Source organism: Balaenoptera ricei, chromosome 12 (genome assembly GCF_028023285.1).
Source record: "Balaenoptera ricei isolate mBalRic1 chromosome 12, mBalRic1.hap2, whole genome shotgun sequence".
NCBI classification, from domain to species: Eukaryota; Metazoa; Chordata; class Mammalia; order Artiodactyla; family Balaenopteridae; genus Balaenoptera; species Balaenoptera ricei.
The window spans coordinates 2,369,833-2,441,187 of record NC_082650.1 but is presented as its reverse complement, the minus strand read 5'-3'; the positions used below and the strand labels follow the sequence as shown (position 1 = coordinate 2,441,187).

The 71,355-nt window shown below is 41.9% G+C and overlaps 2 protein-coding genes across 4 annotated transcripts; one reads left to right on the top strand and one right to left on the bottom strand.

The window, feature by feature from the left end:
- The first annotated feature begins 20,473 nt into the window (after positions 1 to 20,473).
- On the top strand, positions 20,474 to 49,462 carry CEP43 (centrosomal protein 43). 3 transcript variants are annotated; one of them, XR_009506108.1, is made up of 14 exons: positions 20,474 to 20,665; positions 21,395 to 21,448; positions 23,191 to 23,245; positions 23,726 to 23,814; positions 24,260 to 24,397; positions 29,833 to 29,913; positions 32,346 to 32,405; positions 40,103 to 40,329; positions 42,376 to 42,488; positions 43,897 to 43,965; positions 45,142 to 45,181; positions 46,084 to 46,180; positions 47,767 to 48,331; positions 48,841 to 49,462. XR_009506108.1 is itself a non-coding variant. In XM_059940839.1 (13 exons), the coding sequence occupies exons 1-13, from the start codon at positions 20,564 to 20,566 to the stop codon at positions 47,839 to 47,841; spliced, it is 1,200 nt and encodes a 399-aa protein (XP_059796822.1). In that variant the 5' UTR covers positions 20,474 to 20,563; the 3' UTR covers positions 47,842 to 49,462. The 3 variants fall into 3 exon arrangements, 2 of the variants coding, with proteins under 2 accessions (XP_059796822.1, XP_059796823.1); XM_059940839.1 differs by having other exon boundaries at positions 47,767 to 49,462; XM_059940840.1 differs by lacking the exon at positions 32,346 to 32,405 and having other exon boundaries at positions 47,767 to 49,462.
- A 6,102-nt stretch (positions 49,463 to 55,564) lies between these two features.
- LOC132376198 (methionine adenosyltransferase 2 subunit beta-like) lies at positions 55,565 to 56,325 on the bottom strand. Its single transcript, XM_059941852.1, has 2 exons — positions 56,251 to 56,325; positions 55,565 to 56,092 (listed from the first exon to the last, which is right to left on the bottom strand). The coding sequence occupies exons 1-2, from the start codon at positions 56,323 to 56,325 to the stop codon at positions 55,565 to 55,567; spliced, it is 603 nt and encodes a 200-aa protein (XP_059797835.1).
- Between the last annotated feature and the right edge of the window lie 15,030 nt (positions 56,326 to 71,355).

Here is a 71,355-nt window from a genome sequence, read left to right as displayed (position 1 = left end):
TGGAATTCCAGATAAAAGATGAAGAAGGAAAAATAGTATTACAATATTACCATTTTGCAACCCCAAATAAAATAACAAATCCCGGCCATGATCATCAATGGAAGCTAAAGCAGTAGAGGAAAGCTGAGAGGGAAATTTACAATGGATGGGTCAGTCCGAGGTCATCAGGAGCCACGATCAATACTAACGTCACACAGAGACAAGCACACGCGACGCCACACAGAGACAAGCACACGTGACGTCACACAGAGACAAGCACACGTGACGTCCTGATTTTATGTGACAGAGAACCCACCTCACCGCCTGTGAAGCAGCCGTGCCACAATCTTACCTTTCTGTGTGTTTTGCTTTTAGGTTATTTGGTGCTATAGCCTCAGGTTCTCTTTATACAATTTCCCTTTTATCATTAAAAAAATGTCCCTTTTGTATCATAATGCATTTGCTTCAGATTTCACATCAGTTATATACATATTGCTATTCCTGCCTTATTTTGTTAAAAGGCACCCTGGTTCCTTTCAGTGGACATTTGTATTTCGAGACCATAGTCCTGGTGCTTATAGCTACTGGGTTAGTCATTGGTCATAGTGCTTTTCAGTGGACAGAGCTAGGAAATAACTTCCGCTTGTCCTTTGGTTTTTGTTTGTTTGTTTGTTTGCTTTTTAAAGAAAATAGACCATGAGTTCATTCTGACATTTATGAATCAAATTTAGGATGAAAGAGCTTTGTTATTTTGTTATTTTCTTATTTTGATGTATCTTTGTGTCTCCCTTTAATGTCTTTCAAGCATTTATTTGGCCACAGATTAAAAAGGAGACTCTATTAGTCTACATGCTATCTTGCTTCCTCAAAATATAGCTAGTCATTAAAGCAATTTACCTTTCCCTTGGGGCTGATTTTGGCCTGGGATACTGATTAAACTGCAGAGTAGTTTACCTGGACCAAATTAAGATGCCGACTCATAAACTGTCTTAGCTAGCTTAAAGTAAGCAAGATTTCATCCTCAATTGCCTTTCATCATGATCTTAAGAAGTAGGGGGTCATTTGACACATCATTGCTATTAACTCTCCTTACAGGTCTGTTAATGCAACAGCAAACGTGGCAGGGGAAGAAGAGTTAAAAGGGGGTCCCAGGAGGAGAGTGGAGGCTGCTTCCTGCTAGACCAGCAGTAGGATTAGAGCCTGGAAGGGCCCCAAAAGTAAAGGCCATGGTACGTGGGCTCAGAACACCAGAAATCCTGCTTTTTCCCAGTCGTCTCCCTCCTGCACCGCTAGCGTTTCGTTTTCACATCTCTGCTGGGAGCTACGTCTCCTCCTGCCCTTCAAATCCTCTCCGTTCCTCAAAACACAACTCAGGTTTCATCCTTTTCCTGAAAGTTGACCTCCTTCACCTAATTTCCCCAGCTCCTGAATTCTAATTTCTCTTGGAGGCTAAAGCCTTTGAAAATATACTCTTGTGTATTGATTTATCCCTCTCTTCCACAATATTATAAACTGCTCGGGACAGAGCTGGGTCTTTCAATCCTTGCATGTCTCCGCTGTGCTGTGACAGGGCAGGTGCTTAATAGTTATTAATAGGCTAGTTTATTGCTTTAGTCCCATTCAGCCAAAAGCACTTTGTCCACAGATATGCCCCTATATGTGCTAAAAAACAAAACAAAGCAAGCGAACAAACAAACAAAAAAACCCCACCAAACCCAACTTACATTTATATAGTACTTTCTGGATTAGAAAGCATTTTACTTTCATTATCTTACTTAGTTTTCTAACAACCCTAATGCTGGACAGAGCCGGAATGTGTGTCCCTTTTCCAAAAGGAGGAAAGTGAGGACTTGAGAAGCTCAGTCCCTGATGAAGACACAGCTTTTCGGTGGGTGAGCCACCGGCAGAGCCAGTGTAAGCCTTCAGACTTCTCTTCCTCCTGTACCCCAATAGTGCTAGGAAATGCGTAAGAAATGTTACCTGAAAACTTGGCGATAATGCAAAAAGATGATTCCAGGTCCTTCGAATGTCATCCTGGAACATCACCTCACAGGCCCCCCAAGGATGCTCTATTCTCTGCAACAGCAGTTCTCAAGCTTTTTGGTCTCAGAATCCCTTATACCCTTAAAAATTATTAAGGACGCCAAAGAACTTTTGTAAATATGTGTTATATTTAACAATATTTACCTTATTTGAAATTAAAACTGAGGAGCATCCAAAAATTTATTACTTAATTTTAAAATAATGGCAAGCCCACTACGGATTCACATAAATAACATATTTTTAATAAAAATTAACATATGTTCCAAAACAAAACCAATTTAGTGAGAAGAGTGGCATTGTTTCTATATTTTTGCAAATGTCCTTAATGTCTGGCTTAATGGAAGAAAATTGGATTCTCATATTTGCTTCTGTATTCAGTCTGTTGCAAGTGGTTGCTTGGATAAAGAAAATCCAGGCCCACGCAGGTATGTAGTTGGAAAGGGGAGGAGTATTTTAATAGCCATTTAGAAACTGGACAAATAATCTAAAATGATAAAAGATCAGCTGCAATGTGGAATCTGAAGCTCTATCAGTGAACTTTTTGCACTCTGTTACCTTGAAATCCATTGCTCTTTCTGGAACGTTGAAGGGCATCATTTGTCCTCGTGTGGTAGGCAGAATAATGGCCCCGAAAGACATCCCTGTCCTACTTCCCTGAACCTGGGAAATGTGGCAAAAGAGACATTTGCTGATGTGATTGTGAGGGACACTGAGAGGGAGACAGACAGACAGAAGAGAGTGACAGAGATGCAACAGGAGAAGGACTCAACCCACCGTTGCTGGCTTCAAAGACAAGGAAGCAGATTCTCCCCTGGGGCCTCCAGAAAGGAGCACAGGGAGACCCGTGTCAGACGGCAGAACTGCAGAACTGCAAGATCACAGAGCTGTGTTGTGTGAGGCGCTAAGTTTGCGGTGGTTTGTTGCAGCAGCAACGGGAAACTCTGACACCATGTAGACTTTGTAACGTCGTGAGCTGGTCATTTGGAAAATAGTGGTTCACTGGGTTATGTGCAGATTTTCCCAATGTTGACATGGTTCATTACACAGTCTCAAAGAATCGTTAATATCACACTGACTTCATCAGAAAACTCTTTAAATATTAGGAAGCTTTCAAGGACTCACAGCAACTATCCAAAATTTTCACTTGAAAACTTTTATCATTGGCAACAAATACTGTCAGCTGTTTTCCTTGAAGCGACAGACTAACTTCATGCACTCTTGAAACATGTCTTCTAAATACTGAAGTCTAAACAACCAGCTTGTCTCTCAGTGGTTGTTGCAGATGAAAATGGGGCTCGGGCTGGATTAACTGAAGTGAGCAAAGGAAAAGACAAAATAGCTCCGGAAGCCTCAGGTTCCTCTCCTTTGCTTCTTTGTCTCGGGCTCTGACTCCAGGGCCACCTTCCTCCTTTCCTTCTAAGCCACCTATGGCTCGCTATAACCTCCAGCCGGTCACACAAATTTTCCCACCAAACTTTCTCTTTTCTCACTCCCTTTTCCTCTGAACTTGTCAGAACCCGTCCCTTTAAAATTAAGCCTTCTGAGAATCCAGGAACTAAACCCTTAATTTTTCATATTCCCTGGACTAAAGCTGAACTGCAAACCATAGTCAAAGATTTTCTCAAAGTAACTGAAGATCCTCACAGATTTGCTGAGGAGTTTAACGTAGTCACTCAAACTTATCAACGTGGTTTCTCTGACTCATAGCAGCTAGTTCAGATGCTTATCAGTGAGGGTCAGGCCCAGATTCAATGAAAACTGCTAATTTGGAAAGTCCTGAAAGGTGTCTAGAATCACAACTGGGAGACCAGCCCTCTAACTTATTATATGATCAGGTTCAAGCAATTCCTAGGGCTTCTCCAAAGCCTGTTGACTGGAACAAAATTCAAGCTTGCACACAAAAATCTGATGAACTGTTCATGATTATCATAATTGACTTCAGAATGTTTTTAAAGAAAATTCTGGTCTTTCTTCACATGTTGACTCCACCTGGGTAGCTTTTAATTCTGTTTATTAATAGGCTGAACTGGGACCTTTCTAGTAATAAGGGCCAGGATGGAACGGGAGGCTGTGTCCACTCCAGATTTAGTTACCCTGCCAAGTCAGCTCTCCCACACGCTAGATCACTCACCTCCAAGGAAGACCACCAAAATGCTTCACCTTCAACTCCAGCAAAGGAAGGCTCCTAAACAAAACCCAGACCCTCCTGGTTCCTGCTATTGTTGCAAAGAGCCAGGACATTGGAAAAGAGATGGTTACAAATTTGAGCATGTCAGGGGCCTTCAACTCTCTAACCAGCCTCTCCAGGGTCCACCCAGTTCCCAGTGACGGGGCTCTGAGTAACTACGGGGGCTCTTCCCAATCCTCCCTCTTCATTGGCTTGAACATCTCTCCAGATGGGGATGAACCTCTTCCAGTCCTAACTGGTGCTGGAGCCACACACTCAGTGCTCAGTCCCACTACTATTGATGGAAAAGAGTCCCTGCCTTGGAGTACTAACACAGTTCAAATAATGGGGATCTCTAATGAACCTCAAAAGGTTCCTGTCTCTGAATCTATTCCCTTTTGTTTAGGCCCTTTGAGAAATACCCAGCCTTTTCTCCTTAGTTCTTCCTCCCCAGCCATTTATCAGGCTGAGACTCCTTATAGAAGTATCATGCCACAGTTTCTTTCTCCCAAAAGGTGGAAATAATTCTAGAATTTGGGAGTAGTCATCAAAGTAACCCACCAAGTGAATTAAATGACCCTTTGACATCTTTTATTTCCTCTGCCTCTCATTGTACTAGAGCTGATTCTGAAAACACTGATCATCTGTCCCTATTGAATCAGCTACCACCACCTTATGGGCAAAATCTCCAACTGGCAAAATGAACAGCACATCTCCCACTGAGGTTCTAACAGACCCCTCAAAAATCTCTCCCCAGAATTAATCAATACCCTATAAGTAAAGAAGCCCTTCAAGGCATACAGCCTGCAATAGAAGATTACAAGGCTCAAGGTCTCATTGCCCCTTGTACTAGCTCCTGAAACACTCCCATTTTACCAATGAGAAAAACCTAAGGGCCAAGGGTGAAGGCTTGTCCAGGACCTCTGAACAATAAACTACATTATTATCCCCTGACACCCTGTTATTTCCAACCCTCATATGTTACTAACATCCATTCCCGATGGAAGCAAATTCTTTCCGGTAATTGATTATGCAGTGCATTCTTTAGTATCCCAGTTGATGAACCCAGGCAATACCTTTTTGTGTTCAGTTGGAAAGAAAAACAATTTGCCTGGACAATAATGCCTCAGGGTTTTACTGAGAGTCCTTCTTATTTCTCACAAATTCTGAAGGCTGATCTGGATGATATAAAGTTCCCTAGGGGTTCTACTGTGTTGCAATATGTGGATGATTTGCTTCTTTGCTCTTTTTCTAAAGCCTCCTCATAAAAAGACTGCATCCACCTGCTAAAGCTTTCAGCCTTAATCACATCTATATTCTAGCTCTATGTTAGTTACTTCTTATGTCTCTGCAAAAGGATGATGGCTCGAATTTTGGACTAGAAGAAACTAAAACTGTTAGAAATGTTGAAAGTATTTTATGAATTTCCAACTGTTTCCAGTAACTTTCTCATATTTAAAACAAGAATAGCACGTGAAGCAATATATATTAAATCAGCCTCATATATTGAACATTTATTGTATGGAGCAATGAGCTATGTAAGAGTTAAATGGACAAGAGTCTGAAAAATAGCAATTGACCAAATTTTTAAACATTAAATTGAGGGTGAAAAGACTCAATCGTTTCCACAAGAATGTTTTCCCATAACTGACTTATGAATAAATACAATCTTGACTTAGAGTATTTTAATTTTATCCAGTGAAATTAACTATAGAGGTTAATCTCTAAACAGAAAGCATCTATCATTCTATGTTTTTATTACATTCTTTTTGGTTAAATTTCAAGAAGCTACAGTCATGTAATTTAGTTTGGAAGTAATGTCAGTCTTCATGAGAGGCTTATGCACATACACACACACACACACACACACACACACACACACAGAAAAATATCTTTTGACAGCATCTAAATGCTTCTGTCCATATCTGCTTCTAAATCTAAGAAGTAATTCTCTTTGAAAGAACAGCCTTATATAAGCTTTTAAAATCCTAATTATGAGCTGAGAAATTCAGTTTTGAATTACTTAAATTACATAAAATTGTTATAAATCATAAGGTGCAGAAAGCTCAATTTTCCTGTTTGTTGGTCAAGGCAACTATCCTAAAACCCACTCAAATGTCTAAGCAAACTGGAATGGAAATAGAAATGAAAGCTATAAAAATGACTAAGAGTGAAAAATTCACAGGTTTTCTATTTGTTATCCGGTTTTTCTCACAAAACTCTACCTGTGAGATATACATACATGCACATATGCACATACATATATGTACATGCACCATGTGTGTGTGTTGATTGAAAAATACCTTTTCTAAGCATTATGACACTGACGTCATTTCACTTACCTATTCACTCAACAAATTTATCTCCTACTCCACCAGGCATCCATTATGGGGAAATAAATACGAAAAGAAAATGCTCTCTTTCCTAAAAGGGTCCATGATCTACTTAAGAGACAAACATTTGTAAATTATTGATGAGTAACAAATAATTGTAGAAATGCAGTAAATGTTATAATAAACGTGTAGATTAAGTGCTATGTGGATGCGGAAAAAGAAATGGCCAAGTTGCCTATGAGACATAGAAGGCTCTTCAGAATAGACAGCATTTGAGCTGAATCTTAGAGGATGAGGACTTTTTAGGTAGACAACACAAGGAAGCATGTTCTGGGTGGAGAGAATGAAAAATACCGAAAGATCATGCTGTGATCAGGGCATGTGAATAATGGCTGAACATGGCTGACAGCAGAATTCATACAGAGAGTGAGAAGAAACTAGGTTGAACGGGGCTGTTGACCTAAAACAAATAGGCTGCCAGATATTTCTCCAGCAAAGATGGGTTTATTCGGGACCAGCAGAGACTTGCAGTTCAGGGTCTGCAACCATGGTGTGAGCCACATGCAGTCCCTGCACAGCAAGGGATGATGAATGCTTTTATAGAGGGAAAAGGAAGTTGGGGGGCGGGGGCTACAGTAAACAAAGAGTCCATGGCTTTTCATTGGCTGAGTCCTTGCGGGAAGAAGAGGCCTCTTTCTCTTCCTGTTGGGCTCTGCCATCAACCATCGCAGGGAGTGAGAGCTCCTCCTTCTGGTCTCCCAACCCTGGTTAACTGAGGTTTCTGTGTATTAACTTTTTACATTTCCCCTTTTGATCAAGATCTTTCTCTGAAAGCATCACTGATCAAGAGTCAGGTTTTCTATTTCAGTGGATTTTTGTCCCTCAATGTCAGGAAGGACTTTTCAGCATGTAGTGTCCTAAGTCGGAGGGAAAGTGCACAGATTGGAAACCTATTGAGGTCACATTTGAGTAGCAAGGAGGACTAGGAGGGAGGGAGAGCTCTCAGACACTTTTTGTCAAAGTCTATATGTTATCAAGATCATAGACACTGGAGATCATCTAAAGCACTATGTCATCTTCAAAGGTCTGGAGACAAACTTCCAACCGGCCTGGTCTAGATATCTTGGGAAAGCTGTCTCATCAGATACTGTCTGCTTCAATTCTGGGAAATCTTTACTTTCAGGTCACCAGATGACATGCAGGTCCAGTCAGGGTTCAGTGCTTTTTTTTTTTAGGTGTGCCATGTGAACCCAAGAGTCTCTTCTTTGGAGTTTGGTGGCACAAGGGTTGGTTAGCAGTACCTGATAGGGACCTTTCCAGCGAGATGGAAGAGAGTTCTTCTGGAGGTGACTTTTCCAATAGACAAAAGCTCCAGGTTGCAAGGTGTGATGCTTAAAGTCTTTGTCTCCTGCACACTGTGCACACTGTGAAGACTGCTTTACCAAAACATGGCTATTTTTAAATAGAAGCAAGTAGGCCTTTACAGTATTGGCGTATCTCTCCTTTTATCAGCTGTGGGTCAAAAGAAGCAGGAGCCAAGTGCATTGAGTCCCTGGGACTATCTCAAAGGGTGAGAGGTTGTGAATTCCAAAAAACATGCATCTGAGATTTAGAAGGACAAGTGGCAAACTTTTGGCCAAGGTATTTTGCCAACTGTGTCTTAGGAATTCCCTTAGCACGTGCTATTAAACCAGAGGATTGAAGGTGGTTAGCACAGTGGCAGCGTTGTAAAAGCAGCTGGACAGCACAGACCTATCCAAGCACCTGGCCAAGTGATGGGTCCCTCCATCACTGTACAGTTTGAGGGGACAATCTTTTCTGAAAGGACTTTAGCCACAGAAGAGGCAGTAGCCTGTCTGCAAGGGAAGACTTCAGTCCAGTGTGAAAACATACAGACCATGACTAAACATATTTCTATCCAAGAGATAAAGGGAGTTGTATGAAGTCCACTTGCCAGAACTTGAATGATCCATTGGGCAGTTTTAAATGTCCGGGGCAGTGTGAGTTATCTTCCCTGGGTTGTACTTTGGACAAGTGGGACAAGTGAGACAAGTGAGGTAGGCAGTTTTGCGGCCTTTTAAAATGTTTCCCCACTAGAGACTTCCCTGGTGGCGCAGTGGTTAAGAATCCGCCTGCCAATGCAGGGGACATGGGTTCGAGCCCTGGTCTGGGAAGATCCCACATGCTGTGGAGCAGCTAAGCCCGTGTGCCCTGACTACTGAGCCTGTGCCCTAGAGCCTGTGAGCCACAACTACTGAGCCCGTGTGCCACAACTACTGAAGCCCACGTGCCTAGAGCCCGTGCTCCGCAACAAGAGAAACCACCTCAGTGAGAAGCCCATGCACCGCAACGAAGAGTAGCCCACATGCAGCAACGAAGACCCAACACAGCCACACACACACAAAAAAAGTTTCCCCACCACTATTGATTCATAATAGCTATCATTTTGCCAGAACAATGGTTTGATGCATGTACAGTAGTGGGGAGTGGGAATTTTAGAGTCTCCGGTAGGACTGGGTTATTTGGTCCCAACCAGAGCTTTCTCTTTCTATCAAACCAACAGTTGTTGAATTTCCAATCTTGTTTTTCCTTTTCTGAAGCCAGTTGTTGGACTTCTCTAGGCAATTTTTCTAAGTTATTATTTGGGGAAATTTCCCTTTGGACCATGACAGAGGTTTGGCTTCTGTTGGTCCTTTTAAGGGCGGCATTCCTAATTTATTATTAATAAGTTAATAATTATTCAAATATTAACTTGATCCCTAGAGGGTCAAGTTTAGAATGCCCTGGAATCTTAATAATATCTGAAGTGGCAGGTTAAAGTATTGCATTTAATAATTCCTGAACATAGCGGACATTTAAAATTTTACTTCCACTGGAAGTAAGGAAGCCACATTGCTTCCACAAGATTCCAAAATCATGAGCTACTCCAAACATATACCTACTATTAGTATAAATATTGCAAGTTTTGTCCTTGGCTAAAGCACAGGAGTATATAATTCAGCCTGTTGGGCTGAAGAAGCCATAGGTTCTTGTTGTCCTTACCTCAGACAACATCAAAAGGGGTTGTAATAGCACACCCAACACAATGTCTTCCTTTGTCATCTTTTACGTAAGAGGCCTCTGTGAACCATGGAATTTCCTGTGGCTCATCACAAGGAATCAGGAGGTGGTCCATCAGTGTTAAATGGTCATGAGGGACTTTGTCATTGTTGGAGGGCAGAGAAGTAGCTAGGGTAAGGTTATTACAGTGTAAAAGAGGTATGTGAGGGGCAGTTAACAGAAGGGCTTCTTAAGAGGTGAGGTGGCTGGCTGAGAAATGTTGAGTGTGGTGGGAATTCAGGAGGGCTTCCGCGGCATGGGGTAAAAATGGTTAAAGGGAATCCACCAGGATTTTCTCGGTGGCCTTAACCAAAAGGGCAAAGGCAATAATGGCTCTGAGGCAAGGGGGTAGTTCTGTGCCAGAGGGTCTAGTTTTGGGGGATAATAACCTTATGGGTCAATGGTGGTCCCCATGTTTTGGGGTGAGTAACCACAGGGCATTCCCTTCCTTTTCATGTACAAAAAGGAATGTGATAATTGAGATGCCCAAGGGAAGGTGGGTTCATCAAACTTTCTTCTAAGGCCTCGAAAGCCATGTCATCCAGTTATTCCCATAAAATTGGGCGTGCGGTGTTACTGTGGAGTAAAACATATAGAGGTTGGGCTCTAAGAGAGAAATTTGGAATCCAATTTTGGCAATAACCAATTATCCCAAGAAAACCTCACAGCTGGCAATTAGTTTTGGGTTTGGGGAAACTTAGTACCCCATGAAATCCATCTGGATCTAGGTGTAGCCCTTGTTCTGGTATCAGAAGCTCTAAATATAAAACCCAGGTTCGGGCAAACTAATTTTTTCCTTTGTAACCTTATGTCCCTTTATAACGGGGTTGGCTGAATGTAAATGATATTCTAGAAGTTCTCTCATTAAGAATGTTTTGTCTTAAATAATGATGTTTTAAATATAGATGTAAACACATATGTGTATACATAATGTATATGTATTGAGAAAAAGCCTAGAGAAAAACTCTGAAAAAACTTCTTTTATTTATTTTCCAAAGTTTTATAATGACCACATGTTACTTTCGTAAACAGAGATATAATTAAAAAAATTAAAATCTAGAAATACAAAACTTCATCTTCATCTGGTTTCTTGTCAATCTAATTAAATTCACAAGTCTTAGCTGTTCTAGAATACTGGGCACAATACTGAAAATCAGGCATAGAATTCTCACCCAAAGTAGAATAGAAGTATATAGAAAAATGATAAATCAAACCTCCAAACTAAAATCTTTCAAGCTGCATGAAATGACTGATTATCAGTCAGAATAATACTTTGTTTTTTTAAATAACATTTGGAGGTCAGTGTCTGCCACATGAAATTTACTATAAAATATATACTAAACACAAAAAGTTAGTAAATTAAAAAGTATAACATTTTAATGTTATAACATGTGTTACAATAGTTTCACTTAATGAAGAAATATTCTCAAAGTAAAATGAAAATCTTAAAGTAGAGCATACTTTGTTTGTAAAAAAAACATTCATTTTATTATCCTTTTAAAGTTATTTTAAATTATTTCCCAAGTGATTCGAGAATAGTTTCCAGTCATATCTTACTGTTCCCAGAAGCAGCCTTTTTCAACTCCTTTTGCTGTTTCCACAGATACTTACTTCCCTCATTCTAATTGTGTTTGTACTTACATCTCTCCCTGTATCACTTTAAGACATTCTCAGTGGTCATCCAATAATGGAAGATAAAGACTTAATGGCTTCTCTAATCATCTTCCCAAATTTTCCTCTTTCTTGCCATGCAGTAAGAATTAAAACAACATTAATTTACCCTATATGAAAATATAAGTACTTTTTCCTGCGAGACAAGTTGTATACCATGATTCTATTTCTTATTTCTTTCTTTTACAATGTTTGATTTTCCTAGGGTTAAAAATTTAGGTGTCTTCTATCATTTCTTCTTAGGCTCGCCAAAAGAATTATGTTAAAAAACAAAACTAAACTAATTGCTATTTCCAAATGGTCAAGCGTATCAGCATATCAGGTAGTTATTGTTTTAGTCTCTCTCTGGAATCATCCTCCGTTCCAGTAGAAATAGGTTTCTTCCTAATCCTTCTGTACACCTGTCCTCCCAGGCCTTCTGTTTACTTCTCACTTCTGCTGTATTTGCCTCTCCAGGGCCAGGAAAAATTCTCCGCTTTTAAGGACCTGTGTGATTAGATTAAACTCAGCCAGATGATCCAGGGTAATATGTTGAGAGCGTTAATTTAATCACACCTGCAATGTCTGTTTTGCTAGATAAGAAAACATACACACAAGTTCTGGGGATTAATATGCGGATATCTTTGGGTACCCATTATTCTGGCCACCTTACATATCTTTTATATCTTCCTAATTTTTTTCACTTATTTCTCTTAAGGCATTATCAGTTTGGTTAATTTGCTCTGGTGTTATTATTTTTTATAAATTTACTTATTTTATTTTATTTTTTGGCTGTGTTGGGTCTTCATTGCTGCACGAGGGCTTTCTCTAGTTGCGGTGAGTGGGGGTTATTCTTCATTGTGATGTGCAGGCTTCGGTAGTTGTGGCACGTGGACTTCAGTAGTTGTGGCACATGGGCTCGGTAGTTGTGGCGCACGGGCTTAGTTGCTCCGTGGCATGTGGGATCTTCCCGGACCAGGGCTCGAACCTGTGTCCTCTGCATTGGCAGGCGGATTCTTAACCACTGTGCCACCAGGGAAGCCCTCATGCGTTATTTTTAACACATACAAATTTAAATTCTTTCCTGAGTTTGTCACTTCCTTTCTGAGTTTTTCTAAATCTGACATATGTTGCTTTCCATATCTTATGTCATTCTTTATGTCTGCTATAAACCTAAAACAATAAAACAGCCAGTTATTTTACCAGCAAAACAGGTTTATTCAGTAGCAGCAAAGAATTGCTGTTTGGGACAGGCAACTATGGTGAACCACATGCAAGCCCAGTAATGCAAAGGAGAGAAAACTCTTTTCTAGAGGACAAGGGGACGTTGGAGGCTGTAATAAACAAAATTCCCTTGGAGGACATTAGTTTAAAGTATAGTGGCTGTTCATTGGCTGAGCTGTTTCCAGACAAGAAGAAAAAAAATCTTTCTCCCCCAGCGGGAGATAGTAAAGTAGCATCCATTCCTGGGGGAGATGCGAGGTACATCTCTTTTTGTTGGAGTCTGTATTGACTTTGAGTGGTACGTGCATGAGAGCTCCCCCTTCTGGCCACCCCACTATTTCAGTGAGGTTTCCCTTTATTAATTTCCACCTTAATTTATTTTAAAATATCAGATTATCGTTCCCACCTATGTGGGAGGCATGACTTTCTGGCTTCCCTAGAGCCAGTGATCCCAGAGAGCAACATAGGAGAGAGCGCCCTCCTTTGGAACGCGGCCTCCGAAGCCAGACGTCACCATTTCCCTCTCATCCCACTGGTTGCACACCTATGTCCTCCCTGTTCAGTGTGGGAGGACATAAGTGCCAGTGGTGGGATCCCTGGGGCCATTTTGGAGGATGGCTACCGGATGCTAAAATCAGTCAGTAAAAGTTTAATGAAGGAGAAGATATTTGCATTATGTCTTCTCATAAAATGCTTATTAGTTACAGGGGGAAAACAATAATTTGATAATTTGATAAGGGAGAAACCTCACAAACACCACTTAACCAAGAGCCCTGGTCAGTTTGGGCTGCTGTAACAAAGTCCCATAGACTGGGTGGCTTACAAACAACAAACATTTACTTTCTCACAGGTCTGAAGGCTGGATATCCAAGATGAGGGTGGCAGCAGGGTCAGGATCTGGGGAGGACCCTCTTCCACAGGTGGCAGATTGCCGACTTCTCCCCACGTCCTCACAGGGCGGGAAGAGAGCTAGACAGCTCTCTTGGGTCTCCTGTAAGGCACAGCTCCCATCACCATCACATTGGAGGTTAGGATTGAAACATGTGAATTTGGGGGGAAAGACACAAACATTCAGACCATTGCACCAAGTGACCAAAATTTGCATCACCAGTAATGGGACAAACTGACACCAAGTGCTTCTAATCTGGCGAATTGAGGACACATCACTTATGTGGTATTCCTGCCAAAAATGCATAATCTAAATCTAATCATGAGAAGACGTCAGATGGACCCTAATTAAAGGACATTCTACAAAAGACCTAACCTGTACTCTTCAAAAACGGCGATGTCATGATGATAGACAAGAAAGGCTGATGCCACTCCAGATGACAGGAGACTAAGGGGACTTGACCAGTGGTGACTGTGGACTGAATCCTGAAATGGGAACAACGTCTGCTACTAGGGATATGCTTGGAGTAGCTGGAAAGTTCGACTATGAATGGCAGATTAGATACCAGTGGTAGTGGGCCCAGGTGGCCCGGAGCTTATGGTTAAATATTGAGGAATTTTGCAAACTGGGTGTTAAATTGCTGGTAACTTGAAATCAGCCATGGTGAGCCATTTCCCATGGAAATGGCGAGTGTTAGGAATTAGGACTCCCCCCGCCTCACCCCCAGTGCACCAGCATGCCACGTGACAGTTGGATTGTGACGATGTTCAGTTTCCTGATTTTGGTCACTCTACTGTGGAGGGCAACCTTCTTTTTCTCAGGGAGTCCACAGTGAAGTATTTGAGGGTAAAGGGACCCAGTGTCTGCTGCTTACTCTCAAACAGTTCAAGATAGATCAATTAATTGATCGATATGTAGATAGACATTCATAGGTGATAGACAATCATACAGCTAATACAACAAAATGGTGACCTTCGGTAAATCTGGGTAAATAGTTCTTCGTACTATTCTTGTCACTTTCTGTACGTTTTAAATTAAAAAAAAAAAAAAACAGAAACAAAAAGCTCCAACCCTAATATGCTGTAGGCTATGAAGTCCTGGAAACATGACTGACTCGCAAAAGTCACACAGGATGTAGCTCTTTGGTCTAAGGCTCTCATAGCACCTTGAAGTGGCCTTTCTTAAAGATTTAAAATTTTCATTAAAATGTCTTATGAGAAAATGAATGTATGAATACTTTTCTATTTTAAAAATAATTTGTTACACATACATTTTTCTGTTAGAAACGAAATTATTTTGTTTCCTTTCAGCTTTAGAGTTGCAAAGTTTTCCTTGGGTTCTGAATGAAAAGCTACGAAGAAGAGCTGGCACTTGCTTCCGCAGGCGAGAAAGAGGCCTTGTGTTGGGAGGCAGAAGGGGTTTACCCTGGACGGAAACCTTACCAACAGTGGGCCGAAAAGTTGGTAACTTGCACTTACATCACACTGATGATAATTGGGGTGTTACTCTACAGCGTGATTTCTCCACATCGGTTGGACTGACATTCTGAGCCTGACAATTCTTTGTTGTGGGGTGTTCTGGGCATTGAAGGATGTTGAGCAGCGTCCCTGGTCTCCACCCACTGGATGCCAGTGGCAGGGAGCTCTCCGCCGCCAACAACCCAAATGTCTCCAGATGTTCCGGGGAGGGCAAAATCGCCAGTTGAGAACCACTGTTTTAGAGTCGACGGTACAGGAAAAGTCAAAAGCAAAAAGAAGAGATGGTATATGTGTATATACACGTATATATATGAGACATTTGAAGAGGCTAGGGTTTCTTTCAATGGACGTATCCTGATCTTTGTGTGTTGTGTATATTTTATTCTTCTTGTTTATTTTTTAGATTCACCAATTAAAGGAGCCTAATTTTCTATATCACCCACGTTTTAGAGAATGAATTCACATCTATCTTGGACTCATAATAGTATTACTTTCTATAATAGTATTAAATTCTATTTAATTTAATTAAGTTAATGGTTTTAATTAATTTATCCTAGCTCTAACAAACTGGTCAAATTCTGAACTTCAGCATCCAAGGTATTTAACTAATGGGTTAAAACAATGGATCAAAATAGTAACGACAACTCAAAGTGATTTTTAAAAATCCTGATTCTTCAAGAATGAGTAGTACACAGCTTCTAAAACACAGAGAATGTACGTTTCCAAGGTTTGAATGTACCATACACTGATATGGTACCATAGCGATGGCTTCTTGTACCAGCCACTTATGCTTAGACATGTACTTAGCAACAAGATAATTAAATTCATAAAGAGGGCTAAGCATTGTAAAGCTAAATAAGTAAATAAAACCTGAGAGAAGTCGTGGGGTAGAAGAAAACCACTTTCATGTTGTCCTCGGCATTGAAGAATATCTAATTTAAAGGCATCAGCTAAGTGGTGAATCTATTATCTGACAGTATTAGCTATCATATCTTAGAGCAGTTAATGAAAATTAGTGGAAAAGGTGATCCTTGCCGGTTGTCCTGGTGCGCGCTGCCCCCTGGTGGCTCTCAATGCATCTTTGCGTCCTTTCCTATCTCCTGCATTCCATGTCTTCATCCAATCATTTTTTTTTCTATTTCTTTAATTCCATTTGATTTAATCAAGTTACATTATATAAACATTGGGAGGAGTATTTCCATAAAATATTTTGAGAACCAAGTAGACTTGGATGGTTCATCTTAGCTGCTGTGTGACTGTGGGTAAGCTGCCTAACTTCTCTGAGCATTAGTTGTCTCATCCGTAAAACAGAGCTTAGAAAACACAAAAATTAGCTCAGAGTATCATGGAAAAAATGCAATGAGGCTGTATATAAAACCAACTCATAATAGTTAATATTCTTATCGTGCTCTCTGTTTTAGACATTCAATACTATCTAGCAATCTTTCTAACTATACATATTCCCACACACGGAGACTTGTACCTTGTTTACAAATCGGAAACCAAGGCACAGAGATTAAGGAACTTGCTACAGTCAACACAACCAGCAAGAGGATCTGAACTCATGCAACGTGGCTCAAAAGTCCATACTTTTAACCACGACACAAAACCCGTTATCAGAAAATCCTCGTTGAAATAATGAACTAAGTAATTTCAGAAATGTATGATGAATATGCCAACAGGGGAAGTACAGACTTCTCTCTTTCCCAGCATGCTAGTGTCGTTCGCACAATCTATGAAGCATTTATGAGAACTCATAGGTCATGAAGCACTTTATTCATTCTTCACCTCTGTCTAAACCATCCCGACCTTTCAAGCACAGGACGGCTGACCTCAAGAGAGAAAGCATTAATACTCCTGAGTGCAGATGGAGAGACTATCCCCATGAGTCAATATGCATTTTCAATTTCTTGACATTAAAGAAACAGGGACTTTCCATGCCAAGAATATGCAAGTAGGAAGTCAGAAGGCATTTCCCCTGTTCCAGCCTCCTGAACTTATTATCAGAATCTAGTAAAAGAGTTTGTTTCTATAACACAGTCACATCTCTTGAGCCCATCTTCTCTGTACCCTCACTTCTGCAGCACTGCAGCATGAGTCCAGGCCCTTCTCTTTTTTTTTTTTTTTAAAGCAAATTGTCTATTTTTAGGTGTCAATCAGAAATACATTGAAAAAATATATGTTCACACAAAAAGTTGTACATGAGTGTTCACAGCAGTGTTTTTCATAATAGCCCAAACTAGGAAGCAATCCAAACGTCCACTGACTGATGAGTAGATAAATAAAATGTGTTATAACCATACAATGCAATATTATCCCTTATTAATAGTAATACGAAACGAAGTACAGAGTCAATGCCACAGCATGGATGAACCTTGAAAACCTTATGCGAAGTGCAATAAGCCAGTCACAAAAGGTGATTCCATTTGTAGGAATTGCCCAGAACAGGCTAAATTCAGAGACCTAATGTAGATTAGTGGTTGCCTGGGGCTGTAGGGTCAGGTGGGGAGTGAGTGCTAATGGGTAGGGCATGGGGTTTCTTTCAGGGAGGACAAAACTATTCTAAAATTAGAATGTGGTGATGTTGCACCACTCTGCAGATGTACGAAAATCATTGACTTGTACACTTTAACCCTGATCAGCATTGAATAATACCGTATTTTTATTCTTTGCCAATTTGATAAATGAAAATTTATAATTTGTTTACATATGCCTTGCAATGATTAATAGTGAATTAAACACTTTCTTATAAAAAAAAAGACTTGTACACTTTAAACGGACGAATGTACGACATATGAATTATTTCTCAACAAAGCTGTGACGGAGTGATATACTGAATAACTCCCATAAGGAGGTGAGTTCAATAATGCCAAATCATCAACTGTGTGCTGCTTCTCTTAAATAAAACACGGAGGCTAAATTGGAAAATACAAGAACAAGCTAAATGTGAGCACATAAATTGGTACCACATCTAAGGGCATCTTTTCTATCATTTCATTGTAAGCATTTTTTTTAAACTTTTAATCCATCAGTTTTGGTGAGATATGGAAATTAATAAATGAATAGCTCTCTTACCTCCCAAGTCAAACAATAATGCAGTTCCCATTTCTTCTTCCTTAATTTAAGGCTTATTTGGGACATTTAAAAAATTTAATGGTATGTTTCCTTCAGTTAGTAAAATAAACTTTAAGCAGTAGTATTAAAAATCCCATGTTTACAAATGATAAATAGTGACATCTTCGGCCTTAAAGTGCTCAAGGAAGTGAATGCTTTTGAACAGAGCTTCTACTTTCTTGACTTTATGATAGGAAAAACGCAGGCATTTTAAGGCAAATTCCCCTGTTGTATAAACGACTCCCTGGGAGTGAGGAGTTATACTAACTTTTATGATAGAGTAGTAATTGAAATAATACCCTAGTGACTTCGAAAGTTATCTTACAAAGCTGCTGAAAGAATCGAAATGGAGAACCGTAGCTTAGCTGAAAGAGGAACTCTAGTTGCAGACCTAGAAAAAGCCAAATAAAGATCAAGTGCACCGTGGCCTACTCACTGCCTGCGAGTTCCCTCTGCCCGCGTCCATCCCCCCTCACCCCCCATCACCAACGAATCAGATCCACATTTATGTTATTTTAAATTACAAAATCTTATGAGGTAGGTTAATACTTGACAGATGAGGAAACCGAGGCTTAGAAAGGTCAAGAGGCCTTGAGAAGTAACAAACGGTACAAATCCTCAGACTCAGGAAACCCAGTGAAGGCAAATGTGCTAGCAAACGTTTAACACCTGGCTCTCTGTTTTTTTTTTTTTTTTTTTTTTAAAGCCCTCATTTACAGTATTTGCCAATTTCCTTAGTGTTTCCTACCATAGTGGGTTTCAAGCTACCAATGTGATATCATGGGAACACGCCCTGGGTTGATAGTTGGCTGTCATATTCTTCCTTCAGCATTTTTCTATCATTAAAAAAAAAACCTGACTCCACAGTCTTTAAAATTTACCATTGCCCCCATTTCCACAAATGCTGGAGAGATTGCACAAGTCAGCACCCCCCTCCCCACGTGCATCCCCTCCCGCTTAGTCACAACTGCAAAGCCGTGGCACCACCCCGGGGGTTATGGCCACCCTGCTTACTACCAAGGGTGGGTCCTCGTGGCCATCTGGCTGATGAGTACCCCGATTCCAGAACCCCCTTCCCAGGTCTGCTTCACATGACCCGATCTGGGGCGACTGTCTTGGTTTGAGTGCCCCAGAAGCAGAGCCTAAGATCAGGCTTTGGGTGCAGTTTATTTGGGAGAGGGCGCCAGGAAGCACCAGTGGGGAAGTAGGGAAATGGAACCAGGCAGGGAAGGAACTAATAAAGGCTGTGTTTTCAAGCACGTTTCTATTTAACTAGAGCTCAAACCCGAAACACTGGAAGCTAGTGGACACAACTTAGATGTACCTCCTGCCCCCAGGGGTGAGGTGGCTAGGGGTCCTTACCCACTCATTGCCTGCAGGCCCTCTCGGGAGGTACAAACTCCCTGGCACTTCAGGTCTTCCTCAAGTGCAGGCAGAGCAGGTTTATTTGGGACCAGCAGAGATTTTGCAGACAGCTTCTTTTCATAGACATGTTACAAACACACAAGTAATTTTTCCACTTCCCTAATTTGGATCCTTTGCTTACTGTCTTTTAATTTACTAATTTCACTTCATAATTCCTAATCATCTTTTGATGTGTATATATATATAGATAGATAGATGGATTCTGCCTCATTCTCTTTAACTCCTGCATTCTGTGTAAGGATGTTTTACAGTTATCCTTTGTGACTAGACTACAGTCCATTTGCATCTGTTTTGTTGCTGTGGAGGTTACTCATCCCAGTGGTTAAAAAGCCAAACAAAAGGGGAAACTACTGAAAGGTCTCTGAGTCCTCCCTGTTCCCCTCCGCACCACCTGGTACCATACCCTAGACTCAGCTACAATTAAGTTTGTTTTTAATTCTTCTGGTTCTTTTCATTATATCTCTAAATAATATACATCCTGACCCATCAACCATAAATAGCATATTTTCAAAGGATAAAATTTTATCTTCTCTTTCAGCTCCTAATTTTAAAACTTACATTACTTTTAGTTCTAATGGTGGAAGATTTTGTGACTTTACCTAAGTCATTATTTATAAACTTACATATTCCCTATTGGCTCCCTGCAAAGGGAGATGAGGAAATTAGTATATTTATACTCTCTCTCACCCCCCCACCAACGTTATAAGTCTGAGTTTTACTTTTATACTGTCAAGAATTTGCATTCGCCTCTGCAATTATGATTACATCTTTCAAACTTTGCCCATAATTGATTGAAAACACTCAGCAGCATTCACGATATTAGGGGTACAGCAGGTCTGTAGGCAGCTCGCATATGCCTTTCAGCTGAACCTTTTCTGCACCCGGGTCAGCCTCCAGCTGTCAGCGCTGAGATGACTTGGTGCCAGCTTTGGCTTTTACCGGCCACCACAACGTCCTCCGCTTCGGCCACCGCCCCCAAAGCCACCCGAGGCCCCGCCCCGCGCCCGAGGCCCCGCCCCGCGCCCGAGGCCCCGCCCCGCCGTGACGGCGGGCTGCGCGCCGGCGCCGGGAGCGTGGGCTGAGCCGCGTTGCCGCGCGCCGTGCGGGCTGCGGCAACCGTCGGCCGTCGGCGCGGCTTGGGCGGTTGTCTTGGAGAAGCAAGATGGCGGCGACGGCGGCCGCGGTGGTGGCGGAGGAGGACACGGAGCTGCGGGACCTGCTGGTGCAGACGCTGGAGAACAGCGGGGTCCTGAACCGCATCAAGGTTGGGCGGGAGGCCGGGGGGCCGGCGGAGGGGAGGCTGGCCGCGGGCGTCACAAAGGGGCGCGGGGCGCGTCCGGCGGGCCGCCCGGGCTGGGGTCCGAGCTCGCGGGCCACCTCGGGGCGGTCCGCTCTCGGGTCGAGGGTCTCTCCCGGGGAGCCTCCGGGCCGCGCGGCGGCGAGCGGGTGGGGGGGCCCGGCCAGCCTTCGTCGGAGGAGGCCGACCGCGGCGTCCGGTGGTCGAGTCGCCCGCTACCCACCCTGGTCCCGTTCCAGGCCCGGTGGTCGCGTTGCTCCCCGCCCCTGGGTCTCCCCCGCCCCTGGGTCTCCCCCGCCCCTGGGTCTCCCCCGCCCCTGGCCTCAGCTGCTGGGCAGCGAGCCCCCCCCGCTGGCGGTGACGAGCGGGTGGCGGGCTGCTTCTCGGAGTGTACTTTGCAACCTCGACGCGACCGATGGGCGTCATGAAGGCCCGGAAATCAGGACCGCAGCCAGAGTGATGGGTGCTGACCGTGCCAGGGGGACAGACGGTGGTCACGGGGCACAGAGAGCTTGCGCCCCTCCGTCAGGACGTCTCGGGACGCCTTCTGGCCTCTCTTCGCACCTGCCTGTTGAGCGTTATCATCTTGCTAGTTTTCCTGTTGCCTTTTGAAATTTCAGCTGGTGAGCTGCTTGTCCTGAAAATGTCCTGAGATCATTTTTGTTCCTTTACCCCCGCCCCCCGCTTTTTTTCAAGGCTGAACTCCGAGCAGCTGTGTTTTTAGCGCTAGAGGAGCAAGAAAAAGTAGAGGTACGAAATCTACAAAGTTTAATGACTGTATTCGTTTATTTTTAATTTCTAATTACTTAAAAGCCACTCGGAAACACTGTTTCGAGGAGTGTGTAGCCAGGGACAATTTTGAACTAAGGATTAAGCTTCTTTACTGTTGGGAGAGGGTCACGATTATTCTCTTTTCATGTATATTTTAGGGTTTTGGAGTAATCTAAAGAAAGTCAAGGCACCACAACTCTAACGCCAGTAGTAAATCTCATAGATCTCTTTCCTTAGGGGAAATCCAGAACACTTGAAGAAACGGTTTCACAGTCAGTGGGTTTACTGCGGGACCCCTTAGAACCTTTAATATGCTGATATGCACGTAAATCCCCACCGGGTGGGAGGAATATCGTATGCAGCTTTTCTCCAAGTTTTCCGGTCACCCATTTATTTTAAAATCATGTAGTCTTTCTTATGTCAAAGGTCCTGTCACGTCTGTCTGTATAAGTGTATTTAGTTTTTTCTCTCTACGGCAAGTCCTGCCACCATCTTGAGTAAATATCGTGGCCAGCAAGCGTTACTCCATAATCAAGGCCTTCAACTTCCTCTGTGACAAATCAGCCTCTTCTCCTCCTCACTTTAGACCTAGGTGCCTTGCTCCTCTTTAACTTCAGGAAGGTCTTCAGTTCTTGGCTCTTCTGTGTTTTTCCAGACATCAGTCTTCTCTTAGCTGCCTCTTGTTCTTAGCTGGTCTGGACCCCGTGGTCCATATCTCAGAAGTCCTCCCTACCTTGCCTTCCAGCCATACTTGATTTGGGGAAAAATCTTAAGGGTCATTTAGTTGAGCAGATTAACTCCCCTCCCCGTTTGTGTCCGTCTGCACTAGAGTGGTCAGCCCGCGCTGGACTGCTGACGTTCCTGGTTGGTGGGTCCAGCCTCCGTGAGGTCCGGAGCTGGCTGACCCGGAGTCTCGTCTCTGCTCAGCAGCTCCCACTTCACCTTCACGTTAGCCTCCGACATCACGTTACAGGTAGGCTAGGAGGCTACATCACGTTAGCCTCCTAGCCTACCTGTTTCCTTCACTGTTGACGGACGGTCTTGTCTCTCCCTTCACTAGATAATAGAAGCATCAGATCCTAACTTCTTGTGTCCTCCCCCGCAATCTGTCACTCATCTCAGAAAAAGCTCCCCTGCATCTGTGTTCATCTGTTTCTCGTTCCTTCCTGCTTTAGTAGAGGCGACGCTATCTTGTCCAAGAATAATCACTTTCTCTGGGTTTTACCTTCTAGGTGTCACTGTCAGTGCCTCTTCTATACGCTGTTATCTTTGGCCTCTCCCTTTCTCCTGGCTCTTCTGTTGAGCACAGAAACATGTTTACATCTCTCTCAAGGAGAGAGCTGTTTCCCTTGACTCATGTTTTGCTTTTTAATACCTCTGCAACTTTTTTCCTCAGTTTTGAAAGACTGTGTCTCTCTTATACCTTTCCTTATGCTCCAGGCACCCTCAAATTCATTAACATCTTAAATCCGTCACTACTACACCTAAGTAATTTCTTTTGCTGCTGTCAAGAAGAATCTCCTAATTGAGTATATCTCAGTCCTTACCTTAGCAAAAAGTAGTTCCTGTAGTGATCAGTAGTTATAGAATGGGTTTAGCCATCATTTTGTGAGTGACAGTATTTAATTTAATATCTTTGCCAAAAAATTGAACTTTAGTCTACATTTTGTAGTGGTTTGGGGATAAATGTATAACACTTAAAATATTTCATTTTTTAACAGAACAAAACTCCTTTAGTCAATGAGAGCCTGAAAAAGTTTTTAAATACGAAAGATGGTAAGATGTTTTTTGTTGTTTATTTTGTCTGTCTCTGAATTTTCAAATCTTGACTCCATTTGGGAGAAATGAGGAATTTCAGATTATTTTTTTGAAGTATCTGATTCTTATAGGTTCTCATTTTAAATTGTATATTATTGTACAACTGAGTTGCCATTAAATATCAGTGGTCATGGGAAATTGTTGGTTAAAGCCAATTTTATTGTAAAAAGCTGATTTTACTGTGAAAAGCAAAACAGTCACCCATTTATGAAATGTCACATTGTGTTACTGATAGTTCCAGACCAATGATCCTAATGAGGAAATGGCGGAACTGAGATGTTCATCACTTAATTGTATTATTCAAGAGAAGAAATTTGCAATTTGAAACATTGAGAAACTTCTTTTCTCCCTTTACTGTAGTTATCTTACTTCCAGTGTCAGTGAGGAGGCCTCGGGTTCCTAAAGACCCTCTCTCACCTTCTCTTTTGCTCTTTGCAGGCCGGCTGGTGGCTAGTCTCGTTGCCGAATTTCTTCAGTTTTTCAATCTTGACTTTACCTTGGCTGTTTTTCAACCTGAAACTAGCACAGTAAGAATGATGCTTTTTACGTCTGTCTCTGAAACTGCCTTTGATACAGATGGGTTCATTACAAGCTGAAAGTTAACAAAATTTGACAACTTACTTAGAGTGTCTTGCATAAAGGTTATATTTTATAGTTGATTATCTGTTTTTCTCAAAAGCCATCTGAGCTGTCAGATAGCGGGCACCAGTGTCCCTGCTTCACATAACTTGACAGAAGTGTTGTTAACTTGTTCTGCTCTAAGCCTGTACCTGGTAACGGAGACTTTGAATGGAGAGACTTGGTAAAAGAAATATATAATTCTTAAAAATGGACTTTTCATTCCTTAGAAAAACGGCCTCTTTGAGTTTAGAGATGTCTTTAAGTTCTGAAAATATTTTTCTTTAATCTCTGAAAATAACTTTTCTATATTTTGGTGCATTTATACTTCTTTATATCTTATTTCTTTCCCAGTTTCAAGGTCTCGAAGGTCGAGAGAATTTAGCCCGAGATTTAGGCATTATTGAAGCAGAAGGTACGGTGGGTGGACCCTTATTATTAGAAGTGATCAGACGCTGTCAACAGAAAGAAAAAGGGCCAACCAGTGGGGAAGTAAGTACAGTCCTATCCTTTGTTACCTGTTTCTGTTTTCCAGTCATTGCCTGTCTAGTGCGGCCACGCAGATTAGTGCATACGTAATGAGTCGGGTTTAAATAAAAAGAGGTTATTCCTTCAAAACAAGACATACTCAGAGATTGTATAAATGCACATTTTGATGAAAATTGGAGATGTGGTAGCTCTGAGGCTGCTGCTGCACCTGTTCTGGGAGTGACATCAGACCAGGGAGTTCAGGGGCTGGGCTGTGTGGAGCAATCCCAGCTCCTCCACTAACTACCCTCCGGCCTTGGGCATGCGACTCCCCTCCCCGGGCCTCCTTTGTAGATGGGGATGGTAGTCTTCCTCGCAGGCGTCGTGGGGCTTACACGCGTGACTCAGTACACGCGTGAGTTAGTACACGCGTGAGTTAGTGCATGTGAAATGCTGAGAACCTCAACTGTTGGCTGTTACTTTTACTACTATTTTTAAACATAGAAGGGCTGAATTATAGGCTAGTTAACAATTTTTTGAACTTAAAGCCTTTTTTAAACTAGGCTTAAAACTTTAAGCTGTTGATTTTTACAGTTTCTAAACATTTTCATACTTTGTTTTTTTGATTAGCCATTGTCTTTCTTATCCTTTCTTTTTAGAAATCGTGCTAAGGAGATTAATGGTCTGATTTCCTTTACAAACATTAGTTTTACATAAAGATACTGTTTCATGGATGTAGACAACATCATAACTGTTCCAGATACCTGGTTAAATGTGTGCTTTTAGTCAGGTTGGTCTGTAGGAATGTGGAAGGTAATGGACTTTGGACTTTTGATGCTGGAGAAGAAAACTAGCTGTGGATTAGCCCACCGAACTCAGTGAAGCTTTCACCAAAAGTGCATTTTAACTCCCCCTTAAAAACCAGGTTGCTGTGCCCACATCTTTTCAGTCTTTTCTATTCATGATTGCTGAATTAATTCAGCCCTTTGCCTATTTCTTCCCTCTTTAAACATTACAGTGACTATGTAATGGCAACTAAATAATCTCCAGGTTCCTGAACTTTAAGATCCTGCATGATGTGGCACCACCCTGGCTTTCGAGCCTTATGCCTTTTTTTGAAATGTGCAACCTTGTGCTTAGGCCCGGTGGAACTTACCCTTGAAAGTGGCTTTTGCTTTCTTGCCGTCCCCTTTTTCCCATCTATTCTCCACCCGGAGCAGTGCGTCCTCTCCCACACCCAGCTGTGCAATGTTACCATCCACGTTCTCTCTTTTTTTTTTTTATAAATTTATTTATTTTTATTTATTTTATTTTATTTTTTAGCTGCGTTGGATCTTCGTTGCTGCGTGCAGGCTTTCTCTAGTTGCAGCGAGAGGGGGATATTGTTCGTTGCGGTTGGCGGGCTTCTCATTGTGGAGGCTTCTTTTGTTGCGGAGCACGGGCTCTAGGCACACAGGCTTCAGTAGTTGTGGCACTTGGGCTCAGTAGTTGTGGCTTGTGGGCTCTAGAGTGCAGGCTCAGTAGTTGTGGCGCACGGGCTTAGTTGCTCCGCGGCATGTGGGATCTTCCTGGACCGGGGCTCGAACCCGTGTCCCCTGCATTGTCAGGCGGATTCTTAACCACTGTGCCCCCAGGGAAGCCCCACCATCCATGTTCTCTTGACTCTGACTTTGGGGATGTTTTCTCTTGTTTTTACTCACTCCCTCCTGGCCGCCCCTGTAATTTAGTGCCTCATCCCGCGTAGTTGTAACAGTTACCTGTTTTTTTTTTTTAATTTAATTTTATTATTATTTTTTTATACAGCAGGTTCTTATTAGTCATCTATTTTATACATATTAGTGTGTACATGTCAATCCTAATCTCCCAGTTCATCTCACCCCACTCCCCCTCAGTTACCTGTTTTTATGAGAGTCGCTTATATCTACAAATAACGCAACACCAGGAGCCACTTTTGGAATGTACTCCTGTTTTTTTTTTTTTTTTTTGCTGTGTGTTTGTCATATATGGCCTTTATTATGTTGAGGTAGGTTCCCTCTATGCCCACTTTCTGGAGAGTTTTTATCAGAAATGGGTGTTGAATTTTGTCAAAAGCTTTTTCTGCATCTATTGAGATGATCATATGGTTTTTATTCTTCAATTTGTTAATATGGTGTATCACATTGATTGATTTGCGTATATTGAAGAATCCTTGCATCCCTGGGATAAATCCCACTTGATCGTGGTGTATGATCCTTTTAATGTGTTGTTGGATTCTGTTTGCTAGTATTTTGTTGAGGATTTTTGCATCTATATTCATCAGTGATATTGGTCTGTAATTTTCTTTTTTTGTAGTGTCTTTGTCTGGTTTTGGTATCAGGGTGATGGTGGCCTCATAGAATGAGTTTGGGAGTGTTCCTTCCTCTGCAATTTTTTGGAAGAGTTTGAGAAGGATGGGTGTTAGCTCTTCTCTAAATGTTTGATAGAATTCACCTGTGAAGCCATCTGGTCCTGGACTTTTGTTTGTTGGAAGATTTTTAATCACAGTTTCAATTTCATTACTTGTGATTGGTCTGTTCATATTTTCTGTTTCTTCCTGGTTCAGTCTTGGAAGGTTATACCTTTCTAAGAATTTGTCCATTTCTTCCAGGTTGTCCATTTTATTGGCATAAAGTTGCTTGTAGTAGTCTCTTAGGATGCTTTGTATTTCTGTGGTGTCTGTTGTAACTTCTCCTTTTTCATTTCTGATTTTATTGATTTGAGTCCTCTCCCTCTTTTTCTTGATGAGTCTGGCTAATGGCTTATCAATTTTGTTTATCTTCTCAAAGAACCAACTTTTAGTTTTATTGATCTTTGCTATTGTTTTCTTTGTTTCTATTTCATTTATTTCTGCTCTGATCTTTATGATTTCTTTCCTTCTGCTAACTTTGGGTTTTGTTTGTTCTTCTTTCTCTAGTTTCTTTAGGTGTAAGGTTAGATTGTTTACTTGAGATTTTTCTTGTTTCTTGAGATAGGCTTGTATAGCTATAAACTTCCCTCTTAGAACTGCTTTTGCTGCATCCCATAGGTTTTGGGTCGTCGTGTTTTCATTGTCATTTGTCTCTAGGTATTTTTTTATTTCCTCTTTGATTTCTTCAGTGATCTCTTGGTTATTTAGTAACGTATTGTTTAGCCTCCATGTGTTTGTCTTTTTTATGTTTTTTTCCCTGTAATTCATTTCTAATCTCATAGCGTTGTGGTCCGAAAAGATGCTTGATATGATTTCAATTTTCTTAAATTTACTGAGGCTTGATTTGTGACCCAAGATGTGATCTATCCTGGAGAATGTTCCGTGCGCACTTGAGAAGAACGTGTAATCTGCTGTTTTTGGATGGAATGTCCTATAAATATCAATTAAATCTATCTGGTCTATTGTGCCATTTAAAGCTTGTGTTTCCTTATTAGTTTTCTGTTTGGATGATCTGTCCATTGGTGTAAGTGAGGTGTTAAAGTCCCCCACTATTATTGTGTTACTGTCAATTTCCTCTTTTATGGCTGTTAGCAGTTGCCTTATGTATTGAGGTGCTCCTATGTTGGGTGCATATATATTTATAATTGTTATATCTTCTTCTTGGATTGATCCCTTGATCATTATGTAGTGTCCTTCTTTGTCTCTTGTAACATTCTTTACTTTAAAGTCTATTTTGTCTGATATGAGTATAGCTACTCCAGCTTTCTTTTGATTTCCATTTGCATGGAATATCTTTTTCCATCCCCTCACTTTCAGTCTGTATGTGTCCCTAGGTCTGAAGTGGGTCTCTTGTAGACAGCATATATATGGGTCTTGTTTTTGTATCCATTCAGCAGGCCTGTGTCTTTTAGTTGGAGCATTTAATCCATTCACGTTTAAGGTAATTATTGATATGTATGTTCCTGTGACCATTTTCTTACTTGTTTTGGGTTTGTTTTTGTAGGTCCTTTTCTTCTCTTGTGTTTCCCACTTAGAGAAGTTCCTTTAGCATTTGTTGTAGAGCTGGTTTGGTGGTGCTGAATTCTCTTAGCTTTTGCTTGTCTGTAAAGCTTTTGATTTCTCCATCAAATCTAAATGAGATCCTTGCCGGGTAGAGTAATCTTGGTTGTAGGTTCTTCCCTTTCATCACTTTAAGTATATCATGCCACTCCCTTCTGGCTTGCAGAGTTTCTGCTGAGACATCAGCTGTTAACCTTATGGGAGTTCCCTTGTATGTTATTTGTCATTTTTCCCTTGCTGCTTTCAATAATTTTTCTTTGTCTTTAATTTTTGCCACTTTGATTACTATGTGTCTCGGCGTGTTTCTCCTTGGGTTTATCCTGTATGGGACTCTCTGCGCTTCCTGGACTTAGGTGGCTGTTTCCTTTCCCATGTTAGGGAAGTTTTTGACTATAATCTCTTCAAATATTTTCTCAGGTCCTTTCTCTCTCTCTTCTCCTTCTGGGACCCCTATAATGCGAATGTTATTGTGTTTAATGTTGTCCCAGAGGTCTCTTAGGCTGTCTTCATTTCTTTTCATTCTTTTTTCTTTAGTCTGTTCCGCAGTAGTGAATTCCACCATTCTGTCTTCCAGGTCACTTATCCGTTCTTCTGCCTCAGTTATTCTGCTATTGATTCCTTCTAGTGTAGTTTTCATTTCAGTTATTGTATTGTTCATCTCTGTTTGTTTGTTCTTTAATTCTTCTAGGTCTTTGTTAATCATTTCTTGCATCTTCTCAATCTTTGCCTCCATTCTTATTCCGAGGTCCTGGATCATCTTCACTATCATTATTCTGAATTCTTTTTCTGGAAGGTTGCCTATCTCCACTTCATTTAGTTGTTTTTCTGGGGTTTTTTCTTGTTCCTTCATCTGGTACATAGCCCTCTGCCTTTTCATCTTGTCTATCTTTCTGTAACTGTGGTTTTTGGTCCACAGGCTGCAGGATTGTAGTTTTTCTTGCTTCTGCTGTCTGCCCTCTGGTGGTTGAGGCTATCTAAGAGGCTCGAGGGGAGGCTCTGGTGGTGGGTAGAGCTGACTCTGTACTCCTGTTTTTATGAGAGTTGCTAGTTGATTTTTTTTTTTTTTTTTTTTTTTTGAGACAGTGAAGTAAGGAAGCAAGTCAAGGGAAGGTAGAAAGAGTAGATCTTTGAGAATCACAGGACAGTGTTAGTGTGGCGAGTTGGGAAAGCAGAGTGAGAAGGTTAAATAACTTCGGAAAGGAAGCTTGGGGGCATGTTTAAATGCGGCCTGAGTATAGCCTGTTCAAGGTGTTTGGGTAAAATACTCAGCAGGTAATTAGAATCACAAGTCTGTTTGCTTTGTGTTTTGGTAAAATTTGAAGAAAATCTAATTAGGATATTTATATTAATAGGAAGAAATAAAAGTGCCAATACTGTATAGTGGTTTTAAATGCTGATATTCTGTTGAGGTATAATTGGTATGTTCATGCTTTATTTTTAAATGTGTTTTAATGTAAACTGTGAAATATTTCAGGGTGCGCTAGATCTGTCTGATGTACGTCCTCCACCGAAGTCCCCAGAAGGAAAAACAAGTGCACACAGTGCCCCCAGTAAGGTGAGTGGGCTGAGGCTCCGCGGGGCTCTGCTTTCTGTCGCTACTCTTGTTACAAGTTTTGTTGTTGTCAAGGTGCTTTTTTGTCTTTGATGAAGTATATATTTTAATGTTTATTTATTTATTTATTTAGAGAGTCTCCTAAAACTTTAATAAGCTCCTTTGGGACCATTATGCAAGACAATAGGTTTTTTAAAATGCCATGTAAATATGCTCTTAAATTTTTTTATCAACAGTTTATATGTTGAGCCACATGAGATTTGGATCTCAGTACTATACTTTGCATTTTTAAAATACTGAATTTATTAAAAAAATTTTTTTTTAATTTTTAAAAATTCTTTTGCTTTGATATTGTTTTGAATATTGTATTGTAGAAAGAAATATGCTGTTAAATAACAGAATTGTAGGATATTTGGATTCATTTGGTACTTTGAATGTTTTGTCCTTCAATTAACAAGGAAATTTACTTTTCACTTACAAGTTCCTGTAATTTGAGAATATCAGGCTCCAGAATATAGAATTGTTGTGTTGAATACTGTAGACAGGTGCCCAGATTTGGAATTGTAAATCACGATGATTTTTTTATACTAATGAGCTATTTTAAGGATTTATAAAAAGTCTGTGCACTCTGGTTGTATTTGTATGAGCTGTTAAAGTTAAGGCCTTCTGATCTCAGGGATTTGGATTAACGGAGAAAAAACTGTGTGGAACACTTGAATGTAAAATCCAGGCTCTCTGTACTAGTAGGAATGGATAGAAAGGTGGTGGTCTGGAAGGGCATCTTCCTGTGCCTGGCTGAGCACAGCACGGTGGCTGGACCAGCCCGTCTCACCCAAGGGCGGGCTGGGGTCTGATTGTGCTGTGGGACTTCCTCTGACTTCTGTTTGGAGAGGTGCCGTGGAGTACATCCCCAGAGTGGCTCCTGGGGCTGTGTTATTCGTAGACACAAGTTGTGTCTTTTTAAATTAGGTGAACATCTGGAGGGCAGCAATTGTACTGCTAGGTTCCTTGCTTTTCCAAATGCCTGGGCATAGACACCAGTGAATGGTTCCTGTTGCTGTTTATTGCTGGTTCTTTGATTTTGTTGCTCCTTTTTATTTTTTAGATTTAGAAATCAGAGGAATGCTGTGCCTGGGGAATGAGGCTCTCACGCTGCTGGTAGCTGTTCTTTTTCCCGAGGCCTAGTTAGCCTTTCCTAATAGGGTCGCTTGGTCTTGGAAGCATTTTTCCGTGATGCTCATTGGAGGCTGGAACCTGCTGTACAGGGAGAACGAGGTCGTGAGTGAATCTAAAATTCACTTCAAATTAAGTGCCAGATATAAGAGCCTTAGTAAAAAGAAAGGTTTGCTTTCTGTGAAAATATCTGGCTTTAGAGGGATTAAAATTAACCATATTCCAAAATACTTATTAATACCTATAGTATTGAGTTATTTGGAAGTTCTCTTTTTAGCATATTATTTTCTAAAGCATATTGGCAATACTGGTTTTCCACATATCGTGTGTCTTCAAGATAAAATGTTAATGTCTGTTTTACATCTCTGTATGCTCTCTACATAAAAAGAGTTTTAAGCTCTGTCATGAGAATTATCAAGAGAATCTTAAGTTTTAAGTCAGGAAATGTTGCTCTAAATACAGAGGAGTGATGGTAATTTTTGAGGTGTCTCCAGGTGGTCCCTGCTTCTACCACCTTCTGATGGCTTTCAGCTTCACCTGGGCCCTCGGCTAGCATCACAGGCCTGCGGGCGCAGTGAGCACTTGCGGACACCGCAGCCCGTCTCTAGCGGGGCTGGATGGGGTCTGTTTTAAGGCACGGCATTCTTTTGGCAGTTAAACTGCAATTCCCCTGTAGTCCTACCGGATCTGGATTTGGGATTCCAGCCCTTGCCCCACCCTTTTCTCGCCCACTTTCTTCTCTCTCTGAGGTCTTTGAGTGGCTCGGGGGCTCTAAGAAGGGCCTACACATCAGGGCGCCTCATCGGTCTGGAGGGCACTAGGAGTTCCGGGAAGGTGGGGTCAAGCGCAGGGTCCAGCCGGGCCCTTAGAAGCTGGCTTTGTGTCCTCCCGGGGCAGGAGCGGTAAGGCCAGGGCAGGTCTCAGCGGAAGCTGCCGAGGCGTTCAGGCTGGCTTGCGTAGCGTGCTGCTGGACGGAGCGGGAAAGGAGTGGGTCTCCGCACACGGGAGCTGAGCGGGGGGGGGCTCCGGTCCCTACGTGTAACCCCGTGACTGGCGGACAGAGGAGTTAAACATGAGCTGAACCACTTTAGGAAGAGTGTTAAGAAAAGACTAAAACACTGGATTTCAAAGTGAAGCACATTAGTTAGATTTTCCATTTTTAAGAAATTTTCTAATAGGAATCTTTATTGGTTTGGTATGAATTAGTTTATTTTTAAAGATTTATACTTTGTGGTAAAATGTCATTTTATTCTCATGCTCAGATACCAAGGTATAAAGGACAAGGTAAGAAGAAGCCAAGCAGGCGGAAGTCTGGTGCCAAGGTAACGCGGGAGGGCCGAGGAGGAGAGCGGCCTGGGCCGGGCCGACCGCCGGCCTCACGCGGGCCTCCTCGGGCGCTGAGTTCCCACTGGCCTAGGGTTGCGTTTCCTTTTGAAATGTCACTTTCTTTTATCTGTGATCAGAACATGCCAAAGTCATGGTGACGTAAAAGAAAAAGTAGTTTGACTTTCAGTTTTTATCCAGGTGAAAATCATGGTGTTGTATTTTAAAACTCTGCTCTCGGTTTTTCTTTGAGAATTCCTTGTTTTTTGGGCAACAAAAACAAGTAGAAGACACTTACTTTCCTCTTGAATGGATGGTCACCTATGTATCCTTAACATTATGATTTTTATCTGAGGTAACTAGAACATCAGACTACTTTTTGGATAAGTTCCAGTCGATGAGTAAAGGCCACCCCTAGTTTCCTTCAAGACACTTGTGTTTGTGTTGAGCAGCTTGTCAGCCCCTGCACGTCTGTTAGCCTTTCTGAGCGCTGCCTCACAGCAGACTCACGGGGGCGCGCTGTGTCACTGCCTTGGCTGCTTTTTTTCCTTCCCAAAAGATCTCAAAATTCGACTAAGCTAGTAGATGAACTGCTTATAAAATTTAAGTATTGGAGTTCTCAGAAGCATTAATTATCTGTATAGTTCTTACACTTATTTAGAATAAGATCAAGTTATTTAACGTTCAATTCTGTGAGAATCACTAGTCCTTGTTGAGCCTAAGTTTATGTATAGATTTTTTCGCTAAGTTGAGGACTTCCAAAATTAAAGGGTTTTGAAAAATTGTATTTGCTGTGTTAGCTGGCTTTAGTTCTAGTGATTTCAATGGTAAGTTCCTGTTACTATATTTGTTCACACTATTCTTTATGCACTACTACATGAGAAGATGTTTTAAAATGTATTCGAGTATGTTTGAACATTTACATAGTGGAAGTCTTTGTGTGTTAAGTGCTGGGGGCAAGACAGATTTAACATGGGTCCTCACTTAAGCAGTTTATGGTCAAATTGGAGACGTGAGACAGACCTTAAGAAAAATAATTAAGCAGATAAACTAGCATGTTTTTTACAGATGTTTTAAGTCAGTTACTTGTACTTTTTAAAGTATATTTCGTAATATTAAATTAAAAAAATCTTGTTGGTGTCATGAGTTTTAAAGAAGTTAAAACATTTGAAAGAAGTTGATACGTAGGACCAAAGCCACTAGGAGACACATTTCACTTTGTGTGCTGGACGCAGCGGCGGGGGCCCAGACACGCCCTCCCTCCCTCGCCCTCCCTCTGCGGGTGACTGAAGAGTCTGCACAGGCCTTTTTCTGGAACTGCAGGCTGCAGGTCGGGCCCCTTTTATTTCACGATTCCTCAACAACTTGGAAACCTCTTCCCTTCTACTTCCCTGCTCTTGTTTCCAAACTGCGTCTATAAGAAGTCTGTGTGGTACCCAGCCCAGTAGAGGAGCCCTTAGCCCTCCCTCCCTCTGCCTTCCTCTTTGGCCCTGTGCATGCAGCAGGGTCCCAGTACCCTTAATAGCCTAACTTTCTTAACATCTTAATAATCCAAATCCTGAGCTGCATCTGGTCATGGCGGTTGTCCACAGCCAGGTCCAGGGGGAGCCGTTCACAGGGTAGGTAGTGGCACCGTCGGGTGGGCAGAGCTGGGAGTGGTAGCCCAGGGCGCCCAGCAGGAAGTGTCTGTGTCTTACTGTTTCTTTTGCCTGCGGGAAGGCACAAGTATTAACTGCTCGTTCAGAGACTTCTGGCTGTTTTCAGAGAAGCTATATTCATATCAGAAATAAACTTTAAAAAATAAGTTACATGTATAACTGATTTGTACTTAGTATTGTAAGCCCGTTAATATGCAAAGCAAAATCTAAGGGTTTTGAACTAATTTAATTTGAGTAAAATAAAAGTTATGTTTCTTTTTGTTATTGTTGTAGGACAATAAAGGATGCTAGAAGTGTTAGAATACAAGGTGCATAAATATTAGACGGGAGGGCATTTCTTTAACGAGTTAAACATTTTAAATGTGCATTAACACTTCCAAAGTATCATCTGTAATAATCTGTTTTGGTGTGAACCATTTTATTGTACCAAGCATGGTGCTAGTTGTCTGAAAAAAATAAATGCATTTTATTTATTACAACAGACTTTTGGTAGGCTCCACTAAGGTTTTTACCATTCAGTTGAAAAAACTAAATAAGGTATTAGATGGTTTTTGTTTGTTTTTAACACGAAGCTGTTTTAATCATCACATTAAATGTAGCATGGAAGGTTATCCTTTCTTTTCATAATCGATTTTTAGGTGTCTTAAAACTGATTTGTGTTGAGGTATTTTTTTGCTTCAAGTGCTTAATAAATAACATTTCTTAATTTGTTCCTTGTTTTCAAAATTCTGGGATAAGCCCAGCTTTATGTTGATTTAGGGCGGTGATGGGGATCACGTGCTGTGTATGTTTGGGAGCGTGTGTTTCCGCATCTTTTGCGGTTGCCTTCGGGTTTTTGAGCTGTAGAAATGATCCCCGAAAGTATAGTCTCACCTTAGGGTTTTCTAGATGAACAAAACAGTGTTATTCTGTACACACACACACACACACACACACACACGCATACACACACCCCCCACCCCCTAAATGAAGGAATGCATGTGGGTGAACAAGATGCCAGCACTTGGCCCATAACCTGTAATGGCGCCTGGCCTTCTGCTTCAGGTCCCAGACCTCTTGTCCGCTGAACCTGTGAGCCGGCGGCACAGGCTAAGAGAGCAGAGCGGCTGGACAGAGGGTGATCTTCAGGCCGATTTCACAGCCAGACATTGGTTCTCATGTGCATCTGTAGGAATTACAGATTGTTTATATACAGCATAGGGATAGTGTTTCTTTAGAAAAACTGAGTTTTTAGAAAGGGGCTTGTATGTTTGCTTTGTGGTTTTCAAATTCCACAGTGTTTACTTTCTAGATAAGTAAATTAAACCTTTAAATACATGTGTGTGTTACAATGGTAGTAAAACTACTTTTCTAAATAATTCATTAGTAAGTCATGGGTCACAAACTGCCTTTGGCGGAGTTGGGGAGGGGAGCTGCAGGCTGAAGTATGGGCGGGGAAGAGAATTAGAATTGCACAAATATTTTTGAATACTTTTGCAAAACTGGGATGTTTCTTTGGTTTTGCTGTTCCTCTGTTATGAACAGTGCAGATTAAGCCTTTAGTTTAGAAAAACAAAACTATTTTTTCCAGGTTTTTAAGACATTCTACTGATAATTCAGTTTTTGGCTACTGGAAAATTGGTAGTTATTTCTCTGTGAAACTTCTTTATGATGCTGATTTGCTGTTAATCTAGAAATGATTGAAATCTTGAATGTGTAAGTGTACTAGCAGAAAATTAAACATACCCTAGAACTTCCTTACAGTTTGGGGTCCTGGGGTCCATCCAAGGGGTTACGCGACTGCTGTAGTGCTGTGGAGCAGGCCTCCTGCTGACCTGGAAAGACCAGACTTTATTATGTTTTATTATAGTTATCTCTTAGTTCCTAGGGCTGCTGTAACAACGTACCACAAAGTTGGTAGCTCAAAACAGCGGAAGTTTACTGTCTCACGGTTCTGGAGGCTGGAAGTCTGAGATCAAGGTGTCTGCAGGATTGCCTCCTTCTCAGGCTGGGACTCTGTTCCCGGCCTCTCTCCCAGCTTCTCGCAGCTAGTCCTCGGTGCTCCTTGGCTTGTAGACACATCACTCCAGTCTCTGCCGTCACGTTGACGGGGCTTTCTCCCTGTGTGTGCCTGTCCTCTCTTGTTGGGACACCAGGAGTATTGAGTTAGGGGCCTGCCCGCCTCCACTGTGCCCTCTCCTTAACTGGTTACATCTGTAGTGACCCTACTTGTAAATGACGGCACATTCTGAAGTACTACTGGGTGTTAGGACTTCAATTTACCTTTTGGAGGGATGCAATTTAACCCATAATAACCTCCAAGGCCTCTGAGGTTGTCCAGGGAATGAATTCTAAGGCATTGTCATAGGAATTTTTTTTTTTGCATTTGCATTTCTTTATTTTAAACAATTCGTAATCTTAGCTGTTTAGATTTATCCTGAGTCTTAATTTGTCCACATCTAGGTGATAGAGACTCAAGTAACTGAAGTTTATGTGTATGAGACTTGTCTTAAGCCATGATAAAAGTTTTTTAAACAGATCCCAGTCTATTTCAGTTTCAATTATAAGAAATAGACCTTATCATTTTCACCAGACCAATTCCTCTTCCTGTGTTCTCAATATCAGTTGATAGTCTCCAAAATTGAAACAGGGAGCCATTCTTAAATCTCACTCCTCTCGCAGATCCCATGTTAAATCCATTACCAAGTCCTGCTAACTTGTATATACTTGTCTGAACTGTCCCGTCTAATTAATCCTTATTCCAGCTATCAGTTTCCTCATTTGCAAAATGGGATGATATTGTGTAATTCTTGTAAGCATTATTATGCCAGCTTTACAGATAAAGAAATTGAAGCATAGGGAGATCAGGGCCTTGTGTAAAGTTACATAGAAGAGTTGGGGTTTACACACAGCATCCAGCTGCTTCTGCAGCTCTAGTTAAATCCCTTGTACCTTTTTTTGGGTTACTCAAACGGCTTCCTAACTGTTTTCCTCTTTTAAGAGTTTTGGCTCTTCTAGTTTGTTCTTTACATAGTCACGTGATCTTTCTAATATGCAAACATGACTCCTCTGTGAAATATCTCTGTGATCTAGGACCTGTCTTGCTTTATTCTGCTGAGCCTTGCTTTAACTTCACACTTTAGCAGTTCTGAACTCTTCGTGTTTCTTGGTGCATATCTGTTTTTTCTCAATTTTGTGCCTTTACTCTAGCTAATCCACTGCCTAGAATACCCTGTCCTTAACTCCTGTCTTCAAAGTTCTATTAATTTTTAAAACTCAGCTTAGACATCTTTACCTCCAAGAAGACATTTTAAAGCTTCCTTTTTTCTAAGTTTGTATTTGGTGTCTCTCTGTACCCCGTGTATATCTCCATTATTAAACTTACCATTTAAAAATCTAAAAAATAAGAAAATAAATAGATCCCAGGGTATATGTGTCGTGAGTTGATCTGTTGATGCTCAAAAAATTTGGACTTTCTCCATGAAAATTGCTCTTAAAGTTTTGCAGTACTTTTGCTTCAATCTACAAAATGTTTTGATAAATGCTTCTCCTCTTAGTGTGGATTTTTTTTTTAATAGTAAAAAATATTTGGAATTAAGTTTAGTGAATTCATTAGTAACCTGGTTAGGTAATGGTCTTTTTGATAAAATATGAGCCATAGTTATAAAGTAATGACACGTTCCTATGTGATTTAGAAATTGATTTTGACAACGCTTCCAAAGCAGATTGAGTGTTTTTAAAGTTTAATTTTACCCCATAGATAAATAGAACTATAATTTTAAAACAAATTATTATTTTAAAAAATATGTATTGTGTTGAACATCATAATGTGCTACTCCATGAAACTTGTCTTCCTAAAATTAGCCTTTTGTTTCATAGCAAGACTAAAACCTGTCAAAAATAATCATGGATATATATTAGTTATTAAGTTCAGATAGTTCATTATATGGACTTAAATTATGTTGCTGTGAATTCATGGTGAAGAAAGACTTTGTTGGAATAATTATTGTTTCCTGTAATGTGCTTTACATTTGTATTTGTCCGTTTCATGTCAGGTATCCTTTTGAATTTTCTCAGGGATGTTTTGAAGGAGACAGTCTTTCACTGTCTCAGTATCTGTAATCATAAATGTGTTTAAATAGCACAAGAATGCAGGGTATTTATTTCCGAATGCATATTCCTTTGAAAAGATATAAATCAGTTTTTAAAACGTTTATAAATCAGAAGTTATAATGGGCATGAATATACTTAAGAAATACATAGGGGGATGGTGCTTCTCTATAATTGATAATAATAGGAAAACTTCAAGAAAGTTATTGGGAAATTTGAAAAAGTGTCTGCTTCTTTGAAAATATCCTATGTTGTCTAAAAGGGTGATAACTTGGTATTTATTTCTCCAGACATCTCTTTTTACAACCATTGATGTATCTATATTAATAACATATGGAATGTATAGCTCTATACAAGGCCCTAAAAATTGTATAGCATATATCTTACCTGCTGTCAACTAATCATGGCCTCTAATTAGTGTAAAACTATAAATGTATATCTTACTGCATAGTACCTTCTGTCTATACACAGATTGAAAGTGCAGTCATCCTTAGTGTCTCCTTGAGTAATTTCTAACCCGCATTATTACCACTTTTCCCCAGCTGCCCATCCCTTTTTTCTTACCTCCTAGTAATAATTTGACTTGGAAAAGACTGCTACGGTTCAATTCTTGAGGAAATTCATGCCTGAGAACATTAAATTCCTTAAAATTATATGGTTAGTAGTGGAGTATGGACTACATTACACGTTCCGTGTTTCAGGAGAGTGCTTGCCTCACGCACTGTGGCGTCTTACTCAGCCCTGCTCTCTGTAGCGTGAAGGCTGAATCTTGGGAAACTGTCGTCTTTAACCTATAAAAACTACAGTTTCATGTGACTCAGCCTAATAGCAGAGCATAAGCCTTTAGAGCTAACCTCTGGAATCAGACTTCGATATCAGACGCCTTTACTCCCCGGCTTGGCAAATGACTGCAGTGTCTCTACATCTCCTTTTTCATTTCTGCAGAGAAAACAGAACCTGCCCCACACACCATAAGGTTATTTTGAGGATTAAAATGAGGTAACACATGGGAAGCATTTGAAGACTTTCCATAAATGTTAGCTACTTTTATTATTACTATCATGATATTTTGGTTTTGTTGTTATTATTTTTATAGTTGTTGACATAGAAGTGTCTAAAGACAAAAAGAAATCTGACCAAGGATAGAATAAAATTAGGTTGTGAGGGTTAGGGCTACCTGAAAACAAGAAAATACAGTGTGCAGTATATTTTCTGCTAACATCACCAGATCAGTAGGACGGGAGTAAAAATGCTTGAGAATTTGGTGCATTGGTTTCAGGTATATAGAAACATATACATCAATACATGCATCCATGGACGTTTAAGGGAGGTGTGGAATAGGGAGTTACTCTGAAAGTCTGAATTAAGACCAGTGATATAACTAGCAAAACTTTACTTTAGAAATGTGAACGGTAAAGGTGGCATCTTTCACCTTGATGTCCATTGTATGTGGCACCGGATGGAAAACTGCTAGTTTTATTGATGACCACTTTGTTGTAATGCTTGGTTCATTTATGTGATGAACTAATGATGATGAACTAATCTTCCTTATCTCCTTTGTTAGTAATGCTTTTTATTTGCGAGTTGAAAACATATTAAGGTAATTTATGAAGCAGTGATATATATGTAAGAGGAAATGGGGAAATTTGTTTATAAATGGGCTAGGTGAAGGTATTTCCATTTAGGGAGGGAGGAGAGGAATGGTACAAACATGTTTGACGTTTTTCCCCTTCAAAAGTTAGTTATGCTCTGAAGCCTGGGGATGAGCTGGTAGGTCCGGGGGGGGTGGTCCCACTGCACCTCACGCAGTTGCAAGACCCCACGTGTGTATGCGCGTGCATACACAGAATTGCGTGTGTTCACGTGACTTTTTTATTACTTAAGAGGGCTTATTAAAGTTTTATTTCGCCAAGGAGACCTTTTCTCTTTCCCTCTCTCTCTTTTTCTAGAAGGCCAGCAATGATGCTAGTCAGAGTGATACCAGTATCTCATCATCAGAACCAAAGAGCAAAAGTAGTCTTCACTTATTGGCCCATGAAACAAAAATTGGATCCTTGTTAAGCAACAAAAGTCTAGATGTCAAAGACGAAGCTGGTCCTTGTCCAGATGAAGATGATATGGAAGGAGATTCTTTCTTTGATGATCCCATTCCTAAACCAGAAAAAACCTATGGTTGGTGAGTAACCTGTGCTTCTATATTATCAGACTAGCGGCTTAAAAATAGAGTTTCTAAATGTTTTATGTTTAAGAAATAGTGAGCTACCAATAGTTCTGTAATTATTGAATTCGTAAGTCTGATTTTGTGTCATTAAATCCTTTTGTGTTGTAAAACAATTCCAAGTTTTGAAGGACCTAGATGTTAATGATTTCAGCAGGTAGGTTTGTACTGAATGCCTGCCGTATGCCAGGTACCGTTTCAGTGTTGAAACAGGCAAGATCTCTGCTTCCGAGAGCTCGTACTCTGGACGGCAGCAGCAATAAGTTAAGAGTCACCAGGTGCCGGGTCGCGTAGGTGCAGCCCGTGTTGCAGGGACTGAGAGAACTGGACGGCGGAGGGCGGGAGTGCGGGTGTGGAGGGCCGCCGGCTCTCAGTGGCTGGCGGAGAAGGCCTCACCTCAGGGGCGAGCTTACGGAGGGGAGAGTAGGCCAGGCGTTTAGCTGGGCCTCTGGAGCCCCGCACAGGCCGAGGTGTGTGGTGTGGCAGGTCCGAGGCCCTGTGGCGAAGGAGCTTGCAGGAGGTGGAGTCGGGCCGGGGCCGGGAGCGACGGTGGCAGGGCTTGGCTTCGCTCTGCGGGGCCCGGAAGCCCCGGGGCTGTGAGCGGCGGAGTGGCCGATCCGACCTGCGCCGTGACAGCGTCGCCTGGCTGCTGGGTCTCCAGGAGGGGAGCCGTTAGGGTTATCCAGGTGAGAGATGATGGTGGAAGTGGTGAGAAATAGGCGGTTTGGGATGTGTTTTGAGTTTGCATCCAAAAGGATTTGCTGATAAGTGTGAGAGAGGAAAAGCAGTATCAAGGGCAGCTCCGGGGTTTCCGGGCTGAACAACTAGGAGGTTGGAAAGGCCGTTTACCGAGATGAAGGGCAGGGGGAGCGAGGCTGGGTTCCACAGGTGGGCCGCCTGACGGCCCAGAGCTCACTCTCGACCAGTGAGTTCCAGAAGGTTGTCAGTGCAAAGGTGAAGTCTGTTTACAGGTGTGGGTGTGGGCGTTCAGGGAGAGGTCTGGGCTAGAGGTGACAATTAGGGAGTCATCAGTCTTAGCTGAGGTCGCAGCCGGGAGACTGGAAGAGGTCACCAAGGAAGGGGCACTGCAGCGGGAAGGGGACCCAGAGAACCGGAGAGAGAGGCGTCCTTGGCGGAGGAGGCCCGAGTGAGCAGCTGAGTTAAGTTCTGCTGAAAGTCCCCCTTTGCGCTTAGCCACACGGAGCCCCGATGCCCCTCGCGGGCGGTGCCATCGGGTGGGGCTGGGGCTGGGGCCGTGTTAGAGGGTGAGCGTGGGCTCGAGGAAGCCTGAGACGAGAGGACCGCACGTGGCAGAGTGATCTTCTGACGAGTTTCCCGTGCAGGGCGCAGAGGGACACGCGGTGGCTGGAGGGCGGGCGTGGGGCTGAGAAACGTTAAACTGCGAAGAACAGTAGCGCGGGCGTGTGTTGATGAGAATAATCCTCTTGTAAAGAGGAAAGATGAACGAAGTAAGAGCGGGAGAGTGCTGCATCTCCGTGCCGGGCCGGAGGAGGTGAGAGCGCGCCGGGCCGGAGGGCGAGCCTGCGGGCCGCCGGGCGCTGCGCCGCGCCGCGTCCGCTGCAGGCTGGCGGTCAGGACCGTGTGCCGAGGTCAGCTGCTGGCGTCATTTGCGGCCCGCTCTGCAGGGCCACGTCTGGGCTCTCGTGGTGGGCTCGCCAGCGCCTGCGCTGTCCCTTGCCTGCATCTCGGGGCCATGGAAGGGGCTTCTGATAAAATCCCAGACAGTGACGCTGATGAAGAGGAGCAGTTTAATTTGTGAGATATCACACACAGTTCTAGAGAGAGGGGATGACTTCCTGCATGAATTTGCAGTGATTCTTAGTCTGTTTTGCCTTGCCAGGTATACTTCATGATTTTGAATCTGTGAAATGTATATTCTTTATTTCCCAGCTCCTGTGTTGCCTATAAGATATATTCAAGCTGCTTATGTTTTAATGGCAGAATGTAAGAACCCCATTTAACTGTACGCTTGTTTCTTGCTAGGAGAAGTGAACCTAGTAAGCAAGTAGGAAGCCTTGCATCGCTCTCGGACGCCCCCCCCTTAAAAAGTGGACTCAGCTCCCTTACTGGAGCTCCCTCATTGAAAGACTCTGAAAGTGAGTGTCTGGAAGTCCCTAGATTTGCTGACTGAAGACGTGGACTTTGAATGCTGATGATATTTTTTTCTCTAATTAATTAAGTAGTGTATGATCATTGTTTATTTTTTCAGAAAAATATATGTAAAATCATAAAAATAGCCCATAATTTTACTACTCAGTGATATTTTCTGTTAATATTTTATTTTTAAAATTTCTTTTGAGCGTGGTCATATTCTCTATATTGTTTTGTATTCTGCTTTTCCTATGCCATGGGAATATTTTTAGGAAATGGACTTTTTAACTGTCTTCTATAATAAATAGACATTATAATTTTTAAGCCATCTCTCTTTTTTGGACATTTAAATTGACTTACGTAGGATTTACTTACAATTAATTTTTAAAACTTTGTTTCATAGATTCTGTAGATAGCACAGTAATCATCGTAAGAATGTTAAAATACTATTGTCCCTTTAGGGATTTGGAGCAGATGTATCTTTTTATATGCAGCAGAGGTAGGGATTGTTAGCTAGACATGGAATGGCCCTGCTACTGCACACAGATGGTGACAAGACCAAGGATGTAAAAAGCAAAGCCTTAAACATGTAATCATGCAGATGAGCTTTGTATACCATATCATAGTAAATATAGGATTTAATTGGCAGAGTGTTTAGAGTATAAATGTGCCTCCTTGAGTAGATCTTTATTAGGAAATTGCTGTGGGGTTTTGCATAATCTTGTAGTACTTAATACCATTTTGTGTTATGTGATACCACTGTAGTAGGATTTCCCAGGGCACATAAAGTAAACTAGCCGTGCGTCTGTTAATTAGGCCCAGTTTCCCTCTTTTTCTCCTTTCTCGTGGTATTGTCACCTTCAGTGAAGGAATCCAGAATGTCATGATCATGTCACTCTTAACACTGACTAGGAAATAATGATTTAGAGAGGGCATTGAGAACTGGGGACTGAGGAAATAAAAACCAATGAGGAGATCAGTTTGGTAAATGAAATAGCGATTAAACTGAAGCAAAATTTAAAAGTTCAAAGGAAAAATAAAACTGATGAGAATAATTAACTGTAGTCCGTGAATTCATACCCAATAGGGCTTCTTATAGAAGGCTGATATCTGATAGTTGGGTAGAAAATGATTTTGATGGTCAGGTTCCAATAAAGAGTAGTATGGCTACGAAAAGGATATGTAATAGTGTGGTTAAGAAAGGGATATGGGATACATGGTGTAAGCATATTCTATTGTGTAATGCATAATAATGCATCATGCAGTGTAATTAATCACAGTTTGTAATTTTCTTCTTAGTTTTCGGTTATGATGTCTCAACAAACCCTGTACTGCAAAAAAAAAGTTGACATGGTTTAGAGACTATTATATTCTAAAAGTCAATTTAATGTGAATATTTTTTCCTGTTCACAGGTAAAAGGGGAAAAACAATTTTGAAAGATCTTAAATTGGTCAATGATAAAATTGGATCACTTGGTTTGGGTAAGTAGATTTCCAATTTCAGTATTGACTGCTTTAGGGCGATTATTTTTTAGGATAAAATCTTAAATGAAGTGTCAGTCAACCTACCGTGAGCACCTCATGCACAGACGGTTGGACGGTTTTTATGTATCCAGGGTCACTCTGTCGGCCAGGGGTGGAGGGAGCAGTAACCACAGCGGATTCTGTCCTCGTGGGGTTTAAACTTAGCAGGAAGATGGGTGTTAAACAGGTGCCTTACGGGTACTTTGAGTGTTAGAAGAGTCAGGCCGCGGCGTTACGGAAGCGGGTAGTAGTTTGACTTAGCCTAGCCTTGGCGATGGGGGAGCCTCTCCCAGGAAGTGACTGCTCTGCGAGACCTGCTGGGGCAGACAGAGGGGAGAGCCTGCCATTCGGACCGAGAGCACAGTGCGTGCCGAGGCAGAGGCGCTTCCCTGGGGCTGGCGGAACGTGGTCCGGGCCCCAGGGAGTCAGTCTGATGGGGATGGATGTGTAACAGGAACTCTGGGGTGTTGCGTCCCGTTCTGCGGTCTGGAGCAGCAGCGAGAGCGGTACTCCTGCAGCAGCAGGAGAAGCCTCCGAGTGCCCTGGGCCACTTGTGGGCACCGTAGCGCCCTCAGAACCTTGACGTTTCTGGAATAAGGCTTTAGAGCACAGTTTAGTTTGGGAGACAGAAATATTAGTCAAAGGCACTCGTGTTCACAGACAGGCGCTTCACATGTTTAAAGCACGAGTCGGCAAACTCTTTCTGTAAAGGGACAGAATGGGTATTTTAGACTTTGTGGGCCACACATAGTCTCTGAGTATTCTTTGTATTTTTACAATCATTGAAAAATGTAAAAGTCATTCCTAACTTGCAGGCTGTACAAAAACAGGTTGTGGGCTGATTTGGCCTGCAGGACAGGCTTGTATGTGTAACCAGAAAGTCAGAGGCTAATGTTAGGTTCCAGCCCATTATTCAGTGACTATTTTGTCCTTGAATTGGCTACAGAAGCTGGAGGAAGGTGGGGGAGTGGTTAGTTTCCCCCAAATCCAAACTGCAGCCCAGCTGTTCTTTTTAATGATGCCGTATAATTCAGTAGTGTAGTTTTTGAAGGAAATGTATGTGTCTAATTGTAGATAAATTGTGAGGTGTGTTTATATAAATATAACATATGTATCTTTTCTTAAACTTATCAGGGACTGGAGAAGAAGATGACTATGTTGATGATTTTAATAGGTAAGAAAAATGGTTGGACAAGAAATACATAAATTGTAAACAATTTCTGAACAGGAAAGCGTGACAAAATTACATTGGTGCTTATTTTAGTCTTTGATTCTCTCATTCATATTGATTGAAGGTGAATGGAAGATAGTTAATCCAGAATTATACATTGGACTTTGAAGCATGTTTTTGATTTTACATTAGAATAAGAACATCTGTATTATGTGCAGGGAACTTGATAAGAACAAGAAAAGGAAATAACATTGAAGGGTTGACTCAGAAGCCGGTAGAAGCAGTCAGGCCACCGGATTGCCAGTGCTTTCGCTCTCCCCTCTCTGATCTCAGTGGTGGGAATTGTCTACGTTCGGCTTAAACAAATTGCCCTCTCAAATTGTTTTTCTGATTCACATGACATTTCTTAATATTTTGTTTCAGGTAATTTTTTTATATATGTAAAGAAAATATAACCTATGACTTGGCTAATAATTAATTTGGAAGTAATATTTGTTGTAGATATGATTAGAAATTTTAAATCAGAGTCTGAGAATTTAATGTAACTGATAGTTTTTTCCCCCAATTTAGAATTTGTGTTTACTTTCTAACATATTATACAGTTTTTTGAGAGATGAAATTTAAAAAATCTGGGTTTGCTTCTTTCATGCCATTGTGACCATAGTCACTATTATGAAGCTTAGTGTTCTCATCTGGTAAATGGACTGGACTATTCCTGCTGCCCTTGCTAAGTTATTTTAAGGCTCAAATGAGATGAGATGTCTGGAATTAATGACGTGTAATAGTTTATTCTATTTTATTTGAAGAATTAAAATAATTACGTGAAAGACTGAAGAATGCTAGTTACTCTCTCTAAATGTTTATATTCAAAGTTCTTATTTTTCTTTTTTTTCCCCTGAAATTAGTACCAGCCATCGCTCAGAAAAAAGTGAGCTAAGTATTGGTGAAGAGATCGAGGAAGACCTCTCTGTGGAAATAGATGACGTCAATACCAGTGATAAAGTATGCTGTTGTGCTTCACCCATGGAGTGCTATCTGTGCTTGTTGCCTTGAGTTACTGTAAAGCTTCAAAACTTTACACTTTTTGCTGGGCAGGAATAGAAAGGCAGACTTAGAGAACGGATGTGTGGACACAGGAGGGGAAGGGGGGAGGGTGGGATGAATTGGGAGATTAGGTTTGACATAAATACACTACCATGTGTAAAATAGATAGCTAGTGGGAACCTGCTGTATAGCACAGGGAGCTCAGCTCGGTGCTCTGTGATGGCCTAGATGGGTGGGATGGGGGGAGGGGAGGGAGGTCTAAGGGGGAGGGGATGTGTGTACATGTAGGGCTGATTCACTTTGCTGTGTGGCAGAAACTAACACAACATTGTGAAGCAATTATACGCCAATAAAAAATAAATTATACTAACTAGGAGAAAAGCAGTTGAAAATTCCATAAACTTTATGACGGAGTTTCCTGGTCCAAATCTAAAAAGAATGTCTGTAATGAATGTGTAAAATTGTTTTCAGTTGTCGCCTGCTTTGTTAAGTGAGTGCTTGTGAAATGCTGGCATGTTATTACTGGGGCTTCAATTGCTGTGGGTGTTAACTGGGCCATGGTGGGTCAGGATGAGAGTCAGAATCGACCACCTCAGGGCGTAGACACTGTAGGCAGGAGGTCCTTTTCAGAGACGTCAGTATCGAAGAAGGTTGGTGTGTATATAAGAGCCCTGTGAATGCAGGAGCTGAAGCAGAGACTGGGGTGTGGAGTGTTTGTGAGGTGTGAGCGGGCAGGGGGACAAGACAGCAGAAACGGGGAGTCAGGGTGTAAAATTAGGAGTGCATTTTGGAGATCACATTTGACCTTTTATTGGGCAGAGAGCAGATACTTAGGTGTATGTTAGATGTGAGATGTAAGGTAGCATCTCAGGATCAGATATCAGTGCCCACGGTACACTGTGGGTGAGTCTGCCTTTGAGGTTGTGGGTCGCTACAGCCTGGAGGTGAGCCTTGCTTTCCAGAATAAGGAAGGACTCTTCAAGTGTTTGTGACTGTCAAGGACTATCATGTAGGGAGAAGGCCTTTGAGAGAAGCAGCGTTTTGTAATGAATCTGGGCCCGCGTTCCTATTCTTTTATGTATGTGTTTTCTCAGGCGAGCTGCAACCTTTGATCCTCAGTTTCTTTATTCGTGAGATGGAGGCGTCGATGCCTCCCTCATAGGCTTGTTCTGAAGGTTAAGTGATAATATATAACGTGCCTTCTCTAATTCCTGATACTGTATAAGTTTGTAATAATTTGTCTTTCTCTTTGTACCTTACGTCATCGTAAAGAGGCCTGAAAATGTTGCTGTAAAGTTACCAAAAGAACTACAGACGGATTATTTTAACACCCAGTCTTCTTGTTAATGTAGAGTTCAACTGTTAGCTCAGCTTTTGTTACCACCAATTTCAAAAAAGGAAGAAGAAAGGACAAGGACTTCTAACTATGCAGCAGTTTGTAGAGTATAAGATAGTATTTAAGTTATAGCAGTAGATGTTAAACATTATTTAAGACTCTGCTTGCATCCTGACACTAATTCTTTTCTTTCTTTTGAACGACAAAGCTTGATGACCTGACACAGGACCTCACTGTGTCCCAGCTCAGTGATGTTGCGGATTATCTGGAAGATGTTGCCTAGGCGATGAAAGAAGGAAGTATTCTAATCGGCAAAGGACAAAGGGCTCTGATCAGCTCTTTTTTTTTCCTGGACAATCTCACCCTTTGCTGGAACGTCTGCTCCCTGTTGGTGCCTGTGTTTCAAAAAGATGACAGATATTTTTAAAAATTAACTTTTCATTATACTAAACAAAATGCTCCTATTTGAGACCATGTGTGGAAGATTTAATATTCTTAATTTGGTTTAGCTACATGTTTCTCTATGGAAGTTGATTACGCTCAAATTCACTCTAAGGAGCGAGCCTGTGAAATGCCAGTGTTAAGCGCATGACGAAGGCGCCAGTAAAGCCGTAGGTTCCCAAAGCTCCGCGTGCGCGCCTGTGGGGCAGCCGCCTGGGGTCAGGCGCTTCGGCAGCAGGTGGTTCGTCTGCAGTCAGCGCGTTCGGCAGCAGGTGGTTCTGCAGGTAGTTGGCAGATGGCCTGGAAAATCTGCAGTCCTGAAGCCCGTCACTGTAAGTTCCATTTGATAGGTTGACTTTATTTCATATTTCCTTCCATTTGGAAGGTTTGTTAGACCATTAAGGTTATATTAAAATACTCATGTGTGTGCTACTTAGTTTTGCTTGTTTTAAAGATTAAAATCCAGATGTGGTCATGACTTTTGATTCATGGAATTGTCTCTGACAGCACTTGCAGTTGCTGCGCTATGTCCATGTAAGAAGCTTTATTCACAGGTTCTCCTTGTCATAGTTATAATTTATCATTTGTAAAGATGCCTTGAAACATGTTAAATACCAAAATGCATCTGAAACCATTAAGCGGTGCTTTTATTCAGATCTGTAAGTTGGTTATATTAAAATCCAGATTGGACTGTAGCAGTGGTAATGGCCTAAGACCATATCCAGGTTGACGAGCTTTATACACTGTACATGGTTTCATCGTAACCCTTAGAAGCTGAGCCAGTGATAGAATTCCAGGCAGTCTCGTTTACATTCTATCCATTGTGCTGCTATTTATGTAGGTTGCTGACATCACTGATCCTGAAGTGTTAAAAAGAACAATTGGAAGTGGTGCGTGCATGTTCATATTGATGTAAGTAAAGCTGTGATTGTGTTAAATTTTGTACTTTTTAATTTCAGTTAAATTAAAGCTTTTTATTAAGTCACCTTTATTACTAAAAGGAGCAAATTAGACCTAATTCATTGATCTCAAGAAGTGACCAGACTTTGTGGTTTGTATAATGTTAGTTTTTCATTTCATACTAGTCTAAATATTACAGAAATATTTACTAGGCTCCGAAATGTAAAGGGAAATGATAACGTATGGATCAAGGTTATGTGACATTAGAATCTGATTTGATACAATTTAATTGACGCTGAGCCGTAAACACCAAGAGGAAGCAGGACAGAATGTGGGCCAGGGCAGCCTGGGGGCCGCTCTGCCAAGCTGCCCTCAGTTTGTGGGCCGTGATCTCAGTCTCGGTCAGGCTTTTTGTTTCATGTGAGGAAATAGCGCTGCATCAAGATGTAGTCTGTTGCTAAAAGCCCCCCAATGTGCTCTCTGTAAAATGTATTTCCTTGGATGTCATCTCTGTGAAAAGTCATTTTCTATAAAGATTGTGGTTCTGTTCTGGCCCTCTGGAATCTGTGTCAAATGTGTGATTTATTTTTTATGTTATTTGATAGGAGCTAGATTTCTGTGCAATGATTTGAAATCATTTCAATGGAATGATCATCGGGGTGTGGTGCTTTAATTTTGCAGAAAACTTTTGAATAGCAACATCTGAAATTTGTCATTTTTCTGTTACCCACAGAATCTGATCTTTTGATAGTATCTGGGAGGATGGGGAGAAAAATGCCAAATATGAGACTCCCTTTGTCATCAGCAGTACATACATCTGATCAGATAGTTTTAATAGCTTAAAGTTCAGCTATGAAAAAGCTCTGTTTCCACAGGTGTCCCTTGATTAGATAGAAGGTTTTGAGTGTGATTAGCATTTTCTTTGTGTTGAGGAGTACATACTGAAATATTAACCCAGGAAATAACATTCTTATGGTAAAACCTGTATCGTACAGTGGAGTTTTTCAGATGTTTCTTTGTCTGTCAGATGTCAAGAAAAGTCTCATTTTATTCATGATGACTGCGGTGAGCGGCAGCTCACGCCCTTTGTGTTCCGTAGTGACAGTGACCAGGCGCCAGTTGTGCTGACCTTGGTCCTGCCCCGACTGCCGCCGCCTGCCTCTGCCCCTGGCCCCCCTTTCCTCGCTCCCCGCCCCGGCGCCGCACAGCACCTGCGAGCTGCCAAGGCGGGTCCTGTCTCGGGGTGGATCTGCCTCTCCTTGTCTGGACCGTCCTTCCCGCAGAATCCTGCCGGGCTGGCTTGTTTCCATCTCGTTCTCAGAGAAGCTCCAGCCGGGAGGGGATGCCCGTTTTCCCTCCCACCCCGTCACTGTCGCGTTTGCCCTGTGTGTTTTATTCATCTCTCATTGCTGTCTGAGATGCGCTGGGATATCATCCGTAAGCTCCGTTGGAGCAGGGACTTTGTAACCAGTGTGTGTCCCTGAGCAGAAGTCAGCCCCAGCATGTGCCCGGTGAGGCTCCAAGGCGACCACAGCCACAGATCCAGGGGGCTGGGCAGCTGCTGCCCGAGGACAACACGGCACGCTTTCGGGGGGACAGCCGTCCTTACCCTGAACCCAGGGAGGCCCCAGCTTCAAGTCTGAGGGGTGGCTCGGGACAGCGGGCCTGGCTGCCCGCCCACCCCCCAGGCTGGTCGGAGCATTGCTCCTGACGGGCGTGGGCAGGCCTCCTGTCTGCGGCTCAGTGTGGACACTGGCACAGGGCAGCAGCAGGGTTCCAGGTCATGGACTGACGGCCCTGCCGGACGTGCCGGAGGGCAGCGCTCACCTGGGGAAGAGCGCGCCCCACGGCGCAGGTGCAGACCCCACTGGACTCGGCCTTGGGCTGCCTGGGACCCCACCTGGTCTCTGCCCTTGCACGCTAACCCACCCCACCCTCCTGACACGGTCTACACTGCCAGCCCCCATTGTACGAAGGGGCGTATTTGGTGGAAACAAGTGCAGAGGAAATGAGGGCAGCCACTCTCCTGGGTCATCCACACTGGACGGAGGAGGAAAGTGAACAGCATGTGACAGAGGCTGAGATGAACCAGCAGAATGGCTTATCTTGGGGGAAACGATTCAGAGAAGAAAATAATTCTAAAGTAAAAACCTAATTGCACTACTTGAGATTTGAGAACGTTTGTACCTAAAAAAGGTTGCTATGAAAAAGGTGCAATCAAAGTGATTTTTTAAAATTAATTATTTATTTTCGGCTGTGTTGGGTCTTTGTTGCTGCGTGCGGGCTTTCTCTAGTTGTGGTGAGCGGGGGCTACTCTTTGTTGTGGTGTGTGGGCTTCTCATTGTGGTGGCTTCTCTTGTTGCGGAGCATGGGCTCTAGGTGCGCGGGCTTCAGTAGTTGCAGCATGCGGGCTCAGTAGTCATGGCTCGCAGGTTCTACAGCTCAGTAGTTGTGGCACATGGGCTTAGTTGCTCCGCGGCATGTGGGATCTTCTCGGACCAGGGCTCGAACCCGTGTCCCCTGCATTGGCAGGCGGATTCTTAACCACTGCGTCACCAGGGAAGCGCCCAAAATGAATTTTGATTAAAAAATTGTTGGGCCAAGTCATTCGGTGGAAGGATTGAATGATGGGATAACGCAAAAAAAAAAAAAAAAAAAAAAAAAAAAATTAGTAACCTCAAAGGTAAAGAACTCCCTGCATGTGTAGCAAAAAGACCAAGGTGGAAACAGAATGGTCAGGAGCTGTGGACAGAGGATTGACTAAGGACTGCAGCAGCTACGTGTCCATCGACAGGGTTAAAACTGAGGCAGGAAACATTGGCAGAAACGTGCGTAGGTTCAGAGACGCCCGAGTGTCTGAATGAGCGAAAGCCAGGCCCACAGCTGGGTGGATCCTGATTAGTGTGAAAAAAAGACTCTTCCAAGATCATTTTAAAGGAATGAGAATGAAATTGCCTGACCGGAATCTCCAAGTAATAGAGCAATAACTACGAAGTTAGGAGGGAAAATGAATTTTGAGCATAGAATTTCTACCCTGATGGAAAAAAAAAAACAAAGGAACCTTCCTGCCTTGTAGGAAATGGATCGCAAAGCAAGGTAAGATGGGCCTGGCCTCTCACGTGGCATCAGGCTTACGTCATGTCTCCGCGGGGCAGTCTGTGCTGCTACGGGCAGTGGGAGGGGACCTGTGGACCCCTCCCCACCTTCGGGAGCACGCTGTGCCTTTACCAGGGCTTTGCCTCTGCAGAATGGTGACTTTGGGTAAAGTCGGGCCTGCTTCCCCAGAACCAGGAAGAAGAGAGGGCAGGGGATCCCCAGGCCTGCGTCTCAGGGTGGATGGAGAGGAATAGGGACAGGGGAGCAGCAGGATAGAGGCGTCTGGGCCATGCCTCATATACAGGGGTCATTTCTGATATTTTCACCTGAGTTTGTTGTTTTGGCAATTTATGAAATCTTCCGATTTGATGATGAAATTATTTTGACATAAATGTTTAATTTTCAAACACTTCTAGTTGCTAAAAGCCAATTTGGGCATGTTTTATAAATCACTAGACTATTGGATATGGATCTTAATCTCTCTTTTAAATCATTTATAGTTTGTAAAACTGAATGGTAGCTCTTCTGAAATGGAAATTTTTGGTGAATGAGTTCCCTTTTTACTTCAGGCATTTAGCATTTCTCTCCCCCTTCTCTCTCAGTCCATGTGGTGTGTGATTTTTTATCTGACCTTATGTTTAAATTTTGGCATACAGAATGCTGTGCTGCACCCACCGTCCTGAGTCTGGTGTTGGGCCTTGATGGCAGGCGCTCCTGCAGCCCCAGGTGTGTTGGCTCTTTGGCTGGGGTGCCACCTTCCCTGACCCCTCTTCCCCATCGCACACACCTGGGCTACTCTTAACCCTTTCTTCTCTTTCAAGGCCCAGGTTAGAGGAAGCAAGTGTTTTGTCTCCTCGGTGTGCCAGGTACTTGTCATCTGTCCCTTTGACTCCCTGCACATCCTGTTGTGGGGGAAGTATACCAGGATTCCAGCAGATGTTTACAAACGTTTAAGGTGCTGGGTGCCAGGTGCTGTGCCAGGTGGGCACACGCTCTGTGCACAGTCGGTAACGGGGACTTGGGACATACCACATCTGGCCACCGTGTGCTGCTCACGGGCCCTGTGAGAATGTCACACGCAGGACCACCAGAAAGGTGATGTTCGAGATGATCTTTGGACTTTGGTTCCCTGGAGACGGGTGGGCCGGTGGGTTCTGCCCAGGGTTGCCGGACTCACAGGGAATGAGCCAAGGGCCCTTCTGAGAAGGAAGGAAGTGTGGGGCAGCAGAGATGCAGGAGGTGGAGTAGCAGAGGGATTGAGTGTACATGTTGAAACCACTGCACAGATCAGGATCCTGGACACCTCACTTCCTGGCTGAGGGCTGTCGGGCAAGTCATTTGTTATCAACGTTCTCGGTTTGCTCATGGGTACAAGGGGGAGCGAGTACTGCCTGACCGCACGGGGTGGCTGTTGTGTAACATAAGCAACGTATGCAGAGTGTTCCGTGGTGTTCTTGGCAAATAATACTCAGTAAATATTAATGGTTTTTTTTACTAAGAAGGTAAGAGTCACGGGACGTAGTTTAACTTGGATGTGGAGGGCAAGGAGGAGAGATGGCGCCTTGGGTAATGGCAGATGGATTTCTGTTCCTCTCCCGAGGCCTGATTCAGATGCCACTTCCCACCAAGCCTTCTTCCCGCCTCCGCCGAGCTACCCGCAGTGTAACGTGTTCATGGTCTGGGTTTTCCTTGTGTCCCTGTCAGTGGTGTCCCAACGGGGGTTTCTAGCTGTGACTGCACCACCACTTAAAGGAGACCTGGTGTGGTAACAGAATGAAAACCACCCAGACTGTTTGAGAAGTCACAGTATGCCGTAAAAAGTTACATCAACTATGATTTTAACACCCCAAAATGTGTTGTAATTCCTTTCACAAGAGAATTATGGGATTAAAAAGTAATTCTTAGTGCACTACAGACTGAGCTGTTAGGGAGTGAGGTTCAAGCTTGAACTTACAGGATGAGCATCTTTGTTCAGTCTTGCTGCTGGGGGTCTGTGCGATAAAGATGAGTGATGAAACAGCAGAAGTTATCCCGACATTGAAAGCTAGTTGTAACAGAATACTTTCTCAGATCGTACCAAAAGTAGTAATTCATGAGTTAAATTTTGAGTAGAAATTATCACTAGGCTCTTGTGTTATTCGATAACCCAGTTAATGAAGAGGAGTGCATCACATAAATACACTGTAAAAACATTTAGATTTACTACTGATTTGACACAAAATATTGATGAAGACCATATAACACTATGATATGCTGTATGACAAGAACATTAATGAAAAACTAGTGAATGGACATAATTAAAAGAGAGCATGTATGTTACTAAAATGTTACTAGTCCCTGAAAAAAAATGGAAATGCTATAAATTCCAGACTCATGCGAAAAAAGAACTCGAAAAAGGTTTCCAAAATTTGACAGTTCTAAAACTTACATGCATGACATTTCCAAAATGAATTGTAATTGAATTCATCCATCGATGAAACTCTTAAAATATGTCAGTAATTGAAAAACCATTTTGATCAATCATTCTAGAGTAAAATTATTTTTTTATCTCCATAGAAAGATATTCTTAAAAGTCATTCTGATATGAAGAGGTGATATCAGAAAGTGTGCCGTTAAAGCAATGTAGGAAAAATGTATTACAAAAATACAGCAGGCAGTTAATGAAAATATTTATTTTCCTATATTTTGTGATGTTTGTGGTATTTGTCAGATTTATTTATTTTTATTTTTTATATTTTTACCATGCCGGCAGTACATATTTATTATTATTCATGAATGGTCAAAAGACTTACAAGGCCCATTACTATTAGTGTAACCACACATATGAAATATCACTTGGTGACATGGAGTGAAAAGGACAGTTTCGTATATATTAAAAAAATACATACACATACACACATTCTCTCTCAAAGGCTCACCATTCACCGCAACAAAAGCAGGAGGCATCAAGCTGCAGGAGTTCCAATATACATAACAAGTTGAAACATCTCAAGCATAAAAACTACACTTAAATTGCAAAAATAAAGTTTCTTCAAACATTTTGATCTGAGCTCAAGCAAAGCAAATAATGAACACCAATGATTTTTATACTATTTAACACACTTTAAAACATAAAAGGACCAACAGATGCAAAAGTCCTGAAAATGTAGAGGTTATTTATAGGAATGAACAATGCGTTTCATCCAAAAAAAAGTCTACATCAGATGTGTTTCATCCTGGCTCTCAAATATTTGAGAATCATAATTTACTATATTCAAACAGCAAGTTAAGCCAGAACAAAATGATAAACAGAAAACTCATTACTTCAAACAAGGCGTTATTGTCCTTGGTTTCCTTAGACGGTTTCACCAGTGCAAGAGCATCATTCACCTGAAAGACCATGAGTCACAATTAAAGGGCGCTTGTACAAAACTATTTCCTTTTTTCTTTAAAAAGTGCCACATACTTGACTTCTCATTTAAACAACAACAACAACAACACACATAATGCTAGTGGAAGGCCATTTGTCTCCGTCTCTTGTCAATGAGGAAAGGCCAGAGTGATTCTTTGATTCCAGTTCGAAATAGTGTTCACTGGCCAATGCCTAAGGTCTCCAATTTGGAGGAGTCAAGCTGAGCGTTTCTCAGATGTTGTGCTCCTAAGACAGGACTGTCAGTTACCGGTCTTAAGTGGCTGCTGGGGAGGTTGAAGGCGTCTGCAGTTGCACACGCCATTTCGTACTTAGTCGTCTGTTCATTGCCAGACCGGTGAAAGGTTCCCTTAACTGATGGATCCAGCATCCTCTCCTGTGCTAACTGACGACACACAGTGGCCGCATCTTTGACGTGTGTGGGGGACGGCTGCTGCCGGTGGTCCCTGTTCACAGACTTGTTGCTGAACTGCACTTTATCAAACATAACAGTCACGGCAGTTTCCCTGAGCTTTTCAACTTCTCCATACAGAACAGGAATTCTCAAAACAGCAGCTCCTAAACTGTTCTCCAGTACGGCCCTTTCTTCTAGTTTTGTTTTGCCATATAGATTTAGGGTACTTGGTACGTCTTCCTCTCTAGAAGGTGGGTTTGTTCCAGCAAAAACATAATCGGAGCTAATGTAGATTAGAAATGCTCCGATTGCAGCTGCTTCCTTCTCCGAGTTCCCAGAAGCATCCGCGTTAAGTTGAGAAGCAGCGTCCGGCTGATTTTCGACAACATCTGACCTTCTCTCTGCTGCACAATGTACTAGGACATGGGGCTGAAAATCATAAATGATGTGATGAACTGCTTAAGAACCCAAGAGATTAAGCTGCTCAGATTTTGGTCTTGCTCGTCTAAAACCACAGCCAACGGCATGCCAATTATTCTGCTGAAATTCTTAGTACACAGCTCTGCCGAGAAGCCTGGTGGCACCAGTAATCAGAACCCGCCAGTTGGGGCTGCTAACTTCCTCCTCCACCAAAAGGCAGTTCACGGGAACAAAGTGGATAGAGAGCCCCGTCTCCCGCCCACCGTGCCCGCCGTGTTGGCGTCGCCGCAGATTTGTTTTTACTCCAGCGCCTTCGGCCCTCCTCCCCTAGGTCCGGGCCGGCCGATCTGTCAGACTTTTAAAATTTATAGTTTGTTGGGCTCTTGTGTCTATTCAGAGTATGTATGTTTATAGCTAACTTTGTATAGGTGATTTCGTATCCCTCCTCTTGCAGAAGGTAATCCCAGATGTTACAGGCTGCTAAACAAGGCCCTGCCCTAGTCAGTAGGCTAGGAGTCTAGCCAAAAGAAAACAGTGAAGACGGAAAAACAGTTTAAGTCTGTTATCAAGGAGCGTTGGTCATTGAAAATATGTAGGCGTCTGAAATTTGAGCAGATTCTGTAGATCAAATGAGAAATATTGAAAGTTTCTTCATGAAACTTGAATCCTGAGAACCTTTGGCGGGAGAGTCCGCAGCGACGTTGGCACCCGTCTTCTCCCCGTTCTCGCAAGCCTTCACGCGGCGGGCGTGCTGCCTGCTGCTGTGACACATCTGGTCGTCTCCTGGGCATCACGCCTGCTCCAGGGGTTTCAGCGTCGCAGAGGCACTCGGCAGCCTGCTGCCGGCAGCCGCTTGCTTTGTGCCCTCTGGTTTAATGGCAAGCTTCCTGGTTGCAGACAACAGTCTCAGTCTGTCCCTAACTTAGACAGAAATGCAGTTTCTTGGAAAGATACAGGATGGAGAATCAGGCGTAAAACCAGGCAGGAGCCTAGGAAGATGGGTAAAGAAACAGCCTGGTGGTACCGCAGCAGGATTTTTATTTTTTAACTTTATTTTTTCCATAACATCATATGGAAAAACCCGAACGAACTTCTTGGCCAACCCTATACATATTGGATGTTGAGTTGTTCGAGCACCATTGGAGAAAAAGCTATCCCTTCTCCACTGAATTGCCTTTACTCCTTCATCAGAAATCAGACTGTATTAAATTTGACATTTATAAAGACCCCTCCCTGAAAGTTTCTCAGCCAGCAAGACGGTTTAGTACCTACCAGAGAAATTTAAGGAATGATAGATGTATTCTCATTTGTTTTTTACCTTGCCTCTTAAAACACATGATTTGCATTGGGAACTGTTACTGATGGCAGTTACTAATAACCGCCATTCATAGTAGACAGAAACAGCTTATGACAACCTTTCCAGCTGGTGGAGTGCTCTCCGGGAGGGTGGGGGCGCTTAAGGCAGGTACTTTGTTCCAGTCACTGCCGTCCCTTTCGGTCAGTGACAAATGCACCTCTGTGTGATGCTCCCAACGGCGCAGTGGGAATTACTGATTCCTCCTTTACAGGTAAGATTGTGTAAGTTGTAGAGGCGGGACCTCAGCATTTTCCTGCAAGATGAGCAGAACACAGGGCTTCTGTCCACCAGCAGAACCAGCATGTAGTTCAGAGAGCAGGTCGTGGAGACTCTGAGGAGTGGGACTGTTCACTGCAGACACGTCGGGTAGTAACTTGCATCGACGTTTCGGTTGAAACCTGTATAGTGGCCTAGACTTGATTCTGATGCTGGCGAGGGCCGGAGTGGACATGCCCTGGTAATTTTTCCACGCCCATGTTTATTTGTGTTGTCCTGAAAGTCGAGGTGGGGTTTCCTGGGTGGGGACTGATTATCCCTAAGAGCAATAACCAGATTTGCTTCCTTTACTCTAGTTTTTCCCCTCCTGTGGTGAGGTGGTGAGGGCCATGATTGCTGTCACCTTACCCCTTTCGGGGGTCTGTACTGGAGGTGAGAAACCCTTAAATAAGAATCTGCAGGCTTATGTGCACATTGTTCCTCTCTCCTCCTGAGAGAGGGAAAGCAACTTGATTCTCCCAGTGTAAATAAATCCTCCTCAGGAAGAAAGGGGGAAGACTCCTGGGTTCTTACTCTTTGGAATGTAATTAAACGTCTCCAGGAGGAGAGATTGCTGGAATATCTCCATGGCTCCAGGGTCTCACACCCTTTTGAAATGTAAGCACAGACCATGAGAAAGGTGAATCTCTATTCAGTAAAGACCTGCCCTTTGTCCAAGGTCCCACAAAATTTGTTCAGTAAGCCCTAACCATGCAGAAATATAGAAATATTTTCTCTGGAGCCTGCAGTCCCACACCCAGTTGCTGGATGTAACTCACCAAAGAACAAGCTGGAATAGCTGAGACAAACTTCGGGGCCAGAAAGTGGTCAGGGTGTGCATTGCAGGCCGGAACATGCCATAATGCAGCTCCTGTCACTTTCCAGTAATTTAAACACTTTATTGAGATATGTACACACCATGCAGTTCACCCATGTCAAGTATACAGTTCAACAGTTTTTAGTCTATTCACAGTTGTGCCACCGTCACCACAGTCAGTTTTAAAATATTGTCATCACCACCAAAAAGAACCGCATACCCATTGGCAGTCATTCTCCCTTTTCCCCACCCCTCCGACCTTCCCCCCAAGACAACCACTTCCTGACTCTCGAGAGTTGCCTATTCTGGGCCTCTTTTATAAATGGAATTATACAATATGTTAGAATATGTTTTCTTTCGTGACTGGCTGCTTTCACTTAGCATAATGTTTTCAAGGTTCATCCATGTCGCGGCATCTATCACTACTTTATTTCTTTTTATTGACGAATAATATTCTACTGTATGGATATACCATATTTGATATGTCAGTTCGTAAGCTGATGGACATTTGAGTTGTCTCCACTTTTTGCTGTTATGAATAATACTGCTAAGAATATTCACACAATATTCACATACAAGTTTCTGGGAGAACGTTTTCTCTTGAGTACATACATAAAAGTGGAATTTCTGAGTTATATGATAACCCCATGTTTAGTATTTTGAGGAACTGCTAAACTGCATTCCAAAGTAGCTGCACCATTTTACATCCCTGCCAGCAGTCTATGAAGCTTCCAGTTTCTCCACATCCTCACCAACACTCATTTTTTTTGTGTGTGTGATGAAGGTGGATATGATTTTATTTTATTTTTGAAGTTTTGAATTTTATTTATTTTTTATACAGCAGGTTCTCATTAGTTATCCATTTTATACATATGAGTGTATACATGTCAATCCCAATCTCCCAATTCATCCCATCACCACCACGTCCCTGCCACTTTCCCCTCTTGGTGTCCATATGTTTGTTCTCTACATCTGTGTCTCTATTTCTGCCCTGCAAACCAGTTCGTCTGTACCATTTTTCTAGGTTCCACATACATGCGTTAATATACAATATTTGTTTTTCTCTTTTTGACTTAACTTCACTCTGTATGACAATCTCTAGATCCATCCACGTCTCTACAGTGACCCAATTTCGTTCCTTTTTATGGCTGAGTAATATTCCATTGTGTATATGTGCCACATCTTCTTTATCCATTTGTCTTGTCGATGGGCATTTAGGTTGCTTCCATGTCCTGGCTGTTGTAAATAGTGCTGCAGTGAACATTGGGGTGTATGTGTCTTTTTGAATTATGGTTTTCTCAGGGTATATGCCTAGGAGTGGGATTGCTGGGTCATATGGTAGTTCTATTTTTAGTTTTTTAAGGAACCTCCATATTGTTCTCCATAGTGGCTGTATCAATTTACATTCCCACCAACAGTGCAAGAGGGTTCCCTTTTCTCCACACCCTCTCCAGCATTTGTTGTTTGTAGATTTTCTGATGATGCCCATTCTAACTGGTGTGAGGTGATATCTCACTGTAGTTTTGATTTGCATTTCTCTAATAATTAGTGATGTTGAGCAGCTTTTCATGTGCTTCTTGGCCATCTGTATGTCTTCTTTGGAGAAATGTCCATTTAGGTCTTCTGCACATTTTTTGATTGGGTTGTTTGTTTTTTTAATATTGAGCTGCATGAGCTGTTTATATATTTTGGAGATTAATCCTTTGTCCATTGATTCGTTTGCAGATATTTTCTCCCATTCTGAGGATTGTCTTTTTGTCTTGTTTTTAGTTTCCTTTGCTTTGCAAAAGCTTTTAAGTTTCATTAGGTCCCATTTGTTTATTTTTGTTTTTATTCCCATTACTCTAGCAGGTGGATCAAAAAAGATCTGCTGTGATTTATGTCAAAGAGTGTTCTGCCTATGTTTTCCTCTAAGAGTTTTATAGTGTTCAGTCTTACATTTAGGTCTTTAATCCATTTTGAGTTTTTTTTTGTGTATGGTGTTAGGGAGTGTCCTAATGTCATTCTTTTACATGTAGCTGTCCAGTTTTCCCAGCACCACTTATTGAAGAGACTGTCTTTTCTCCATTGTGTATCCTTGCCTCCTTTGTCATAGATTAGTTGACCATAGGTGCGTGGGTTTATCTCTGGGCTTTCTATCCTGTTCCATTGATCTATATTTCTGTTTTTGTGCCAGTACCATATTGTCTTGATTACTGTAGCTTTGTAGTATAGTCTGAAGTCAGGGAGTCTGATTCCTCCAGCTCTGTTTTTTTCCTTCAAGACTGCTTTGGCTGTTCGGGGTCTTTTGTGTCTCCATACAAATTTTAAGATTTTTTCTTCTGGTTCTGTAAAAAATGCCATTGGTAATTTGATAGGGATTGCATTGAATCTGTCGATTGCTTTGGTGGTATAGTCATTTTCACAATATTGATTCTTCCAATCCAAGAACATGGTATATCTCTCCATCTGTTTGTATTATCTTTAATTTCTTTCATCAGTGTCTTATAGTTTTCTGCATACAGGTCTTTTGTCTCCTTAGGTAGGTTTATTCTTTTTGTTGCAGTGGTAAATGGGAGTGTTTCCTTAATTTCTCTTTCAGATTGTTCATCATTAGTGTATAGGAATGCAAGAGATTTCTGTGCATTAATTTTGTATCCTGCAACTTTACCAAATTCATTGATTAGGTCTAGTAGTTTTCTGGTGGCATCTTTAGGATTCTCTATGTATAGTATCATGTCATCTGCAAACAGTGACAGTTTTACTTCTTCTTTTCCAATCTGTATTCCTTTTATTTCTTTTTCTTCTCTGATTGCCGTGGCTGGGACTTCCAAAACTATGTTGAATAATAGTGGTGAGAGTGGACATCCTTGTCTTGTTCCTGATCTTAGAGGAAATGGTTTCAGTTTTTCACCATTGAGAACGATGTTGGCTGTGGGTTTGTCATATATGGCCTTTATTATGTTGAGGTAGGTTCCCTCTATGCCCACTTTCTGGAGAGTTTTTATCATAAATGGGTGTTGAATTTTGTCAAAAGCTTTTTCTACCAACACTCATTATTATCTCTCTTTTTAAATATAGCAATTCTGGTGGATGTGAAGTCGTATCACATTGTGGTTTGGGTTTGCATTTGGAGCATATTTCATATGCACTTAAGAAGGTGTATTCTGCTGCTGTTAGGTAGCACGTTCTATAGCCGTCTTTTAAGTCTAGTTAGTTAATAGTGCTGTTCAAGTTTTCTGTTTCCTTGATCTTATTCTTAGTTTTTCTATCCATTATTGAAAATGGGGTATTGAAATCTTCAACTGTTACTGTTTAACAATCTATTCCTCCCTTCAATTCTCTCTGTCCAAAATGCCTGTATTTTGGAATTCTCTTATTAGGTGATTGTTATATCTTCCTGATGGATGACCCTTTTATCATTATAAAATGTCCCTCTTGATGTCTAGCAATTTTTTTTGTCATTTTAAAATCATTTTGCCTGATATTAGTATAACCATTCTTGCTCTTATGGTAGCTGTTTGCATGATGTACCTTTTCCTTTCAGCCTGTTTGTATCTCTGAATCTAAAGTTTGCCTCATGTACACAGCATATAGTTGGATCTTTTTTGTTTTCTTTCAGTGCAGTCTGATAACCTCTGCCTTTTGATTGGATTGTTTAATCCATTCACATTTAGTGTTATTATTGATATAGTTTGATTTATGGCTGCAATTTAAAAATTTTTTGTTTTCTATATGTGTCATGTATTTTTTGTTTTTCTGTTCTTTGCTGCTTTCTTTTGCATTAAGTGTATCTTTTCTAGTGTAACTGTGATTCCTTATTTGTTCACTGTATGTGTGTGTGTGTATTTTCCACATATATCACTATGTAAGTGTAAGGTGCTAAGTCCAGCATGATGGTTTGATTTACGTGTATTGTAAAATGATTACCACAGTAGGTTTAGTTAACATCCATCAACTCATAGCTATAATAAAAAGAAAAAAATTCTTCTTGTGATGGAGGAATTACTCCTATGGTCTGCTCTCTTAACAACCTTCCTATGTATCATCAGTATCTTTTTAAAGTTATTTTCTTAGTGGTTGCTCTGGGGCTTACAATATACTTCTCAACTTATAAGAATCTTTTTAGGTTTATCCTAAATTATTTCCACTGAGATATAGAAACATGTTTCCTGTCTAGCTCTATTCCCTCTTCCCTTGTCTTTGTGCTGTTTTTGTTATTACCTCTATATGTGTTACAAATCCAAGAATTGCCTGTTATAATTTTTACTTTATATAATTTTTTGTCTTTTAGAGAACCCATGTCCATAAAGTGAGGTGGGGAGGCAGGAAGACACATGGAAAGGGAACTGTGCCTCTCTTAGTGGATAGGATACCCTGAGCTGTTTCTAGAGGGGGATCTGTGAACGTCCACTTGACAACTCTGCAACGAATGAAACCCCCCTACCCTGCATCTGTTAGTCAGCAGTGTATCCTGATTCACTCCTTACCTATTACCAGGCCGCCTGTTCTAGGGGTTGTATCTCAAAATGACTCAGAGTACTCCCACTTTTACCTCAAACTTTGTTGAAGTTGTCGTATACTGTGCCATTTACTGTGATTTCTCACAATTTGGATTACTCCACTTGAATTTAAATAAAGTTTAGGCAGCAACCTTTCATAGCTGTCTATGATCTTTCATGAAACCGTGAACATGTGCAGAATGATGAATCCAAAGGGAGATCTGGTGTATGTGCTGCAAAGCCTCAGAGCAGGAAGCAGAGTTGAAATAGTAAATTAGGAGATGAGCCGACTTTTGGAGGTTGGCCCCTTGCTTTCTACACTTCTGTACGCATGTTTCTACAAAAAAAATGAATGTTAACCCGCTGACTTAACAGTGAACTTTTTGAGATGTCTTTCAAAAATTGAAGCTTTAGTAATTTTCTTTGGTTGTACTCTGTATCAGTGGAGAAGGAGTTTGTATATAATCAAGATAAATCATAGTAAATGAACATTTAAATGGCTTCATTGACCTATCCATTACCAAATGATTGTTTAATGAAATCTGGACATTATCTAGAAAGTTGGTGACCAAAATATTCTGAGCTTTAAGTGCTAAGTCAAAATATTTAGGTGTTAACATAGGTGTTCAAATGAACCTCAGGAAAAAGAAGAACTGGTCAATTTTTGCCCAGTAGGATATGTATTTTAGGTGGAATTAGCAAACAAACGTAATGAGGAATGAATGCTCATTGGAAATTGGAAGTGGTCTGTTTGAAAGAAGGAATCCTGGGCTGTAGTCAAACTAACTGGGTTCTGGACCTCTCAGCTCGGCCCCCTTCTGTGGACTTTGCCTCTCACGAGTCAGCTGAGGGTGCTGGACCCTTGGTTCCGTGTTTTTACACTGGGCTGTAGGAGCCCAGGCCTCTCAGGGTGCCTCGGGGGCTGAGGAGGGGGGAATGGAAAGCCACTTATCCGCCCATGACATATAATCAAGTTCTAATATTTATTTATTTATTTATTTATTTATTTATTTTAATAGCTACTTTATTTATTGATTTATTTATCTTTGGCTGTGTTGGGTCTTCGTTTCGTGCGAGGGCTGTCTCTATTTGCAGCAAGCGGGGGCCACTGTTCATCGCGGTGCGGGGGCCGCTCTTCATCGCGGTGCACCGGCCTTTCACTATCGCGGCCCCTCCCGTTGCGGAGCACAGGCTCCAGACACGCAGGCTCAGTAGTTGTGGCTCACGGGCCCAGTTGCTCCGCGGCATGTGGAGTCTTCCCAGACCAGGGCTCGAACCCGTGTCCCCTGCATTAGCAGGCAGATTCTCAACCACTGCGCCACCAGGGAAGCCCCAGTTCTAATATTTAAAAAGAAGAATTTTCCTTCAACACCTGCCCTGGGGGAGCCGCTGGGCTGGGTGCCTCTGTCGCTTGTCAGCATGCTGCCCAGAAGGTGTAACCGCCTGGCAGGAGAAAGCAGCGTTTTGTAAAGAAAGCAGATGGGGCTTCTCAGCGATCAGCCAGCATATTCTAAGAAAACATTGCGTGCCTGGTATTGTCCAGTGAGTCGTGCTCAAAGTTACTGAGAGTAATTACTAAAATTAATGTGTTAAAAGCAACCCTCCCCCCAAAAAAGACCCACCCACCTAAAACCGCGTCATGTTGTTCTGTGTCATGTTTAGGTATTAAATAACATCATCTCTTGTGATATGCCTAGTAGTAGGAGCGAGTCAAACTAGGTCATTTACCCAGTATGCATTCTGAAGTCTTAGCATTAGAGAAGGAGGTGCAGTTTATCTGCAGCTATTTCCATTTCTTTGAAAAAGAAAAGAATAATTACCATGGGCTTATACAGATATTTGGCAATGGGTCTCCTAAGAAACAGCAGAGAACCTTTAAAATTTTTTACTGAGAAAATAGAAGACTCTAAGAACTTGGCAATAGAGTATTTAAACACTGTGTAAGTTTATAACACTGTAGGTCTATAAAATGGCCAACTTTATAAGAACAAAGAAATAAATATCTGGTTGATTCATTATGGTCAAGTAAGGATGGAGAGGGAGAGCACAGGAGACAGACAAGGGAGAAAGTGAAAAAGAGAAACAGGTCAGGAGGAGGGAGGCGGGAGGAGGGGGCAGGAAAGCGAAAGGGCTGGACCCCAGGAGGGAGAGTGACCATGCGGGGGGAGGGGGGGAATCGATGATTCCTGCAGGGTAAGAATGTGAAGCTGTCTTTGTCTTCCTCTTAGGAGACTGGGCCATCAGCTGATACAGTAATGACCCACCATACACAGCTGTCTTATCACTTCTATCAGTGATTGACTTTTCGGGATCAATTAGCCACAGAAACTTCCTGGGAAGAAATATTCTCAACTGCTGTGGTGTGGACAAAATAATCTACTAAATTACTTGCTCCAAGATATAAAATCCAGCAGATTTTCCCTAGTCCAGTTCTGAGGTTACTAGAATCCAAAAGGCAGGGAGGGAGGTATATATATCAGGCTGTTTTTATAGGTGATGTCTACTCCTTAAGTAATTCTCAAAAAACGAGTTGATAAAAAAATCCTCAGAATTCTCTGAGGTCTATCTTTGCATGTTGAAAAAGGAGTGAAATCTGTAGTGCTGTGAAATATTTTAAATATCTCCCAATATTTAAAGCCTGTCTGTGAGATTGAATACAGGGCCAAAGAGGCAAACTCTCCAAAAATACACATTTTTTTCATAGAGACTAACTCATTGTGTGGGCTTTAAGAAGCATTAGAAATATAGGCCACCTTAGAATGCATACCTGAATAGGAAACTTTGCAGAAGATAATCTTGCTATTTCTCTCCAGAGTAGCTGAATTTTCCACTGTGGTTTGGCCTCTGTGGTTTTAGAAATAATTTATGTGCTACGTGCGCGTTCTGTCATATAATAGCAACCGTACTGTAGGTGTGCTTGTCCGTCAGCCTTTATTCAGCCGTGCTTGTGTGAGGTAAAGCCCTGCTTAGTAAGATGACTCATTGGTGGCGTGCTCTCGTTCATTAAATTTTACCTTTAAATAAAAGATCTGGAAACTTTAACATAGAAAATGTTTAAAATGCAAATCCATTAATTAATAATCTTCATGTTCAGACTAAGACGTCAAAGTAGCTACTATAATAATCCTTTTTTTTTTTCAGGTAAAACTAATTTTAATAACAGATTTTCTCAAACACAACAGATCCAACATGCAAAAACATATTTATGTAACCCAATATACTTCATCATGCAAAAAGTATAAAAATATTAATAAGCTATTTTACATATATATATATTTTTTAAATTAATTAATTTATTTATTTTTGTCTGTGTTGGGTCTTCGTTTCTGTGCGAGGGCTTTCTCTAGTTGCGGCAAGCAGGGGCCACTCTTCATCGCGGTGCACGGGCCTCTCACTATCGCGACCTCTCTTGTTGCGGAGCACAGGCTCCAGACGCGCAGGCTCAGTAGTTGTGGCTCACGGGCCTAGTTGCACCGCGGCATGTGGGATCTTCCCAGGCCAGGGCTCGAACCTGTGTCCCCTGCGTTGGCAGGCAGATTCTCAACCACTGCGCCACCAGGGAAGCCTATTTTACATATTTTAAATACTGTCTTTGAAATCTGGTGTGTATTTTGCACTTAGAGCATCTTTCAATTTGGATTTTCATCAGTTAAAGTGAAATGTAGTCCTACCAAAACAATGAAGCTGTGATTAACAGAAAAATATTTTATACTGCTTCAGCTTTTAACCTAATTGGAATTATTTTTTTTTTAACAGTTTTATTGGAGTATAATTGCTTTACAATGGTGTGTTAGTTTTTGCTTTATAACAAAGTGAATCAGCTATACATATACATATATCCCCATATCTCTTCCCTCTTGTGTCTCCCTCCCTCCCACCCTCCCTATCCCACCCCAATAATGCTTCTTGAATGGAAAGATAGAAATTATTAGCAAAGAAAGAGAAGCATCAAGAAGAACTAAATGGAAATTAGAACTGAAAATTTCTAGTTTTTTAAGGAACCTCCATACTGTTCTCCATAGTGGCTGTATCAATTTACATTCCCACCAACAGTGCAAGAGGGTTCCCTTTTCTCCACACCCTCTCCAGCATTTATTGTTTGTAGAAAACTAAAAATAGAACTACCATACGACCCAGCAATCCCACTACTGGGCATATACCCTGAGAAAACCATAATTCAAAAAGAGTCATGTACCAAAATGTTCATTGCAGCTCTATTTACAATAGCCAGGACATGGAAGCAACCTAAGTGTCCATCAACAGATGAACGGATAAAGAATATGTGGCACATATATACAATGGAATATTACTCAGCCATAAAATGGAATGAAACTGAGTTATTTGTAGTGAGGTGGATGGACCTAGAGACTGTCATACAAAGTGAAGTAAGTCAGAAAGAGAAAAACAAATACCGTATACTAACGCATATATGTGGAATCAAAAAAAAAAAAAAAAAAAAGTGGTCAGAAGAACCTAGGGGCAAGACGGGAATAAAGACACAGACCTACCAGAGAATGGACTTGAGGATACGGGGAGGGGGAAGGGTAAGCTGGGACAAAGTGAGAGAGTGGCATGGACATATATACACTACCAAACATAAAATAGATAGCTAGTGGGAAGCAACCGCATAGCACAGGGAGATCAGCTCGGTGCTTTGTGACCACCTAGAGGGGTGGGATAGGGAGGGTGGGAGGGAGGGAGATGCAAGAGGGAAGAGATATGGGGACATATGTATATGTATAGCTGATTCACTTTGTTATTAAGCAGAAACTAACACACCATTGTAAAGCAATTATACTCCAATAAAGATGTTAAAAAAAAAAGGAAAAAAACCCAGAAAATTTAAAAAAAGGAAACAAAATACTCACTGGATGGGTTCAGTAGCAGAACAAGGATAACAGAGGAGGGAGTCAGTGAACTTGAAAACAGGTCTAGAAAATTATCTGATTTGAACAACAGAGAAAAGACCCTGAAAAAAACAAAGAACAGCGGGAACATTGGGATATTACCAAAAATGCTAACATTTATATCACTGGAATACCAGAAAGAGATGAGAAAGAGTGTACAGAAAAAATATTTGAAGAAATAACGGCTAAAAACTTTCAAGTCTGGCAAAACACATAAACTAACAGATTCAAGAACCTCAGCAACCTCCAAACAGGATAACCACCCGCCTCCACCAAATCCATATTCTAGACACATCATGATCAAACTACTGAAAACTCGACAAAGTCTTTAGAGCAGTCAAACAATGCATTACTTACAGAGGAACAAAGATTCAAGTGAATGGAGATTTCTCATTAGAAACCATGCTATAGGGACTTACCTGGTGGTGCAGTGGTTAAGAATCCGCCTGCCAATGCAGGGGACACGGGTTCAAGCCCTGGTCCGGGAAGATCCCACATGCCGTGGAGCAACTAAGCCCGTGCGCCACAACTCCTGAGCCTGTGCTCTAGAGCCTGTGAGCCACAACTACTGAAGAAGCCTGCGCGCCTAGAGCCCGTGCTCTGCAACAAGAGAAGCCACCGCAGCTCTCCCCAACTAGAGAAAGCTGCGCACAGCAATGAAGACCCACACGGCCAAAAATAAAATAAATAAATACATTAAAAAAAAAAAAAAAAAGATTCTATCTAAGTTGGTTCCTGAAGGGAAGGTGAAACTCCATGACCCTTTTTTTCATCTTCCCTCTTTTTTTGTTTTTTTAAACCTGGCAATTTACCTATAGTGCTTTTATCTGCTAAACTGTTTCAGAGTGGAATAATTTAGACATGTATAAATCCCAGTTAATAGATTTCTTAACATCAAATTTGGATAGTTTTTGTCTAAACTAAACGATTTCTTGACTCGTAGTTAAAAGTAACCATGATAGAAATCAAGTTTGATTCTCCAGTTTTTGAAAGTTTGTTCCCCAGCTGAGTGCCTTGTGTCCAGAAAGAAGGGGAGAATAGAATTGGTGGGAAAACTGGCCATCAGTTAAATTGCCTTTTTCTGTCTAAAATAAAACTTCATCAGTTTATCAAAAAAGCAGTTAAATTTCTGATTTCTCCTTAAGAGTACCGGATTTGAGTACTCCCCTTAAAAGTACTCTGATTTCTGTCAGATCGGAGAGGGAGACAAAGCAGCTCTGCTCTGGCCTGGGCCTGGCCGTGGGATGGAAAGACGAAGCAGACAAGCTTTCTTCAGCTCCCTTTACAGCGTTTCTCCTCCCTGGTGTGTCCCATGGCCTTATTCCTCATGATGCAGCTGGCCAGGCACCGGATCTTTCTAGCAACCTTCAGAAAAACTTGGCTTTCTTGTAACCCACTTCTGAAACACCTTGCACCATCACGTGCAGGGAGAGCATGGGCCACATAAAGGACAGATTTTGGATTGAAATCTAATTCTGATATGCAGTGCATGTATTAGGGCCAAGTTATTTAATCTCCCTCCAAGCCTCAGTTTGTGCATCTGTAAAATGGAGATAACACCTCATTGGCATAAAGGTTGTGAATACTAAGCAAGAAAGCCGCATCCAGCACACAGTGGGTTCTCAATATTAATTCATCGTCTTCCTCCTCACCTCTGTTTTCTAAGACTTATTATTCCTAAGCAACATGTGTGGATTTTAACAAAGATCTGTGGGGCCACCAGTATAAAATCAGCATCTCCAGATGGTATGTCTTCTGTACATAGGGTGTGGGTATAGAGATAAGTCAGTATGTTGTAAGTACTCCATTTACTAAGAACATCAGGGAGTCCTGGGGTCCGATCCTGGTTTCATTGCTTCCTGGCCATGTGACTGTGGGCACGTTTCCTCTCTGCTCTCAGTTGTAATGTTTCCTCCTCGTAGGTGTGTGGAGGAAACAGCAGATGACCGACCCATGCAAAGTGCTTATTAGCACACTGCTGGGTGCAGAGGGAGGGACCCAGGCATGGCACCCAGAACTGAGTGCAGCTTTTCTAATACCCTCTAGGAAGTGGAGCCCACTCTCTTCAAAGGGCAAGAAAGGACTAAAATAACCCTGCTTTAGAGCCGTTGAAGTACGCCTCTTGAAGAAGTGTTCTAAGAAGTTAAGAAAATTTTAGATCATTTCTCTTTAGGGAGATCTGTGTTAACCTTGTGAGTTTTCCAAACTTGTCATTTATGATAAACCAACCAGGTCACTCAGGGTAGGCTAGATTCTGCTACGGTGGCAGCCTCATGTCTCGCCCAGATCCGTGTCCCTCCCAGGCCTGCCCCACACTGCCCTCCCTCAGGGAGGCAAGCTGACAGGGCTCCCCCATTTGGAGCACCACGAGAGGAGAGAGAATGTGGCTACTTGGACACCAGCACTTCAGGGGCTTGCCTGAAAGTGCGAGGGATCTCTTCCAGTCTCGATGTGTTCACCAAGGAAACCAGCTCGGTGGGGAGCTGGAATCTGCCCTGTGCATGTGTACGGACATGAATACAGAAGCAGGGCGTTTGAGCACTCCAATTCCACCTCGCCCGTGAAAGGACTCTGCATTTCTGGAACGCTGCACTGGGGGATGGCAGGGTGCGTGGTCCTCTTTGATTGCCAGAGGAAAATTCCAAACAAGACCCACCATTTCACAGTTGAATTTACAGTGATTTTTAGGAATAGCTTTTTCGAGGAACTAACGATCAGGTAAAGATGGATTTGGGACCTAGAGACTTGGAGCCTGGAACCGTGATTGTATCTAAAGTGAAAAGCTGAATATCATTGCTCCTAATAGAAATTAAGTGTTCAATAATTTTTGCCACTGAGAGGCTGATAACAAAACCTCTAAGGAAAAGACAACGGGTTCATATGGACCATATTCCCATTTAAAGTGTCAGCAGGAACTTTTTTTTTTGGTGACAACTTTCATGCCGACAGCTCTGTTATTAAATAAGAGCCCACGAGTTCTGTGTTACGTTGGGAACTGGTCTTTGTTAAGATGTGTGCCCAGTGTACACATCTTCAAGTAAGTGGTAACTTTAGAAGATCTCACCGGTAGCAGCAGATGTCTAGTTGGCTTTAGCATAAACTGTGTCCACTGATGGAGATGTCACTTAATATAGAAGAACACACAGCAGAAACACTCAGGGATTGTGAGTAATGGAGTGACAAGGGTACTTCCTTCTGCTGGGAGGGTAGGTTCCAAGGGTTAGGGGAAGGATTAGAAATGTGCAGACAAAACAAACTGAAATTGACGAACAATAGGCTTGTATTTTGTCCCAGGCTTATGGTAATACATTCATTTGTAG

Bases quoted from the DNA above. Each gene is read 5' to 3' on its own strand.
- CEP43 (XM_059940839.1), top strand. From the start codon at position 20,564: ATGGCGGCGACGGCGGCCGCGGTGGTGGCGGAGGAGGACACGGAGCTG. The intron at 21,449-23,190 runs GTACGAAATCTA...ATTTTTTAACAG, and splicing joins AGGAGCAAGAAAAAGTAGAG to AACAAAACTCCTTTAGTCAA. The intron at 42,489-43,896 runs GTGAGTGTCTGG...TCCTGTTCACAG, and splicing joins CTCATTGAAAGACTCTGAAA to GTAAAAGGGGAAAAACAATT.
- LOC132376198 (XM_059941852.1), bottom strand. From the start codon at position 56,325: ATGCCGTTGGCTGTGGTTTTAGACGAGCAAGACCAAAATCTGAGCAGC. The intron at 56,093-56,250 runs ATCACATCATTT...GGAGCATTTCTA, and splicing joins CTTGGGTTCTTAAGCAGTTC to ATCTACATTAGCTCCGATTA.